General features: G+C 47.2%; 2 protein-coding genes across 2 annotated transcripts; both read left to right on the forward strand.

The window, feature by feature from the left end:
• The first annotated feature begins 8,169 nt into the window (after window positions 1–8,169).
• On the forward strand, window positions 8,170–28,292 carry LOC128416684 (BPI fold-containing family B member 4-like). Its single transcript, XM_053394737.1, has 11 exons — window positions 8,170–8,256; window positions 12,828–12,962; window positions 15,308–15,818; window positions 16,606–16,710; window positions 18,537–18,683; window positions 20,416–20,479; window positions 20,797–20,857; window positions 21,000–21,091; window positions 24,200–24,242; window positions 25,926–25,980; window positions 27,641–28,292. Exons 2-10 carry the CDS (start codon window positions 12,839–12,841, stop codon window positions 25,958–25,960), a joined length of 1,182 nt encoding a protein of 393 aa, XP_053250712.1. The 5' UTR covers window positions 8,170–8,256; window positions 12,828–12,838; the 3' UTR covers window positions 25,961–25,980; window positions 27,641–28,292.
• A 9,458-nt stretch (window positions 28,293–37,750) lies between these two features.
• Window positions 37,751–53,321, forward strand: BPIFA2 (BPI fold containing family A member 2). Its single transcript, XM_053394738.1, has 16 exons — window positions 37,751–37,793; window positions 38,080–38,206; window positions 39,077–39,233; window positions 39,609–39,716; window positions 40,767–40,922; window positions 41,625–41,715; window positions 41,924–41,975; window positions 42,989–43,080; window positions 44,476–44,652; window positions 46,558–46,602; window positions 47,091–47,219; window positions 47,609–47,676; window positions 48,954–48,999; window positions 49,459–49,522; window positions 51,381–51,457; window positions 52,733–53,321. The coding sequence occupies exons 2-16, from the start codon at window positions 38,095–38,097 to the stop codon at window positions 52,769–52,771; spliced, it is 1,413 nt and encodes a 470-aa protein (XP_053250713.1). The 5' UTR covers window positions 37,751–37,793; window positions 38,080–38,094; the 3' UTR covers window positions 52,772–53,321.
• The last annotated feature ends 17,549 nt before the right edge of the window (window positions 53,322–70,870 follow it).

Below are 70,870 nucleotides of genomic sequence, written 5' to 3' on the forward strand. Positions count from 1 at the left end.
GACAGCGCGTGATGATGGGGGAAATTGATGTTGTTGTTGATGTTGTTGTTGTTGTTATATCTTTCCCTCTGTCTACAACCCTGGAGAGCCATGACAAGTCAGAGTCATAATAATAATAATAATAATAATAATAATAATAATAATAATAATAATAATAATTTATTTATACCCCGCCCTTCCCGGTACGAAAACCGGGCTCAGGGCGGCTAACAACAAACTTAAAACACTTAATTATAAAAGCAGCATAAAATACAGTATAAAAACATGAATAACAGTAAAATAAAAAAATAAAAAATCAATTAGATAATCCCCAGGGCTAGCTGGCTGAATTGGTCCTACTTGGGCCAGCGAGGAGGCCAGGGGAGAATTAGCTGTGGGGTCTCAGAGCGGGTGATCTTCATAAAAGGGGAGGGGGAGGGAAGGAAGGAAGTGAAATAAAAGATCAGGCTGAATTCAAATTAAAGGCCAGGCGGAATAGCTCTGTCTTACAGGCCTGACGGAAGGAGGTTAAATCCTGCAGGGCCCTGGTCTCCTGGGACAGAGCATTCCACCAGGTCGGAGCCATCACTGAGAAGGCCCTGGCCCTGCTGGAGATAGTCTGACTTCCTTAGGGCCTGGGACCTCTAAACTGTGATTATTCATGGACCTTAAGGTCCTCTGTGGGGCAGACCAGGAGAGGCAGTCCCGTAAATACGAGGGCCCTGAGCTAGAGGGGCAAATGGTCAGGGATAAAGCATTTCCCCACATTCCTTTGTCACCACCTCCCTCTCGCATCTGGCTCAGGTGCAGGATGCCAGGTAGACAAAGCAGTGAGAAAGGAGAAAGGGGCACCAGCAGTCTCAGCTGAGCCCCTCGGTGTTCAGAAGCATACAAGGATGTTTTAGGTCCCTCCTTGCAAGCCACTGCCTGGATAGGCTGTGAGCTTAGATCATCATCACCATTTTTAATTTGTATACTGCCTTTCTATCTTACAATACTCAAGGCGGTTAACAAGCTGAAGAAACAAAAAATGTACATCTTATAACAATCGAATGCAATACAAAAATGTGATAATAAAACATAACTTTAAAATAGGCAACCTCCATCAAAAAAATAACATTCAACAATTGTTAGAATAGTATTAAATAATAATAACATATAAAAGTTAAACAGAAATCTCCTCAACAGTTACAATAAATAATTTCTAAACTATGAGGGACGCGGGTGGCGCTGTGGGTAGAGCCTAGGGCTTGCCGATCAGAAGGTCGGTGGTTCGAATCCCCACGACGGGGTGAGCGCCCGTTGCTCGGTCCCTGCTCCTGCCAACCTAGCAGTTCAAAAGCATGTCAAAGTGCAAGAAGATAAATAGGTACCGCTCCGGCGGGATGGTAAATGGTGTTTCCGTGCGCTGCTCTGGTTCGCCAAAAGCGGCTTAGTCATGCAGCCACATGACCCGGAAGCTGTACGCCGGCTCCCTCGGCCAATAAAGTGAAATGAGCGCCGCAACCCCAGAGTCGGCCACGACTGGAACTAATGGTCAGGGGTCCCTTTATCTTTACCTTTTTACATCAGAAAGTAACATTCAACAATCATTAGAATAGTATTAAATAATAATAACATATAAAAGTTAAACAGAAGGCCATTCAACAGTTACAATAAATAATTTCTAAACTATAATCAGTAAGGCTGATTGCCGAAGAATGGATGCTTTTGAATTATGGTGCTGGAGGAGACTCTTGAGAGTCCCATGGACTGCAAGAAGATCCAACCTCTCCATTCTTAAGGAAATCAGCCCTGAGTGCTCACTGGAAGGACAGATCCTGAAGCTGAGGCTCCAATACTTTGGCCACCTCATGAGAAGAGAACACTCCCTGGAAAAGACCCTGATGCTGGGAAAGATGGAGGGCCCAAGGAGAAGGGGACGACAGAGGACGAGATGGTGGGACAGTGTTCTCAAAGCTACCAGCATGAGTTTGACCAAACTGCGGGAGGCAGTGGAAGACAGGAGTGCCTGGCGTGCTGTGGTCCAGGGGGTCACGAAGAGGCGGACACGACTAAATGACTAAACAACAACAACATCCCAGACTCCTTCGCTCTGCCTTTGCTGTTTTTCACTTGTGGTGGGGAAAACTTTGGATGGGGGGCATACTGTCCCCCTTATCTTTCCACATAGGGGTGTGAGAGAGACAGCGGAAGACAGTGGGAGACAGGAGTGCCTGGCGTGCTCTGGTCCAGGGGGTCACGAAGAGTCAGACACGACTAAACGACAACAGCCTTTGTCTTCCTTGCGATGGGCTGCAACTCCCACCTGCCCCAACACGAGCACAGTCGGGATTGAGTTTGGCTTGGCAGGCTCTGGCACAGGAGGGGGGGAACCTGGGGGCAGGAATGGTGGGAACTTGAGTCCTAGCTCCTGCCCAAAACCACAAAATCAGAGGCTCTCACGTGTGAGTAAGAAAGATTTTTATTCAGGCAAGTAATTTTACAGGCTCAGGGACACCTAGAGAGCACCAGGTTGCAAAGACTGGCTGAGATTGAGTATGGATTTTTTTCTTTTATTTTGAAGAGGTGGGTATATTTCAGAAACGGGCACCCTGACCCGTAGATAATGTTTCAGCTTTTCTCTGTAGCCTTGGGTTTACTTGTATGATGGCCAACCATGAGGACCAGCTCATCAATGGTTCCGGGTGCTCATCAATGGTTCCTCTTCATCCTGGAGAAGAGTGACTAGTGGGGTGCCACAGGGTTCTGTCTTGGGCCCGGTCTTATTCAACATCTTTATCAACGACTTGGATGATGGACTCAAGGGCATCCTGATCAAATTTGCAGATGACACCAAACTGGGAGGGGTGGCTAACACCCCAGAGGACAGGATCACACTTCAAAACGACCTTGACAGATTGGAGAACTGGGCCAAAACAAACAAGATGAATTTTAACAGGGAGAAATGTAAAGTATTGCACTTGGGCAAAAAAAAAATCAGAGGCACAAACGCAAGATGGGTGACACCTGGCTTGAGAGCAGTACATGTGAAAAGGATCTAGGAGTCTTGGTTGACCACAAACTTGACATGAGCCAACAGTGTGAAGCGGCAGCTAAAAAAGCCAATGCAATTCTGGGCTGCATCAATAGGAGTATAGCATCTAGATCAAGGGAAGTAATAGTGCCACTGTATTCTGCTCTGGTCAGACCTCACCTGGAGTACTGTGTCCAGTTCTGGGCACCACAGTTCAAGAAGGACACTGACAAACTGGAACGTGTCCAGAGGAGGGCAACCAAAATGGTCAAAGGCCTGGAAACGATGCCTTATGAGGAACGGCTAAGGGAGCTGGGCATGTTTAGCCTGGAGAAGAGGAGGCTAAGGGGTGATATGATAGCCATGTTCAAATATATAAAAGGATGTCACATAGAGGAGGGAGAAAGGTTGTTTTCTGCTGCTCCAGAGAAGCGGACACGGAGCAATGGTTCCAAACTGCAGGAAAGAAGATTCCACCTAAACATTAGGAAGAACTTCCTGACAGTAAGAGCTGTTTGACAGTGGAATTTGCTGCCAAGGAGTGTGGTGGAGTCTCCTTCTTTGGAGGTCTTTAAGCAGAGGCTTGACAACCATATGTCAGGAGTGCTCTGATGGTGTTTCCTGCTTGGCAGGGGGTTGGACTCCATGGCCCTTGTGGTCTCTTCCAACTCTATCATTCTATGATTCTATGATTCTATGATTCCTTGAGCATCTCACTCCTTGACCAGCAGGAGAAAAACAGGTTGAAGAGACGTATCATACAAAACTGGCATTCCCTCTACCAGCCACAAGAGGGCAGTCCCACCCTCTGCCATGCTGAGCGGACTAGTGGTTTAAAAATAAAATAAAAATCTGTGCGTTAAATTTGAGGTTTTTAAAGGCAAATATTTGAAATGATGCTTTTGCCTTCTGGGAACTGTGATAAGAGCGCCATATTTAATAGGTTAAATGAATTTAATTGTCTGCTGGTGCAAAGTTGGGTTATGACTCTATTAAGCAGGGTAGTTTGCTTAAGGTTACAATTAATTCAGGCAAAAGCTTTGACTCTGTTTAAAGGTCTGGCGTGTGGAGGGGGAAGCAAACAGAGGGAAAGTCCAGTGGATCTTATTACAGGAAGCGGTGGACGTGAAAAAGGCAAATTCCATGCTAGGGATCGTCAGGAAATAGACTGAAAATAAAAGTGCCAATAGCATAATGCGGTTGTACAGGTGCAACCACATTTGGAGAACTGTGTTCAGTTCTGGTAGCCTCACCTCAAAAAGGGTATTGCAGAGTTGGAAAAGGTTCGGCTAAGGGCCACCGAAATGGTCAAAGGGTAGAGCGAAACCCCCTATGGAGAAAGGGGGCATCGTTTCGGATTTTTTTAGTTTGGAGAAAATGCGAGTCCAAGGCGACAGGATAGAAGTTTATAAAACTGTACATTTCATGGAGAAAGTAGAGAAAGTTTTCCTTTTTCTCTCTCTCTCATGCCACTAAAACTTGTGGACACCCAGCAAAGTCGAAGGTCAGAAAGTTAAGACAGATAAAGGAAAGTAGTTCTTTGCACAATGCTTCATTCTATGGAACTCACAGCTGCAGGAGCCAGAAATGTTTAGGGAAGCTTTTGATGTTTAATAGGTTATTGTATTTTAGTGTTCTGTTGGAAGCCGCCCAGAGTGGCTGTGGAAACCCAGCCAGATGGGCGGGGTATAAATAATAATAATAATAATAATAATAATAATAATAATTTGTTGTTGTTTAGTCGTTTAGTCGTGTCCGACTCTTCATGACCCCCTGGACCAGAGTGCCAGGCCCTCCTGTCTTCCACTGCCTCCCACAGTCTGGTCAAACTCATGTTAGTAGCTTCTAGAACACTGTCCCACCATCTCGTCCTCCGTCGTCCCCTTCTCCTTGTGCCCTCCATCTTTCCCAGCATCAGGGTCTCAGCATCAACATCATCATCATCATCATCATTAAATGGCCACCAACCTGTATGGAAGTACTTTTTCACACAGCACATAGTTGTACTATGGAACTCGCTGCCACAGGAGGGATTGGTGGCCACAAACCTTTAAAACCTTTGAACAGGGGTGAGACAGACTCATGGCGGAGGAGAAGGCTACCAATGGCTGCTCCTCAGGATGGTTCTCCTCTGTCTCCACAGCTGGAGGCAGAAATGCTTCTGAATCTCAGTTTCTGGAAGCCACAGGAAGGGAGCGGGCTCTTGTGCTCAGACCCTGCTTCCAGGTTTCCCATTGAGGCATCTGGCTGCCCACATCATGGATCAGAGAAGCCAATCCTGACTTCTGTTTTGAATTCCAGGTGCTCCTTTCTTGGTCTGGTGCTCTGGCGCAAATCCTCATGTCAGAGTGCTGGACCAAAAGACTCTCACTCTGCAGTAGCACACTCCCAAGGTAGAGAATTTCATAGAGAATACTATCTGCTAAGCAAATCAGTCTCTTAAACTTAAGCCAAGAAATAGTATTCTCTATGAAATTGAATATCAATATACATATCAAGGCTTTGAGATTAGACCACTGAAGAAGCCCGGAAAACTACCGTATTTTTCGCTCCATAAGACACACTTTCCCCCTCCTAAAAAGTAAGGGGGGATGTGTGTGCGTCTTATGGAGGGAATGCAGGCGGGAGGCTCTGCTCAGCGCTCCCTTTAAAGAGCTGTGTGGAGCGTTTGTGTGGCTCTTGGGGGCTTTTCCCCGAGGAGGCAGAAGGGCTGCCCTTCTCCCTCCTTGGGGAAAAGCCCCCAAGAGCCGCACTCATACTCCGCACACTCTTTAAAGGGAGCACGGCTCTTGGGGGAGCCTTCATCCTGCTGCCTGGGAGAGGCTGCGTGTGGCTATCACAGAAGCCAGAACAGCAAGAGGCTATCCCAGAAGCCAGATCCCTCTTGCTGTTCTGGCTTCTGGGATTCAGAGTATTTTTTTTCTTGTTTTCCTCCTCCAAGAACTAGGTGCATCTTATAGAGCGAAAAATACAGTACCTTGGGAGTGTGCTACCTGCAAACCCCAGTAAAAGGGCCCCATTGGGGGCGAACAGCAGCCTTACTGGGACTGCCAGGGCGAAACTGGTGCAAAACGCCAGCGCCCTGTCTACAACTTCATCAACATCCATCTACAACTTCACTAGCATCTCTCGGTATTGTGAACAACACCGAATTTACCTTTTGTTGGTATCTTCAAGACCTTACCTAAAAAGCTAAAGAAAACAAAAGACTGAGTTAAGCACTTGAAAAATCCATTGAAATCAGACACAAGTTCATCATAGGTGGGTAGTTCGCAAGCCTCTGTGGCTTTGCATAAGTTTGTGTATTTTTCTCAGAAGATTGATAAAGAATGAGTAATCATTTTGGTAATTATTGTGTCTATCTTTAAGGAGTTGGCAGCCAATAGCACCATTATTACTTATTTCAGGTTCCCAGGAATTACACTTCAGATTCAGCATGAAAGCCTTTTTGGCAATCTCAGAGTCGCTCTTCTCTCTCAAGTTGCATCGCTGAGATTAATGGGAAGAAGTAAGATTGTTCGTGCCGGGCAAATATTGTTTGTGGCGTTCCAAGAAAGCAGAAAGGGCAAATGATCAGGAAATGGCCCTAAATTCAGACTCTCTTCAGTTTTGTCCCTCCAGAAGAAGAAAAAAGATTTTCTAGTCCCTCTGGTACTTGAGAGACAACTTGAGGAAGGTGAAGTTGTGCTTTTAGGTGAGCACAGGATCATGTCTGTTTTATTTGGCTGTACATCATGTTCCCTTTCTCTCTGTCATAGTATCCGAGTGTCTTCCCAGGACTCAGGAAATTCCTGCTTTGGGCTTTTGTTTTTGACTCCACAATCTTCCTCTAGACTAGAGCATGGATAGGCAACCTAAGGCCCGGGGGCCAGATCCGGCCCAATCACCTTCTAAATCCGGCCCAAGGATGGTCCGGAAATCAGTGTGTTTTTACATGAGTAGAATGTGTGCTTTTATTTAAAATGCATCTCTGGGTTATTTGTGGGGCATAGGAATTTGTTCATTTTGGTTTCTTCCAAAATATAGTCCGGCCCCCCACAAGGTCTGCAGGACAGTGGACCGGACCCTTGCTGAAAAAGTTTGCTGACCCCTGATTTAGAGGTTGCAGCTGATTCCCATCATTCTTTTGTGCTCTGGCATGGTCCAGAAGCAGAGAGAGGAAGACCCCCTGCGATCACAGGAAACAGGGAGGGGGTTCTTTGCATTGACAAAAACACACTGGGAACAATTTTGCTCTAGATCCCAGAAAAGATCACTCACCATCCAATAAGCAGATGCTACTTGCCTTTAAAAATAAAACGACACACTGAATGCAAAGATGTGGTTTCTGCATTGAGCTGCGATTCCTACATTTCAGAGGGCTGGACCAGAGTCTTTTCCAGGGAGTCTTCTCTTCTCATGAGGTGGTGAAAGTCTTGGAGCCTCAGCTTCACAATCTGTCCTTCCAGTGAGCACTCAGGGCTGATTTCCTTCAGAATGGAGAGGTTGGATCTTCTTGCAGTCCATGGGACTCTCAAGAGTCTCCTCCAGCACCAGAATTCAAAAGCATCAATTCTTCGGCAATCAGCCTTCTTTATGGTCCAGCTCTCACTTCCATACATCACTTCTGGGAAAACCATAGCTTTAACTATACGGGCCTTTGTTGGCAAGGTGATGTCTCTGCTTTTTAAGATGCTGTCTAGGTATGTCATTGCTTTCCTCCCAAGAAGCAGGCGTCTTTTAATTTCGTGGCTGCTGTCACCATCTGCAGTGATCATGGAGCCCTAGAAAGTAAAATCTCTCACTGCCTCCATTTCTTCCCCTTCTATTTGCCAGGAGGTGATGGGCCCAGCGACCATGATCTTCGCTTTTTTGATGTTGAGCTTCATACCATATTTTGCGCTCTCCTCTTTCATCCTCAATAAAAGGTTCTTTAATTCCTCCTCACTTTCTGCCATCAAGGTTGTGTCATCTGCATATCTGAGGTTGTGACTAAACAACAACAACAAAGTTATGTAAGATCTCCAGGAAGCAGAAGTCCAGGTGCTGAAGGAGGCATCCCAGAGCGGTTTCAAGTGCCTCCTGTTTGTTTCTGAGTGTCGAAATCCATTCTTTGTGCAGGGCCTTGATACCATCTCTGAGTGCTGCCAATCCAGAACCCTCTTTTTCCCCTTATACCAGCCCTGGGCTTGGCTATATAAGGGCTCTTGTGCCAGAGCAGCGGCAGCGGCAGCAGATAAGGCAGCCCCGGAGACCTGTTTGCAAATGTCAAGGTGTCCCAGGTAAGAGACACAAAACTCCTAACGCTTTTGCTGCAGCCTTTTCCGCTTCTCCTCCAAGCAAGGCACAGTGGGGTTGGCTTGGCTTCTTCTGCTTCCAAAGAGCAGCTGGGGGGGTGCAGTTTGCGTAGGAATGCCTAAAGGGGATCAGTTTTGCGTGTGAAATTGCCTCACCCCAAATGTGCCCACTCAGCCACTTCGATCGACAGAATTGGCACTGCTGCATAACCCCCATTCTGCATTGGTAAGAACTCAGTTGTGGAGTGTCTACACTTTGGAACTCCCTGCCACATGAGGTCAAGAAAAAGCCTTCACGGTACTCTTTGTGGCGCCTGCTAAAAACAGTCTTGTTTAGACAAGCCTGGCAAGCTTCTAGTATTCTAACTTTTTGTAGGTTTTAATCATCAAAATAATATTTTTAAAATTTATTTTTTTAAGTACTGCTGAATTTTTTTATTGTTTTATATTTTTGTAAACTGCTTTGAGGTTGTTGTTTTTACAGTCAAATGGTGTACAGAGGCTTGGAAATGTACTTTCAATCTGCTCCTGGAGATCGAATTGGCAAAAACAGCAATTGTCCCGAGCAATTGGAGTAATGGCGGATATGAAATGAAATCAATAGTAGTAAAAAAAAAGAAAAGATAGGGATGATTGCAAGCAGAGGGGAGATTAAAAGGTGATTCTTGACATGATGGTGGGTTTTTTCAAAAAGGAAGGTCAATTTTCAGCACTTAGACCTGGGAGACCTGGGTTCAAATTCTCCTCTCGGCCATGAAGATCACTGGGTGATTTTGGGAGGCGAGTCCCTGCCTCTCTCGGCCTAACATACCTCACCAGGGGTGTCACCTCGATCCCTGGGCGGGGGGAAGGTGGGATTCTGCAATGTGGCGTCTCTACGGAAACCAACAAAGGTTCCTTTCATCCCACATAACAAGGAAGTGCCCTTTGGAATTTTTAATATTTTGGAAAGCTCAGTTTGCGTGTGAATGAACACTCCACACCCAAAGGACTCTCTCTCTCTTTTTTTTCTTTTCACTGGTAAGATTTTTTAATTGAAATTTCTTCACGGTACAATAAAATTGCAACTACAAAAGATGCAAAACAAAGAAAATAAAAAGGAAAATAAAATAAAGGGACGACAGGGATAAAAAGAGGAAAGAGAAAAACAAAGAAAGCAAAAGAAGAGAAACATGAGCAAAAATTTCAAGAGAGGAACTTCCAATTTTCCACCTGCCATTTATATAAAAGAAGAAGATAAGATAATTTAGAACCTTTGGTCAATGCGAGCATCCAGCAACTCCACTTTCTGTCAAACCATCTTTCCTCCAAGTTAAGGTGTCTCAGATTCATTTCTTTTTCTCACAGCAAGTCCAAGATAGGTCCCCTAATGGTTAATATTATTAATAAACCTTAACCACGTTCTTTCTTTTCATTTTACTTCTGTTAATTCCCACCACCATGACTCCAAATGGAATAATACTAAATTTTTCCCCATACATGTTTGTATTAAAGTCTCTCCACTGTGATCGCTATCCATTCCCTTCTCCAGGAAACTAAGGGGCTGAAGCAGCCGGTTCCCGCATTGTAGGGGGTTGGAATGGATGACCTTTAGGGTCCCTCCCCATTCTGCAGTTCTGTGAACCTGTGAATTCATGAGTCCTTTTCCCATTTTCCTTTTCCTTCTGATATTGCATCACTCCCAGAGGCCGCTGATCATGAGGGGTCATCATGGAGATCTCCCCTCCCCCTTCTGCTCCTTTAGAAAAAAGAAAAATGCCCCCCCTTTGCATACCTTGGGGTTCACTCTTTTGTGCCAGCCCTTCGTTCTTCCTTTTTCTTTCTCTGTGGCTCAGGCTTGGCTCCATCCCTTTCGGCACTCAACCACTTGACTTCGCTATTAGCCAGAATGATAAAGTCACACCTGTTTGCCCCAAAGACCCATCGCACTGGTGGAAACTGAGCAGAAAGATGATACTCAGCCAGTCCAAATGAGCATCTTAAAAAGCAGAGACATCACCTTGCCAACAAAGGTTCGTATAGCTAAAGCTATGGTTTTCCCAGTAGTGATGTATGGAAGTGAGAGCTGGACCATCAAGAAGGCTGATGGCCGAAGAATTGATGCTTTTGAATTCTGGTGCTGGAGAGTCCCATGGACTGCAAGAAGATCAAACCTCTCCATTCTGAAGGAAATCAGCCCTGAGGGCTCACTGGAAGGACAGATTCTGAAGCTGAGGCTCCAAGACTTCATGAGAAGAGAAGACTCCCTGGAAAAGACCCTGATGTTGGGAAAGGTGGAGGGCACAAGGACGACAGAGGATGAGATGGTGGGACGGTGTTCTCGAAGCTACCAGCATGAGTCTGACCAAACGGTGGGAAGCAGTGGAAGACAGGAGTGCGTGGCGTGCTCTGGTCCAGGGGGCCACAAAAAGTCGGACACGACTAAACTACTAAACAACAAAAATGATCACAGTAACCTTTCTGCGTCATCTCAGAAGCCTGGCTCCGCAAGGAGACCATGCAGTCACTTGTCCATAGCTATTATGGAGGTAGGTTTGGGGTTTTTTCCTTTTAAGCCCTGCATGTTACAAGCGGCATGTTAAATTGAGCAGGAAATAGCAGCGCTTATTTTTATACCGAATAACTTCACGTTTCCCCCCCCCCCCAAAGGCAGGCTTCAAAGATTTCAAAGGAGCCAATTTTGTTCCATGGCATGTCTGCAAAAGAGATGCCAGCAAACCCCTTTGATTTTATCCTGCTCTGAAGGCTGCTGCCCCAATCCTGGCCTTCCTCTCTCTTTCAGTAGTCATGGCAATGAGTCCACACATGTGCGCTGATCAAAGGCAGAACGCGAGAGACATTCTAGCAAGTCAGAATCTCAGTTAATGATGCCAGGAACTCCTAGGAAGGAGGGTCATCTTCAACAATAATGAAGTTATGTGGTTCAAGACCAAACTCTGCTGTTCGGCAGTGCTGAAATTATCAGACTTGCCTCTCCTTGTTCTTCAGCTTGTAAATCAGAGAATGAAAATACAGTGGTACCTCAGGTTGAGTGTGCTTTGGGTTGAGCTGGTTCGAGTTGCACTCCGTGGCAACCTGGAAGTAACTGAACGCATTACTTCCGGGTTTCGCCACTTGCGCACGCACAGAATGACGTCATGCGCATGCTCAGAATTAGCGAAAAGTGACGCGCATGTGCGCAGACGTGCTGTCACTAGTTACGTTTGCTTCTAGATGCGAACAGGGCTCCGGAACGGTTCCCGTTCGTATCTAGAGGTACCACTGTACAGTGGCACCTCGGGTTAAGAACTTAATTCGTTCCGGAGGTCCGTTCTTAATCTGAAACTGTTCTTAACCTGAAGCACCAATTTAGCTAATGGGGCCTCCTGCTGCTGTGGCACTGCCAGAGCACGATTTCTGTTCTCATCCTGAAGCAAAGTTCTTAACTTTGCTCCATCTGGTACGCAGGCTGAGACCCTACCTGCCTGCAGACTGTCTCGCCAGAGTAGTGCATGCTCTAGTTATCTCTCGCTTGGACTACTGCAATGCACTCTATGTGGGGCTACTTTTGAAGGTGACCCGGAAACTACAACTAATCCAGAATGCGGCAGCTAGACTGGTGACTGGGAGCGGCCGCCAAGACCACATAACATTGGTCTTGAAAGACCTACACTGGCTCCCAGTACGTTTCTGAGCACAAATCAAAGTGTTGGTGCCGACCTTTAAAGCCCTAAACGGCCTCGGTCCAGTATATCTAAAGGAGCGTCTCCACCTCCATCGTTCTGCCCAGACACTGAGGTCCAGCGCCGAGGGCCTTCTGGCAGTTCCCTCCCTGCGAGAAGCCAAGTTACAGGGAACCAGGCAGAGGGCCTTCTCAGTGGTGGCGCCCGCCCTGTGGAACTCCCCCCCCCCAGATGTCAAAGAGAACAACAACTACCAGACTTTTAGAAGACATCTGAAGGCAGCCCTCTTTAGGGAAGCTTTTAATGTTTAACAGACCACTGTATTTTCATTCTTTGTTGAAAGCCGCCCAGAGTGGCTGGGGAAACCCAGCCAGATGGGCAGGGTATAAATAATAAATTATTATTATTATTATTATTATTATTATTATTATTATTATTAACCTGAGGTACTATTTCTGGGTTAGCAGAGTCTGTTACCTGAAGCGTCTGTAACCTGAAGCGTCTGTAACCCGAGGTACCACTGTATACCATTGCAGAGAGTCTAGTAAATATGCCACCACTTTAACATCTCATCCAAAGAAATCTTAGAATCATAGAATTATAAAGTTGGAAGGGTTCTCTGAGGGCCATCTAGTCCAACCCCCTCCAATGCAAGAATCATAGGTGTCCGGGGGGGGGGGGCGAACCACCAACCTTCCAGAGTAGCGTCCATACAATCAAAACACAACACTCTGTACTGCAGGCTTAAAATAGAAAAAAAGACACGCAAGAAAACCCAGAAGCCACACACCTTGAGCAGAAAATGTGGCTGTTCATATCACATCTGGCTTGTTCCCTTCCCACCTGAGCACCCCTCCACCTGCTCCAGCTGCCTTGCCCCTCTCTCTTTCGCAGATGCAAGGAGGATGAAGACCTTGACAGTGGTGAAGACATGGTGCCTGGTCGCCATCTTCTGCAGGTCCTTGGTTCCGTCGCAAAGTCTTGGGCTGGGCGGTCTTCTTGGCTCAAGCTCAGCAAAGACTGAAAAAGGTGAGTTGGACCTCAAACAGGTGACACGAAGGGCAGCTGAAGAGGCAGTACAAGCCCAGCTCCCACACTTTCCATGGGTTATATGACAGCAAAGATGAAATTCCTTGGGAGACACATTTCTAAGAAACTTCTGCCCTTAAGGTCTTCAACGCCAAAATTATAGCTCAATTGCTCTCTGGTATTCCAGTTTGGCTGCCAGGGTTTACCTAGTTGGTAGAATGAGTCCAAGCAGTTTTCCTCTTCAAGATCTTTACTATCTCACGCTGTGTACCCTATGCAGTCTTGTGTCTAGAGGGAGGTCAACACAAGGTAGAGACTGTTGCCTGGGCGAGATTTCTTCTATGCTGGTAAAGATGCTCTCCTCAGGGAAGTTTTGTTAGACCCCTTTCTTCCCCCTTGGCTACAACAGTTTAACAAGAAGGTACAGCAACTCAGGCTGTCAGTGGAACTTTTGCAATCGATGTCCCTACCATCTCCCAAGGCTATAATAAAAACTAGGTTGTGAGATATTGAGCACGAGGAACTAACAGTAGCAGGAGAGAAAACATGCTTCCCTCTTAACTTTCAACTTTCTTGGGCACATGAAATTAACCACAATTATCTTGAATTTTTGCTTAAACCTCAAGAAAGAAGGGCATTTTCACTGGCCAGGTTTAATTCAAATCCATCAAACCTCCTTTGGGGAAGGTTCTCAGGCAGGGTGGAAGGAGAAAGAACTTACCCCTGTGAAGACCACTGGGTGGTCACACACATGGTTCTTAATCGTACCTCACACACATGGTTCTTAATCGTAAACTATATGCTGATCTTTGTCAGCAATTTCTAGATCAACTTTGCATCCCCAAATGGAAACCAGAGTTGGAGGCCATACATTTTCTATTACTGGGGAATGATCAGGAGCTCACCAAGTTAGTGGCTAAATATCTCTATTTGTCATTGAAATGCACTGCAGACGCCTGATCTCCCTGGAGACATAGAGATGTGACGATAGACTGCTCTGCCTCCTTTCTTTTAGCAAAGGTTTTGTGCCACTGGTACAGGGACGCGGGTAGCGCTGTGGGTTAAACCACAGAGCCTAGGACTTGCCGATCAGAAGGTCAGCAGTTCGACTCCCTGCGACGGGGTGAGCTCCCGTTGCTCGGTCCCTGCTCCTGCCAACCTAGCAGTTCGAAAGCACCTCAAAGTGCAAGTAGATAAATAGGTACCGCTCCGGCGGGAAGGTAAACGGCATTTCTGTGCGCTGCTCTGGTTCGCCAGAAGCGGCTTAGTTATACTGGCCACATGACCTGGAAGCTGTACGCCAGCTCCCTCGGCCAGTAAAGCAAGATGAGCGCCGCAACCCCAGAGTTGGTCACGACTGGACCTAATGGTCAGGGGTCCCTTTACCTTTACCTTTATGTAGTTAAACTATGGAACTCACTCCTGCAGGAGGCAGCAACAGTCGCCAACCTGGATGACTTTCAAAGAGGTTTGGCAAATTCACGGAGGAGAAAAGGGCTGCCATTAATGGCTGCTAGCCACAATGGCTCTACTCTGTCTCCAAAGTTGGAGGCAGTGATGTTTCTGAATCCCAGTTTCTGGAAACCACAGTAGGAAAGAGGGCTCTTGTGCTTGGATCCTGCTTGTAGGATTCCCATTGGAGCATCTGGCTGGTCACTGCGAGAACAGGACCTTGAGCCATCGGCCTGATCCAGCAGGTTCTTCTTGTAAGCCACTTTGATTGTTGTTTAGTCGTTTAGTTGTGTCCGACTCTTTGTGACCCCCTGGACCAGAGCACGCCAGGCCCTCCTGTCTTCCACTGCCTCCCACAGTTTGGTCAAACCCATGCTGGTAGCTTCCAGAACACTGTCCAACTATCTCGTCCTCTGTTGTCCCCTTCTCCTTGTGCCCTCCATCTTTCCCAACATCAGGGTCTTTTCCAGGGAGTCTTCTCTTCTCCTGAGGTGGCCAAAGTCTTGGAGCCTCAGCTTCAGGAACTGTTCTTCCACTTAAATAGCATCCGTATTGACAATATACTTGGCACAGGAGGTCTATTTTACACAGACATTGCTGGTGAAAAGGGGCTCCTGCGACCATGTCTCCTGGGATGGTTCTCACTATCCCAGAAAGAGCTGGTGATAGGGTGGGGTTTAGGACCTGGGAGACCAGGGTTCAAATCCCCACGCAGCCATGAATTGCTGAGTGGCCTGGCTCCACTCCCTGCCTCTCAGCCCAACCTACCCCACCGGGTTGTTCTGGGGATTGAAGGATAAGCAGGAGAACCATGCAGGCCACCTTGAGCTCCTCGGGGAGAGAAGGTGGGCTATAAATGTAATATATAAATAACGGGGATCTTCTTGGTGCAGGCAGTGATTCTGGCAAAGGTGGTCTACTCGGTGGTCTTGGAGGCGGCCTGCTCGGTGCTGTCGGAGGAGGAGCAGTAGATGGAGTACTTGGAGCTGTTGGTGGTGGAGGTGACAGCAAAGGCGACGGTGGCTTGCTTGGAGCTCTTGGTGGTGGTGGAGGAGAAGGTGGAGGTGGTCTCCTTGGTGCTGTTGGAGGTGGCGATGGAGGTGGTCTCCTTGGTGCTGTTGGAGGTGGCGATGGAGGTGGCCTGCTCGGCGCTGTTGCTGGAGGAGATGGCCTGCTCGGTGGTGGAGGAGGCCTTCTTGGCAACACCACCGGAGGTCTACTTGGCAGTGGTGGTGAATCTGGAGGTGGCGGCCTGCTCGGTGGTGCTCTGGGTGGCGATCTCCTCGGCAAAAATGGCCTCCTGGGTGGTGATCTTCTTGGTGGAGAGAACGGCCTTCTTGGTGGAAACCTACTTGGTCTGGGAGGTCTCCTCGGCGGTGGAGGATCCAAGGAGCCGTTCCAATGGTGAGTTGGTGTGGGCAAGGGAGCAGCCGTTGCAGTTGACAGACCACGTCCCCATCCAGAATGAGAGGCTGTAGGTCCATCACCATCCCTAATTCTGGACCTGGTTGCACTACAGGCCAATTCTGCTGTCATTCTCTTCCCTTCTACCACTAAGAAGGGTATTGATAAGCTGGAAGGGGTGCAGAGGAGGGTGACCAAGGTGACCAAGGGTCTGGAAACCAAGTCTTGTGAGGAATGGTTGAGAGAGTTGGGCATGTTTAGCCTGGAAAAAAGGAGACGGAGAAGAGATATGACAGCCAACTTCAAATACCTAAAGGGCTGCCACATGGAAGTGGGAACCAGCTTGTTTTCTCCTGCTCTGGAGGATAGGACATGAACCAGTAGATTCAAGTTACAAGAAGGGAGATTTCGACTAAACATTAGGAAGACCATCCTGAGTGTAACAGAGGGATTTGTCAGAGGGATGGATTCCCTCAGAAGATGGTGGGCTCTCCTTCATTTGAAGTTTTTAAGCAGAGATTGGATGGCCATCTGTCATGGATGCTTTCGTTGAGATTCCTGCATTGTGGGGTGTTGCAATAGATGATCATTGGGATCTCTTCCAACTCTACAATTCTATGATTCTAAGAGCATCTTATTAGGCAAAATCTATCATCTTGTTGGGGTTGAAGCACATCAGTGCCATTAGGAGGAGAGAGTGGGATGGATACATGACTTTGCAATGTGTGCTGACCATTCTGGGGTCTCCATGCATCTTCTCCCTTCTGTTATGTTGCTCAATTTGCAGGTTTAATGCTGTGAACCTTGAGGTTATTGGAGGGTCCTGGAAGGTCATCCGTGGAAATGAGCTACAGCTCAACCTACATGCAACCATTACTACTAATTTGCCAGGGTGAGTCATGAGAGCGAGAGCTGCTTCCTTCACATTCAGCTTGTTCTGAAATTAACATGAGCAGGAAAGGGCAAAACTCCAGTAGCAGAAGACATATTTTGCACCTCTATGCATCCTTCCCCAACCTTCTCTTTTCCTAGATGTCGCCAGACTATAGCTCCCATCAGCCCCAGCATCATATATCTGTGCTGATGGGAGTTATAGTGCAAAAGACAGGGAGAGCATCAGGTCAGCAAAGGCTGGTCCCTAACATCTCCAGCTGAAGAAATTCCAATAAGCAGGAGGGCTAGGAAGGATCTCTGCCCAAGATTTTGCAGAGATGCTTCCATACCAAGTCGAGGTGGCCAAAAAGGATGGGCCGGTTGTCTGGTTCCTTCCAAGGTAGCTCCTTCCCACTACAAATATCTTAATGAGGATTTGTTGACTTGGTCAGTGCCTCTCCTTGTCCAAATGCCTCTGAGTTCCCCCAGGTTCTCCTTCACTGTCCCACTCAGCTGCCCCAACCAGCTCTTGTTGTTGTTTCATTGTTTAGTCGTGTCCGACTCTTCGTGACCCCCTGGACCAGAGCACGCCAGGCCCTCCTGTCTTCCATTGCCTCCGGCAGTTTAGTCAAACTCATGTTGGTAGCTTCGAGAACACTGTCCAACCATCTCATCCTCTGTCGTCCCCTTCTCCTTGTGCCCTCCATCTTTCCCAACATCAGGGTCTTTTCCAGGGAGTCTTCTCTTCTCATGAGGTGGCCAAAGTACTGGAGCCTCAGCTTCAGGATCTGTCCTTCCAGTGAGCCCTCAGGGCTGAATTCCTTCAGAATGGATCGGTTTGATCTTCTTGCAGTCCATGGGACTCTCAAGAGTCTCCTCCAGCACCATAACCAGCTCTAGGCAGCCCCAAAGTTCTGCAGTTAAACCAATGTCAGCCAGAAGGGCTGAGATGCCCTTGTGGGACTTCCCCCTTGCTCCTGGACAACCTTCAGGAGGGAGATGCAGAGGCGTGTCTAAGCATGCATGGTCTGGTCCTGCCTTATGTGCTGTGGGTGGCCTGCACTGAGTTGCAACACTATATTCTCATCCAGCCTTTCTACAAAGAGACATTCCTAGAGCATGGCGTGCTCCACAATGTCTTAACCTAAGAATATAGGAAGAGCTGGCTGCTGGATCAGGCCAATGGCCCATCTAGTCCAGCATCCTATCCTCATAGTGGACAACCAGATCCCCCCCCCCAGGAATCCTGCAAGCAGGACCCAAGCATGGGATTCCTCTCCCCTGCTGCAACTGGTTTCCAGCAACTGGTATTCAGAACCATCACTGCCTCCAACTGTGGAGGGAGAACGTAGCCATCCTGGCTAGTAGCCACCAATAGCCCTCTCCTCCTCCATGAATTTGTCCAATCCTCTTTCAAAGCCACCCAGGTTCATGGCCTCCTGTGGGAACGAGTTTAACAGCTTGTCCATGCGCTACATGAAGAAGAACTTTCGTTGATCTGTCCTGAATCTTCCAACATCCAGCTTCATTCGATGCCCATCAGTTTTAGTGCTACGGAATAGAGGTTTTCAAACAATGACCCAGGTGTTTCCCAAAAGCTGGTTGACAAGAGAGGCAGCTTGCCTCTCTGTGGTTTTTCTTTTGCAACCCACAGCTGCCAGAGAGCATTGAGCATGTTCTGGGTCACGCTTCCAGTTTAGTTCGTGCTGAGCGCCTCTGCAAGGCCCTACAGCCTCTGGCCATTCCCCACATGAGCTGATGACACATCCCAGAACACTCTCTGGCCCCTTCAGGTCCCTTCCCAACACTCAAAGCCCAGCACCCCTGTCTGACTTTGTCTCCCAGGGTGCTCAGTTTTCTCAGCGGAACTTCCGTGGTGATGGACATCAGCCCTCACCTGGCCTTAACCCAAGACAAACCGGGAGATCTCAAGCTGGTCCTTAAGAACTGCCAGGATATGGTCGCTGGCTTCAGCATCAAGCTGCCAAGCAGGTGGGCATTAAAGGTTTTGGGGACTTATCTGGGTGGTTTCCTTATCATTTTGGGAAGTGTAAATAAATAAGACTAAAATTAAATCTTCTCCCAATTTCTCCTCCATCCTTACCTGTTCTGGCTTCACCTCATCCACTCTGCCTCTCTGAGAATCACTGCGGTGTTTGAAATGGAAGGTGGCATCTCTCATTCCATTAGCCAAGCATTTCTGCTTCTACGATGGAACTCCCCATTGTGTGCAACCTGCGTCCTCCCCAGATCTTCTCCAAAGGATTGGATGAACCCCCAGATCAGATTTAGGGGGAGTGTGGGGACAGAGGAGCAAGGAGGAACATTCATTTGTGGAAGCAGAAATCCTTGTGATAATGGAATCAGTGACTGGATATAAACCAGATTGGCCAACCAGCTCTTATTGCTCATTCTCAGGGCTTATCCACACTTTGCTTTCCTCCACTCTTTCAAGATAAAGTTTTTCACTTAACGCTCCGTGCCCAAGGAACTTTTCTTTTTCTTTTGCCACAAAAATCTACTCTTTAAAGCTCAATTGGAACAAACGTCAATACATGGAAAACCCAAACTGACCTTCATTCTGTTTCAGCTTTTCGTGGGGAAAGCTCAGGGCAGAAACAAAACAAAACAAAACAAACAAATCCCATGGGCCAGATCTCTACCTGGAAAGAGTTGAGCAAAGTGTGGATAAGCCCCCAGAGTTCAGTGGGACTAGCTTCATTCTGTTTCCATTTTGAATCCTTGCCATTTCCCCCCTTTATTCCTTGTCTTGTTCTGAATTATAGGGCTTGTTCCAATATTCTAACAGTATGCAAGATGGCAGAGAAATCCTCTCACTGTTAGGAGAAGGGGAAATTGCAGGTTTATTGCTGCACCACCCTCCTAGTGGTGCAGCAATAAAACTGCTAGTACATTTGCAGAGCTAGGCAGGGTCCAGTATGGGTTGCAATTGGATGGGGGACCACGTGTTGAGATTCCTGCATTGCAGGGGGTTGGACTAGATGTCCCTCAGGGTCCCTCCCAACTCTACAATTCTAGGATTCTTACTGGCTACCAGACACCTGCATCTTTATAATGTCCACTGCACAACCTACTCCTGGATCAAGGCCAAAGTAGCCCTAAGCAACCATCATAATCAAAAGTCAAATCCCTATAAGGTCACCTTCCTTGGTGATAAGAGCAGGAGACACGTTGCGGCATTGTGGGATCCAGCTCTGAAATCTGACTGGGGTTGTTTTGTCTCTCTCTCTTGTCTCTTATGGCCTAGGACCCACGTACCTACGGGACCACCTCTCCTGGTATGTCCCACGGAGGACCTTACGGTCTCCAAACAAAAACATCTTGGAAGTCCCGGGCCACAGGGAGGTTAGGCTGGCCTCAACCAGAGCCAGGGCTTTTTCGGCTGTGGCCCCAATCTGGTGGAACGCTCTGTCACAAGGGACTAGGGCCCTGCGGGACTTGACATCTTTCCACAGGGCCTACAAGACAGAGCTGTTCCACCAGGCCTTTGGCCAAGGCACAGCCTGACCCCCTCCTTTGGTAATCCTCACAGAACTCCAGCCCAATGGTTGGCATGAATTTGATTCTGAATTGATTTTAAAATGAATTGATTTTAGAATGTTGTGTTACTTTTATTGTTGTTAGCCGCTCTGAGGCCGGCTTCGGCTGGGGAGGGCGGGATATAAATAAGTAATAATAATAATAATAACAATTTCCTCCTTAGCTTGCTTGCAAACCTGTTGAGTGGCGTCATCAATTCTGGCCTCCGTACCCTCCTGCCTTCAGTGGTGAGTAGCCAATTGTCTACATGTACTGGGGCAAATGGCTTGGAAGAATGGAAACTGGGGCAAATGGCTTGGAAGAATGGAAACTGGAGAACAAGTAGTTGGGGAAGATCCATGGCTCAGTGGCAGAGCATCTGACATTATTTCCATGTTAATAATGATGATGATGGGGACCCCAAGGGTCATCTGGTCCAGTGTTCTTCCAACTTGGGTCCCCAGATGTTCTTGGACTACCCTATTGGCAAAGATCCCTGGGAACCCAAGGTTGAAGAACTCTGATCTTGTGATATCTCAGAAGTTGTCATTGTTCTTCTTTGCAGATGTGCCCAGTCTTCCAACTCTGGTTCAATGTTGTCAACATGCAACTCCAAGCTCTCAACAGTAAGTTTCCTTTCCAAACCTACCTCTCGTTTGCAAGCTTGTGGGGAGCTGCTGATGGCGTAATCCTGCCCCATCCCAGCTTCCAATGGACTTTCTCGTGGTCCCCTGCCCTCATTCATGCCTCTCTCCCCTCCCTGTTCAGAATACGCCTCCTTCGGCCTCCTTGGGAAACTCCAGACAGCTCTCTCCAGCGTGCCGATTTCAACAGGACAGTTTTCTGAAATGGACCTGAAGGTGTGTTCTCCACATGCATTGGCTTTCTTGCTTCCATGTTCTAAGGACTTCTTCTGCCCAAGATTCTCTTGGACAAAGCTCCCCTCCCCAGGGACCTCAAGCTTTTACGATTAATCTTAAATGGAGAGAAATATGGATCATAGCTTCCACTTCCGTAGACACCCAGGGGTGCATTTCCCACAATCTTGGGGTCTTTGCCTGTCTCCCCATCTCTGCCTCCTCTTTTATAAAAGTGACCTCATGTGGGGTGTGGAGATGCATGAGATTCAGCCCAAGGACAGAGTGAGTCACACAACTGGCCCAGCTAGCTCAGTTATATTGTCGACACCAGTGGTTTCCAACCTTTTTGAGTCAATGGCTGCCTTGATCCCTTACAGTAGGATTCCCCACTTCCGCCAAGCCCCTTTCGGCGCAACTTTTTGCATGCATGTAAGTGGGAGCACGGGACAAGGGTGGCGCTGTGGGTTAAACCACAGAGCCTAGGCCTTGCTGATCAGAAGGTCGGCGGTTCAAATCCCCGCGACGGGGTGAGCTCCCTTTGCTCTGTCCCTGCTCCTGCCAACCTAGTAGTTCGAAAGCATGTCAAAGTGCAAGTAGATAAATAGGTACCACTCCAGCGGGAAGGTAAACGGTGTTTCCGTGCGCTGCTCTGGTTCGTCAGAACTGGCTTAGTCATGCTGGCCACATGACCCGGAAGCTGTACGCCGGCTCCCTCGGCCAATAAAGCGAGATGAGCACCGCAACCCCAGAGTCGGCCATGACTGGAACTAATGGTCAGGGGTCCCTTTACCTTTTACCTTTAAGTGGGAGCACATGTCTTGACGGGAACCCAAGCAATGACAACGCTTTGCAGCGCCAAGCTGATGCCCCCCCTCCCGAAATTAGTGTGCCCAAGGGGGCTGGAGAGGGCAAATAAGATTAAGACCAGAAGCAGAAATATTTTGTTATTGCAGGGAAGGAAAGAGAGAAGCACACAGCAGAGGGCACACATGCAAACATGGTCCTTCTGTGATCCAGCAGGCTGTTTTTGTTTTTGTTTTTTTTTAATTATGTTTATTAAAATTTTCAAAAAAGAATACAAAAGAAAACAGAAAAGAAAAAAAAGCATAAAAGAAAAAGAAAAGAAAAAGAAAAGCAGCAATTTAAAAGTTTACCATAATTATATTCCATACCCAATTTCCTTGACTTCCCCACACCTACCCTTCTTGTATTCCAATTCCAATTTTTAGCTCAGCAATTTTTATCCCCCCCACTTTACCTTATTTCCTCTACTTCAATTATCTTAAACAAATTTTAACTTCTAAACCTCTATCTTTATATTTCAAAACTTATTCTTAACATACTTTCCCTAAATTCCTCCATCAATTTAATTAACCTATTTAAACTTAAAAATCCCAATCTTTATACACGAAACACTTATTTTTGATAATCTTTTGCTAAGGTCGGCCCCAAATCTCTCCCCAAATTCCCCATTTTTATGTTAGTGGCAAAAGCCAACTTAATTAAAACAGAATCATATTTTTACCCCCTTTAAATTCCCGAAGCCCTCCCACCCCCTTTCCCGGTTTCGATCCCCAACCAAAGTCCAACAGTCCATCCAAAATCAGCCTGGCGATCTCACATCCGAGGCACTTAACCCTCTCTCAATTTCTCTCTGCCGGTTTTCTTGATAGTCCTTTATTTTAAATTCCGAATCTCGAAGAGGCTCTGTTCCAGTAAAGTCCATATTTCTTCCAGCCAGACCTCCATATTTAACAATGGAGCCAAAATCTTGTTTCTTGCTTCTCATAAGTTCAAATGTCCCAAAGACTCCAAACTCTGTACTGTCCATATTTATATTCCATATGTCTTCCGATCCCCATAAAAGGAGATCTCTCCAGATTCCATTCTTCACTTCCAGCCAAACATCCATTGTCATGATCTTATTTTCAGTTGTTTCCAACTTAATAGGCCTCTGGCTCTCTTTAGCCATCATCTCAAATGACTCAGACTCTTTCTCCTGTTTGTCTATAAGGATTTTTATATCAGCAGCAACACTTCCCTGTTCATCTGCAGGAGCTTGAATCATATCCTTTCCAGGTTCAGCAATTTTGTTTACTGTTCCCTTCATTGTTATTACACTTATAGTCAAAGCATCTGTCTGCTTTTGTAGATTTCCCAGAAGACGGAAGGTCTTTTCCAGTTCAGCCAGTATTTTTCCACTTACAGCCATTTTTGTAATGTCCTGAACCCCCTTTAGAGGGATTCTAGTTACTTAATGACAAATTAACCTTTTCTTCTTTGTTTTTAACAATTTGTTACCAAATTGTATCAAATGTAACCAGCAAAGACACAGTTCTCCTTTTTTTTTCCAGCTTTGACAGCTAATTTGACAGCTGTCAAAGTCTATAAACCTCTTCCACAGGCTCTCTGCCCGATCGCTCCCGGGTTTTGGGGGAGGGGTGAAATCCGTTCTTTTATCCTCCAGCACAGTCACTTAAATTGGCCCAATATAAAGTTAATTGCGCTTTTCCACAAAAAACAAAAGACATTCACACAACCTTAGTAATAAAATCCTTGCTTTACAATGCTTACAAGGCGGGCAGGTTGACTTCCTTTTTAGCACCTTACCCGATCTTGCCGAATTCCCAGAAAAATTTTTCCCTTTTAAGTCCAATTACCGTGTTACTCACGGGTCGTTACTTTGATCCGAAAGTTCAAAGGAAGAAGTTAGTGCTCTCCGCCCATGGCATGCGGCTTCACTCAGCAGGGGAAGCAGTCGAACTCTCAGCACCACACCTCCCTCCGTCCCCCGTTCCGAAGCCTTTAAAAAGGCTTCTTTGCGGGTCGGGGGGGGCGCGCAAATGGTGCCCACCGAGTCACCAGGTCCACAGGCTTCAGCGCCTGTGGTTTCTAAGGGTCCCCGCGTCGCCGCCGCGGCAGAACCCGACCCCTGTTGAGCAGATTCCCTCCGGAGCTCAGAGGGAATCCGCCATTAGACGATGGCGCCAACCCGGAAGTTTTTGCATCCTTATGAAGAAAGCAGAACTTTCTTCATGGAACAATCTCTTCCAGTCCCTGGAGGAGTGTGCCATGTTTTATCTGACGCTCTTTCTTCCCCTTTTGTAGGACAAGCCTTTTCCAGGAGCCTTCCTCAACTGGCTACTCGACTGTAAGTTTCCCCTCCTTCCCACCATCCCTACGGGCTGTGATACTTAAGAATCATGAAGTTTCCCTTTTTGGATTCTGGCACCTGTCTGGGTCAAGGGCCAATACAGACAGGATGGGGGCAACCCCATTTATTCATGGACATGTCTGCCTTATTCACATGTGAGGTATGAGGTAGAGGCTTATTTTTGCAGCAAAAGGTGTACACACAGGTGTGGTGGGCTGAACCCACTGCTTGGGACCACCTTACCTGGCCGTGCCCAATACCTGCTTCAGGCACTTCCTGTTTCAGATCTGAGCTGGGAGAAAAGGGTTTGCATTAGGGAAGAGAGGAGGGTAATTCTCCACTCACCCATTAAGACTTTTGCATCTGTTTGTGGGTTAAAAAAGAAAAAAAGGCTTTGGAAGTCAACAGGGGAAGGAAACATGGCTGCTCCACACTGCAACTAGTTTGACTGCATTTATTTAAGATAAAGGTACCCCTGCCCGTACGGGCCAGTCGTGTCCTACTCTAGGGTTGTGCGCCCATCTCACTTAAGAGGCCGGGGGCCAGCGCTGTCCGGAGACACTTCTGGGTCACGTGGCGAGCGTGACGAAGCTGCTCTGGTGAGCCTGCACCATCGCAGCACATGGAAACGCCGTTTACCTTCCCGCTATAAAGCGGTACCTATTTATCTACTTAGGACGCGGGTGGCGCTGTGGGTTAAAGCCTCAGTGCCTAGGACTTGCCGATCGAAAGGTCGCCGGTTCAAATCCCCGCGGTGGGGTGCGCTCCCGTCATTCGGTCCCAGCGCCTGCCAACCTAGCAGTTGGAAAGCACCTTTGGGTGTAAGTAGATAAATAGGGAGCGCTTACCAGCGGGAAGGTAAACAGTGTTCCGTGTGCTGCGCTGGCTTGCCAGATGCAGCTTGTCATGCTGGCCACATGACCCGGAAGTGTCTGCAGACAGCGCTGGCTCCCGGCCTATAGAGTGAGATGAGCGCACAACCCTAGAGTCTGGCAAGACTGGCCCGTATGGGCAGGGGTACCTTTACCTTTACCTTTACCTTTATTTATCTACTTGCACTTAGGGGTGCTTTCAAACTGCTAGGTGGGCAGGAGCTGGGACTGAGCAACAGGAGCTCACCCCGCCATGGGGATTCGAACCGCCGACCATACGATCGGCAAGCCCTAGGCACTGAGGTTTTACCCACAGCGCCACCCGCGTCCCTTGCATTTATTTAGTTATTTCATAAAAATGTGTTCACCCTTTGATTATGAAATAAAACCTCCAAGCGTTTTACAAAAGAGATAAAACCACAAAATCATCAGTGGGATGAATAAACAAGAATAACTTAAGTTAAAATAGCAACGGACTGCAAACAGATTAAAACTTGCATTGGCTTTCTAAAGATCCGGGTGGTTCGTCTAAACAGAAAATGTTTTTAGCATGCCCCAAAAGCGAAGGCGCCTGATGACAACAGGCAGGGAGTTCCAAAGTGTAGGTGCTGCCCTTAATTTTATAAAGGGAGTGCCCAATGTTAAGGATGCTGTTGAGGCTGCAAGGGTGATCCCCTATGGACACAACACACCCTTTGATGACCCAGGAATCTGGCCACCCCAGCCATGCCAGATCAAATGGGTGGGAGTGGAAGGCGATGGTTGGGCTGCCCGGTTGGGAATCAATAACCAGTTTTCTTCTCTGCAGTTGCCCGTTCTTTTGGTGGACACAAGACTCGCTGACGGGCTTCTGCAAGCATCCGGTGAGTAAAGATCCCCAAGACCTTCTGCTCTCCAGAAACTCTCATGGCCTCCATTCCCTACTGTGGCTTCATGGCTGCATGGTGGTTTCACAAGGAACCATAGATGGTCACTTCTATCCACGCACCCGTGCACAGATTTTATGTGCAACTTCAGTGCATGACTTCCCTTTGCTGCAGGGGCTGCCAGCAACCCACTCCCAGACTTTAAGCCCCCCACGAAAGGTGTAAGTGTGGGTTATCAGCCCCTGAAAACAGCCGGTGTGACAGAACAGGGTCTCGTCAGCCTGTCTCACGATGCGATTGGCAGTTCACTCGCTGAACCTGCGACAGGAGGCCCCACCCCTAACCTGGATCTCCATTCTGCAGAAAAAGCTGTTCATTCAGTGCTGGCCAGTGGGGGTGAGAGGGTCGGACTAATAATAATAATAATTTATTATTTGTACCCCACCCATCTGGCTGGGTTTCCTCAGCCACTCTGGGCGGCTTCCAACAAAGATTAAAAATACATCAAAATGTCACATTAAAAACTTCCCTGAACAGGGCTATCTTCAGATGTCTTCTAAAAGTCTGGTAGTTGTTTATCTCTTTGACATCTGATGGGAGGGTATTCCACAGGGCGGGCGCCACTACAAAGAAGGCCCTCTGCCTGGTTCCCTATAGCTTTCCTTCTCGCAATGAGGGAACTGCCAGAAGGCCCTCAGAGCTGGACCTCAGTGTCTGGGCAGAACGATGGTGGGTGGAGACGCTCCTTCAGGTATACTGGACTGAGGCCATTTAGAGCTTTAAAGGTTAGGACCAACACTTTGAATTGTGCTCGGAAACGTCCTGGGAGCCAATGTAGTTTTTTTAAGACTGGTGTGATATGGTCTCGGCGGCCGCTCCCAGTCACCAGTCTAGCTGCCGCATTCTGGATTAGTTGTAGTTTCCGGGTCATCTTCAAAGGTAGCCCCACATAAAGCACATTGCAGTAGTCGAAGCAGGAGATAACTAGAGCATGCACCACTCTGGCAAGACAGTCCGCAGGCAGGTAGGGTCTCAGCCTGCGTACCAGAGCTGGGAGCTGGGAGACAGCCGCCCTGGACACAGAATTGACCTGTGCCTCCATGGACAGCTGTGAGTCCAAAATGACTCCCAGGCTGCACACCTGGTCCTTCGGGGGCACAGTTACCACACTCAGGACCAGGGAGTCCCCCACACCTGCCCACCTCCTGTCCCCCCAAAACAATACTAGGGCCTGACAGAGACCAGGGTTCAAATCCCCACTCATCATGAAGTGCATTTGCTGACCTTGGAAATCAGTCGCTGGCTCTCAGCCTAACCTGTCTCACCAGGTTGTTGTGGGGATTAAATGTGGAGGGGGAGGAGAACCACACAGGCCCCCTTGGAGAGAAAAAAGGTGGGATCTAAGTGCCATAAATAAGCAATAAATAAACCCTGTCTTCGTGGAGGAGTCTCTTGTTAGTTCCTAAAGCTGGACGCATTCCTGATGAATTAACGTTCCTCAGGTTTCAGTCCCCTCCTTGTAATTTGAACCCACCATTTCACCTGGTGTGCCACTTCACTGAAAGGTGTGCCAATGTTCCCTCTTCTAATTACCTTTTAAAGCATGCAGACACGGCTAAGATGCTCGGCTGCACCTTTGATCTCGTGTTTTCTTTAGGATGAAGCTTGCCAGCAGCTCCTTTGGCTTCTTGGCTCATGACCTGCCTCACAGACCTTTCATTGTCTTCGCAAGGTGCCTCAGGACAAAATCCAGTTTGTGAACAGCACCCTCCTTGGCAGATGGAACTGAACTGAGGGATGAATCCTTAACTCATCTCTCCTCATCTTCTCCATGGTGCTGATGGATGATGTTCCTCAACTTCTCTATAGCAGCCCCCAAAATGCCAGGAGACCATATTCTCCCTTGAACTTGCATATACCTTAGCCAGCCTTCCTCAACCTGGTGCTCTCAAGATATTTAGGATATTTACAACTTTCAGTCCCAGCCAGTGCAGGTGCGCTGCGAATTGTAGCCAAGGAGATCCTTAGCTCAGCACCTGCCTTGCAAGCAGAAGGTTCCAGGGTCTACCCCAGACAGCAGCTCTAGGCAGGCTTGGAAGAGACTTCTTCCTGAAATCCTGGAAAGCTACTGAGCTAGATGGTTGGTGGTCTGAGTCTGCATAAAGTTTCCTGTATAGTCCAAAACATATTGAGGGCACCAGGTGGAGAAAGACTTGGCTAGACCAGAGCGATTTGGTCAAACACCCAGAGTGAGAGGTACAGGTCCAATCCAAACCCCTAAGATTTGGCTACAGGTCCCAATTTGTCCACGAACCCTCGAAGTCCTTGCTCTCGGCCTCAGTTATTCAGTCTGCAGCATGGGGAGAATCGAAGCCTACAGGGCTGGTGTGAGGATGAAGGAGACCAGCTGGTGTTGCTAGCTGCCCTGAACAGCAACCAGACACAAAGGCAAAAGAAATGTGAACCAGTAGCTCATGCCCTTAGATGTGGGGTCACAAACATCCAGCAAGGCGTCGTTGCTTGTTCTGGAGAGTTGCAGAAGACCCCCAAGGGGGTCCAGTGGGTTTCTTCAATAGATATACAGTACCATGGTGGTCTTTACTTGGTCAGAAGAACAGTTGCTGCTGGGGAACCCCCCAAAATGGAGCCCATGACCCTATCAATTACACAGCCTTGCTTTAGCTCCACACATGCATCGGAATTGAGTCACGTTCTCTGAGACAAAGCCTGCCTACCTTCTCAGAGCCTGATGCCCAACTCAGCAACATGGGGCTAGCTCAAGGCCACGTTTTCCCTGCACAAACTTCCATAATACGGTCTCAGCAAGCAGATTCTCCTAACAGCATCCTTTCACAAACTCTTTGTTCTACATCTCTTCACATGTAGGCTCTATCGAAGCATGTACTAGAATTCCCGCTGCAGGGAATTGTAGTCCATCCCTCGTGTATCTGAGTGGGCTGCCAGGATGCCTTCCTGGGGAGGTGGACAAGATGGGCATGATCCCAAGGCCACTCTCTCTTCAGATGTGGGTTTCAACTTTCTCATGGGACAGCTCCCTAGATGTGGACCAGGAAAGCTTTACTTCTGCCCCACTTATCAGGCGGGTGTCTTAGTTGCTGGGGGCAAACAGACTTTAAAGAATATCTACAGCAGCTAATTATTCTTATTAATAGAATTTCTATACTGCCCTTCATCTGAGAATCACGGGGCAGCTTACAATATAAAAACATAGGCTTGTTTTCATTTCCTTGAGGTCTATCAGCACAAACAGATCAGATAAGAGCAAGGATGTGAATAAGGTATCTTTTCAATTATAACATTAATTCAGTTCTGCAAGGGACACAAATTACTCGCATAAAAATTGCCAGTGTGAGGAGACAACATCTCCTACTTAGACGAAAACCAGAACTCCCTAGAGAGAGAGAAAACCATTGCTTTAGGGACCCGGAACAATTAATTGATTGGAAGGGTTGACAGGTAATCAATTTGTAGCCTGAATGAGGAACAGAAAAACCTAGACCTGTAGAAATGCTTGCTCAGTTGTCCGTTTGATCATGCAAGTATTCAGGCATTTTATAATTTAAGAATTAAAAATGTGAAATCATTAAAATTCAGTCGTGCATAAAAATCTATTAATTTTGTAAAATATAAAGCACTGAACTCATCAATATCTAACTTTAAAAATCCAATTTAAGAAGTCCTCCAGTTAGCTGAATATTGGGTTTTGGGGATGAATACTAAGAAGGCAGAATCCTACAGGCTTTACCCCTTTCTGCATTGCCTGCATATCTCTCTTTCTTTCTGGGGGGCTCAAATCCTGTCCATGGGGTTCCAAGGAGCCCAGACACTGATCTGCTTAGCTTCAACGTGGTCACTACATCATGTGCCTTTGGACTATGGGTGCTATTCAGTGTTCCTCATGCTCAGAGTAGAACCACTGAAATCAGTCACACCCATTGATTTCCATGGACCTACATGACTGTGGCTTACACCCACACACATGCCTACTTAGAAGTTTGAACAACTTAAATGTTCAATAGACTTGGGGCTGATCCGGACTTTCTTCTGCACCACACTTCCCGGGCACAGATCTGTGTTTTCCAGGTCTGTATCTTCCACTACCACTTTCCCCAGGAAAACTGGCTGCTTACTGCTGAAACAGAACGAACATCAATCGGATTTTCTGTGGGTTGCCGTTTGTTCTGATTCAGCAGGTTTTCCAGAATGAAAGCTGGAAGACAAAAAAATTGCTTGGATACAGACCTGGAACTGAGGGACGTGGGTGGTGCTGTGGGTTAAACCACAGAGCCCAGGACTTGCTGATCAGAAGGTCGGTGGTTCAAATCCCCGCGACGGGGTGAGCTCCTGTTGCTCGGTCCCTGCTCCTGCCAACCTAGCAGTTCAAAAGCACATCAAAGTGCAAGTAGATAAATAGGTACCACTCCAGCGGGAAGGTAAACAGCGTTTCCGTGCGCTGCTCTGGTTCGCCAGAAGCGGCTTAGTCCTGCTGGCCACATGACCCGGAAGCTGTACGGCGGCTCCCTCGGCCAGTAAAGTGAGATGAGCGCCGCAACACCAGGGTCGGCCACGACTGGACCTAATGGTCAGGGGTCCCTTTACCTTACAGACCCGGAAAGCATAGACCTGTGTCTGGAAAGTGTGGCACAAAAGGAATCTGGATGAGCCCTTGCTCTCGGGGAAATGTGTAGAGGATTGCAGCCTTAACCAACATTAAGGAATGAACAGCGGAAGACTTGCTTTGGACAAAGAACTTCCCAGATCTGATCTTTGGCATAACTAGTTAGGGAGACGAAAGACCCTTTTCTGGTGCCCTGGAGAGCTACTGCCTACTTTTGCCAAGGTGGTTCCCTCCAGATGTTTTGCATCACAACTCCCGTCAGCCCCTGAGAACACGCCTTCATCATCCTTTTCTTGCCAAATTCAGGCGTTTTCTTTTTTTATGTTCCCAAGCTTTTCGATTTGCAGTTGGATCTTGCCGCTGGTTTTATGCTGCCTTTTGTCATTTTGTGGCTTTTTGCTTCTGCTATTTTATTTTGTCCTTATATTCTTTATTATTTTCATCTTCCGTGAACTGCCTCGAGGATATGATTGATCAGGCTAGAACATAGAGCAAAACACTTTTCTCGCTTCATGTTTAAAGTTTTAGTGCTCTTATCACTTTCAAAGCTATTTCCTTTGGTCATGTTTCTACTTACGATTCTGTGTTGTCATGAGTCACAAGAGAGCCAATTATTCATAATAGGTCTTGATTTTCCTTTAAATTAGTTGCAGTACAACTGTAACAGGTGTAGGTTTGTTTTGTAAGGAGCTATATATAAATACTTTATGCTATTAATTTCCTACTATGTGTTCATTAGTAAGAATGTATAAAAAAAATTTTTCCCCCTAGAACCATCATTTTTGTTGCATTAATTAAATAGTTTGAAATGGAATTTGGAATAAATGCACAATTAATTCCTACTGTTTTGAATGTCATCATGCGATTATCCCCCTTAGTGGGTCATGCAAACCACTGTTCTGAATAATGCCTTTCGTAGGGTAGAGGGCACAAGGGGTCAGAGTCGTCAAAAAAGTGTGGGAAATACTGTTTTAAATGTATATAATAAATAAATAAGCTGGACCTGAGTTGGCATAAGCAGTTTCCTATGTTCTTAATTGTCTCCCCAATTCAAGAAGGCAGTTTCTTGTTCCTTCTGCAATTTGAATGAAGTTATGCAATTGCATGTGTCCCACCAGAGGCGTCCTTTGTGAGTCTTCTCTCTCAGCACCTTGACGTGCCACGACTGTATCCTCGTCACAGTGTAAACCAAGACGCGAGTCAAGGGGCCGATTGAGTTACCCGTTTTTGTGGCTAGACAATAACTGCTGGCGATAACCTGCAAAGGGCGTGAGAAGGACCTGGCACCTCCAAAGGGCAAAAACATTACCGTCTTGGGAGCCTGACCACTATCTAATGACCGCAAGGCAGGGAAGCGGTGCTCCCAGAAGGAGACGGTTGTCTTTGGGGCCACGCTGTGTTTGCATAGCTTGAAGGAGAAAACCCAAGGTCATGGTTTAGTGCCTTTAAATATTTGTTGTTCTGAGAAAACCCTCCGCAGCCTTCTATTATGGAGAAAGATGAGTATCTGTAGGGCGGCCGCAGGATAAAGAAAAACCAAAAGCAAACAGATTTCATTTCAGTGGAGAAGAAAGGAAGAAAGGTTCTGAGTTGAAGAGAGGCCAGCTTCAGACATTCATGATGGAGACCCCAGTGCTCTTGACACTGATACATATCACTGCACAGAATCATAACATTGTTGAGCTGGAAGGGACACGGAAACATTTAGTGGGGTGGTTGCTGTGGCTCAATGATGGAGTGGTGTTTTTGAGGCTGGAAGTCATAGCTGCCAACTTTTCCCTTTTCTTGCGAGGAATCCTATTCAGAATAAGGGAATTTCCCTTTTAAAAAGGGAAATGTTGACAGCTATGCTGGATGAAATATACTCGGAGCCGAGTTTGGATTTCATGCTCTTTATTCAGCTCCTAGTAGTGAGAAGGAATGTAAGTTCCCCCAAAATGTCTGCTTTATATACATTATTTACACAATGGGCCCCGCGTGATTGGCTAATTCCGGGATTCTCCTGTAGGCCAATCAGGTTGCGGATTCACTTCCACCTGGAGTTGGATTGGGTGGCTCCTGTGGACCAATCAGACTGCTGCATTCTGAATCCTATTGTTCTAGGACCAATCAGACTGCTGCATTCTGAATCCTATTGTTCTAGGACCAATCAGACTGCTGCATTCTGAATCCTATTGTTCTAGGACTAATCAGACTGCTGCATTCTGGACCCTATTGTTCTAGGACCAATTAGACTGCTGCATTCTGAATCCTATTGTTCTAGGACCAATCAGACTGCTGCATTCTGAATCCTATTGTTCTAGGACCAATCAGACTGCTGCATTCTGGATCCTATTGTTCTAGGACCAATCAGACTGTTGCATTCTGGACCCTATTGTTCTAGGACCAATCAGACTGCTGCATTCTGGATCCTATTGTTCTAGGACCAATCAGACTGCTGCATTTTGGATCCTATTCAACTCAGTGCATAACACTGGAAGTTCAATCAGTCCCCAACTTCTGCAGTTGAATCTCAGCATTGTAGAGTTGGCGCTGGGCTTTAGGGGGGCTCCATAGGATGTCATAATGATGACATAGTGAATTGAGCAGAATGGAAGGCGAGAGGCATCAGATTTTGGCCTCGCACAGGGTGCTGCTGAAATGTGAAAGACCAAAGACTGCCCCTGTCTGTCTCCAGGGTCAGAGGCAGCAGTGCTTCTAAAGAACCATTGCAGAAAACAATGGGATTGGAGAGTGCTGTCCTGCTAACAGGAGAGTTTTCCACGAGCATCTGGGTGGCCACTGGGGGAAGAGGATACTGGTCTAGGTAGGCTGTGGGCCTGATGCAGCAGGCACTTCTTATGTCCTTAGCATGATCCAAGCATGAAGGAGTGTCTCCACCACCATCGTCCAGTCTGGACGCTGAGGTCCAGCTCTGAGGGCCTTCTGGCGGTTCCCTTGCTGTGAGAAACCAAGTTACAGGGAACCAGGCAGAGGGCCTTCTTGGTGGTGGCACCCGCCCTGTGGAACACCCTCCCAGCAGATGTCAAAGAGAACAACAACTACCAGACTTTTAGAAGACATCTGAAGGCAGCCATGTTTAGGGAAGTTTTTAATATTTAATGCTGTATTGTTTTTAACACTCGATTGGGAGCTGCCCAGAGTGGCTGGGGAAACTCAGCCAGATGGGTGGGGTATAAATAAATTATCATCATCATCATCATCATCATCATCATCATCATCACGTTTTGGACACATGATCCAAGATCATGCCCCACAACTCTCTCTGACAGCTCAGGGGTCCTTTTGGGCCACATGCCGAGAGAGACTCTTAGAGTTTGCATCAGCCTTGGTTTAGCAAAACACCCTGGGCAGCCTTTGCCCTGTTGGCATATCAGATTCTTCCTGGTCTCTGCGATTAGTTTCAGTCAACGATTGAGGACAAAAGGCTATGCAATGGGAAGAGCGTTCAAGGGAGGTCGCGGCCAGTGTGCGCAACCATCACGCCACTTTAAAAATGTTCTTCTGCTTGCCAGATATTAACAAAAGAGGGGAAAGGGGAAAAGAAAACCACAAACCAAAGAAGGTTATTTGATGAACCGAGAGATACTGAGCCAATTGCGTCCTCGGAAGGAAGTGTCAGTGATGTGTTTGACAGCAGGAGATAATTTCTGCTGGGGTGCCAGAAAGGTCTTTTTAATGCTAACATTTCTATCAGGATCAGTTAATGGAACAGTCCGTTACGGAAATAAGGGCTCCTTGGTTAATACAAGAATGGTTCTACTGGACCACACATCAAGCTTAGTCTACCCCTACACTCTCACCCCACTTGCATCGAGGGAGGCTGCAAACAGTTCCCAGGGTCTGCAGGGGGTAAATTCACAGATTTTCTGCCCCTGAACATGGAGGTCCCTGAAGTGTAGGTGGCTTCTCACAAGGCTAGACACAGCGATCACAGGCAGAACCTTTACTGAACTACATAATAATAATAATAAATGTTTATTTATATCCCGCCCTCCCCAGCCGAAGCCGGGCTCAGGGCGGCTAACATCAATAAAATAATACAACATTCTAAAATCAATTCATTTTAAAACCAATTCAAAATCAAATTCAGGGCAACCATTGGGCTAGAGTTCTATGAGGATTACCAAAGGAGGGGGTCAGTCTGAGTCCAAACCAAAGGCCAGGCGGAACAGCTCTGTCTTGCAGGCCCTGCGGAAAGATGTCAAGTCCCGCAGGGCCCTAGTCCCTTGTGACAGAGCGCTCCACCAGATCGGGGCCACAGCCGAAAAGGCCCTGACTCTGGTTGAGGCCAGCCTAACCTCCCTGTGGCCTGGGACCTCCAAGATGTTTTTGTTTGAAGACTGTAAGTTCCTCCATGGGACATACCAGGAGAGGCGGTCCCGTGGGTACAAGGGTCCTAGGCTGTATAGGGCTTTAAAGGTCAAAACCAGCACCTTAAACCTGACCCTGTACTGAACCGGGAGCCAGTGCAGCTGGTATAGCACTGGGAGAATGTGATCCCGTGGCGAGGACCCCGTAAGGAATCTCGCCATGGCATTCTGCACCCGCTGAATTTTCTGGGTCAGTCTCAAGGGCAGCCCCACGTAGAGCGAGTTACAATAATCCAGTCTGGAGGTGACCGTCAAGTGGATCACAGTGGATCATAACTGGGAAACAGGGGCAAAGCAACTCCTTATATACATTCCTGAAAGTCTGGGCCACTCCCACTGCCAACGTGATTGGCTGTCTAAACTTCCAAACTGCGAATCATGACTCAGAGTTTAAGGGCCAATGGCAGAGGCCCAAATCCTGAAATGTTCTGTGACTGCACATTCATGTCTCGAATCAGAACACAGGAGCCCAGAATCCTTAGTCCAGACTCAAGCTCAGGCAAACACAGACCAATGAATACATAACAGTCCCATTCACGATTCACCACCACATCAACCATCTAAGCCTCTAAGCTTCTGGCCATAGAAGGACCTTGCGGTAATAATAATAATAATAATAATTTATTATTTATACCCCGCCCATCCGGCTGGGTTTCCCCAGCCACTCTGGCCGCCTTCCAACAGAACATTAAAATACAATAACATATTAAACATTAAAAGCTTCCCTAAACAGGGCTGCCTTCAGGTGTCTTCTAAAAGTCAGATCACTGTTTATCTCCTTGACATCTGCTGGGAGGGCGTTCCACAGGGCGGGTGCCACCACCGAGAAGGCCCTCTGCCTGGTTCCGTGTAACCTCGCAGCTTGCAATAAGGGAACCACCAGAAGGCCCTCAGCGCTGGATCTCAGTGTCCAGGCAGAACAATGGAGGTGGCGACGCTCCTTCAGGTCTACTGGACCGAGGCCATTTAGGGCTTTAAAGGTCAGGACCAACACTTTGAATTGTGCTCGGAAATGTACTTTTTTAAGGAGCTCCTCCCCTAAATTTGTTGGCCCAGAGATAGAAAGAAGATAAAGTTCCTACCAAAGAAGAATGGCAGATCAAGTTGATGGATTATGCCGAAATGGCTGTAAAATGACTGGAAGAATAAGAAATAATAATAATAATAATAATAATAATAATAATAATAATAATACCCTTATTGTCAATGTACAACCAGTGTACAATGAAATTGTAAGACCAAGAATCAGGAAGACCAAAATTTTAATAAGAAATGGGGGAAATTTATAACTTGTCTTAAATACCATTGTAAACAGTTAAAATCATTAGCAGGATTGGAAAATCACTTGTAGTTTAATGGTGAATTTTGCACACAGTGGAGAGGTAAAAGATTTGGGTTGTCATAAAAGATGCAGGAGGAAATGATTGACAACAGGACCCACAAAGGGCAGGAGGGAAGTCCAAGAGAAAGAGTTTGGGAACCGCTGATCTAAACAAAAGGAAGTCCATCCACATTTAAAAAAAACTCAGACCCTTCTCCCTAAGCGTCCAGGGGTGTTTGAATAAGAAGGTTTTCCCAGTAGTGATGTATGGAAGTGAGAGCTGGACCATAAAGAAGGCTGATCGCCAAAGAATTGATGCTTTTGAATTCTGGTGCTGGAGGAGACTCTTGAGAGTCCCATGGACTGCAAGAAGATCAAACCGATCCATTCTTAAGGAAGTCAGCCCTGAGTGCTCACTGGAAGGACAGATCCTGAAGCTGAGGCTCCAAGACTTTGGCCACCTCATGAGAAGAGAAGACTCCCTGGAAAAGACCCTGATGTTGGGAAAGATGGAGGGCACAAGGAGAAGGGGACGACAGAGATGGTGGGACAATGTTCTTGAAGCGACAAACATGAGTTTGACCAAAGTGCGGGAGGCAGTGGAAGACAGGAGGGCCTGGTGTGCTCTGGTCCAGGGGGTCACAAAGAGGCGGACATGACTAAATGACTAAACAACAACAAATGGACAGACACATTTTTCTAAATTCCAGGTACATACATCGTTGGCAAATGTAGAAAGAGATTTGAATGGCTGCTTACCTCTGGGTGAATGCATGAAGAATAGTGGACCCAGAGGTCAGCTTACTAAATTCAGTTCCATTTTAAGTTGAGGATATATTAACACCCCAACACCCCTTTTCTTCATCAGGAAACTGTTGGCAGAATATCAACAGACCCAACACAGCCTGTGAGTACCAGAAATCGAAAGAGGCACAACTCAGGGGCAGAAAAAATGAAGGCGCCATCCAGACTCACAACTCATTTGAGCCCTTTTGGGCAAACTAGTCCAGCTGGGACTCCCAATTCCCAAAGGTACACAAATTTGGGCCAGTGGGTACCCAGTTTCTTATTCATGATGTTTTAAAGCAGAGATTTGATGGCCATCTGTTCTGGATACTTTAGCTGAGATTCCTCCATTGCTGCAAATGGGGCTGGAGGGTCTTTTCCAACTTTACAATCTATGATTCTATGAGATTTCAGCTAAGCCATAAACAGAAGCGTCATCTTGCCAGAAATCCCCAAGCATAGTCCTGGTTCGGGACTTGCTTTTGAACTTGACACCTGCTCGCCGGGATGATCAATATTTGTTTATTTGGGAGGATTCTACCTATAGACAAATATTTGGTGATTGGTAACAGTGGAAGCCATTCCACGGGCCCTCGCTTTTCCTCCTTGGTGGGGTATATAAATGCCACCCGCTTTTCGTGAGTCAGACGGAGGAGAAGGTGACGGAGACGAGACTTTCTACGCAATCTAGGTAAGAAAGGTCCGCGTGCACTCACCGCATGAGAGGCAGATTGTCACTCAGGGCTGGAAAAAAGATTCCTCAGCCGTGCTAAGTGGAAGAATTCCACTTGCTTAATTGTGATAATTTGGTATGGCATTGGGGGGGCATTCCAGACTTGCATAATACAAAGATACGGGACCCCCAGGGGTCATCTAGTCTGACCCGCTCTGGAACAGCAGAAAGGAAGCCTGCCTCTCCTCCTCCTCCTTCCTCTCTCTTCTGTTTCTTATCACACTGACACCATCCTTTTCAACAGGTCCAAGGACAGAAGATGTTTCCGGTTTTGGCCCTCGCCATCTTCTACGGCCTCCTGGCCCAGAACACCCAAGGATATGCCAGCCCTCAGGCCATTGTCAATCTTGGACCAGAAATGCTTCAGCGCCGTAAGTCAAGGGTTTGCAGAAGGGGCTCTAGGGGGCTCTTCCCTGACCATGCCTGGCGCTGCTTCCCTTTGCTTCATTGAGCCAGACGGCACGTGGATGCTCTGAACATTGCAATCCAACGCCCGTTTTCTCTCCTCATGTACAAGCCTCAGCCGATACAAGTCTGTGCCCCTTAACCCTCAGCTTCCAAGCAGGAACTAAGAAGTGCCTGAGCCACTGCCTCCATTCCTATTCAGGAATTGGCTGCATTTATTAGGAAAAGGAGGGACGTGGGTGGCGCTGTGGGTTAAACCACAGAACCTAGGCCTTGCCGATCAGAAGGTTGGCGGTTCGAATCTCCGCAACGGGGTGAGTTCCCGTTGCTCGGTCCCTGCTCCTGCTAACTTAGCAGTTCAAAAGCACAAAGTGAAAGTAGATCAATAGGTACCGCTCTGGCGGGAAGGTAAACGGCGTTTCCATGCGCTGCTCTGGTTCACCAGAAGTGGCTTAGTCATGCTGGCCACATGACCCGGAAGCTGTACACCGGCTTCCTCGGCCAATAAAGCGAGATGAGTGCTGCAACCCCAGAGTTGTCCACAACTGGACCTAATGGTCAGGGGTCCCTTTACCTTTTTACCTTTATTAGGAAAAGAACTTCCTTCTTTTGCGTTGTATACCTGACGGTTGGCTGTAGACATAATTTTCATATAAGCAACGATGATTAAATTGTCCCTTCCTTCTCCTTTTTAAACTGCTTGGTCTACACAAGAGGGTGGCGTTCCCCTCTCTAAAAAGTTTGGCAACTGCCGCTCTAGGTTCTCAAGCCCACGAGCAGAATAGTCCCTCTGACCCCACCAATCTCTAACCTGCCCTTTTCACATTGGCTTTCAGTGATTTCCCATCGGTTGGACAGCCAGGCTTTGGTCGGCCGTCTCCAGAATTTGCCCCTCCAGAGCATCTTGCAAGGTGGTTCCGGCGGATTGCTGGGCCTGGGAAACCTCCCCGTCCTCGGAGGCCTGGTGGACGGGCTTCTGGGCAACATCTTGGGGTGAGCTGTGGGATGTGACAGCCGGAATCTGGAGTGCGCTACTGAAAAAAGACAGCTTAAAAGGTTGCGCCTTCTCTGCAAGGTCCAGCATCGGGCAACAGGAGAACAGGCCTTTTCTGTGGTGGCTCCCCATCTGTGGGATGCTCTGCCCAGAGAAACTTGTCTGGCACTGTTCTTGAGGCACCAGGCAAAAGCATAATTCTTTACCCAGGGCTTCAGCCATTAAATAATCTATGGTCTGTTAAAGCTGGGGACACGGGGGACCGGTGTTATGATTTTATTATTATGCCGTCTATTATTACGCTGTTTATTATCATTTATTTCTGTGCTCCCTAAAATGTGTTCTAAATGTTGTGCCCTTCCCATTCTGAACAGGGTGAAGATCAGAAACATAGAGCTTCTCCGACTCGACATCCGTTTTGATGAGGTAGCAAAGCACATTATTGTGACTGTCCCAGCAGATGTGGAGATTGAAATAAATCTGTGAGTGCTTCTCCATGGTTCTTTAAGGGTGGCTGGGTGGAACAGGACACAGGCGGGCTGATAGGGGAGCCTGGGTTTCAAAAAACGCTGTAAGACCAGTGCATTCCAACACAGAAAAGTTTGTGGATTCCGTCCCTTGTTGTTGTCGTTTAGTCATTTAGTGGTGTCCACCTCTTCGTGACCCCCTGGACCAGAGCAGGCCAGGCACTCCTGTCTTCCACTGCCTCCCTCATGCTGGTAGCTTCGAGAACACTGTCCCACCATCTCGCCCTCTGTCGTCCCCTTCTCCTTGTGCCCTCCATCTTTCCCAACACCAGGGTCTTTTCCAGGGAGTCTTCTCTTCTCATGAGGTAGCCAAAGTCTTGGAGCCTCAGCTTCAGGATCTGTCCTTCCAGTGAGCACTCAGGGCTGATTTCCTTCAGAATGGAGAGGTTGGATCTTCTTGCAGTCCATGGGACTCTCAAGAGTCTCCTCCAGCACCATAATTCAAAAGCATCCATTCTTCGGCGATCAGCCTTCTTTATGGTCCAGCTCTCACTTCTCACTTCCGTACATCACTAATTCCATCCCTAAGACCTTGCAAAGCCCCCATCACCAAGGATGAAGAGTAACCTACGGAGCTGCCGTGTACCATTGGCCCACCTAGCTTAGTATTGTCTACACTGACTGGCAGCAGCAATGGCTCTCCAGGTTGCAGACAGTGGCTGTCTCCTAGGCCTGCCTGGATTGAGCCTTCTGCATGCGGAGCAGGTGTTCCCCCACTGAGCTACCCTTTGGGTCACAAGCCAAAAGAAGCGAGTCAAGTATGCCCTGGAGGACACAGTTGTACCAGGAGAAGGGCTCCCAGTTGTGCTGCAAGGGAAACGGTGTGCTTTGTCAAATGTCTAGATTTTAGGGAATCTTAGTAGAGTTGGGAGGAACTCCAAGGGTCATCTAGTCCAACCCCCACAAAGCAGGAATTGCAACGAAAGCATTCCTGACAGATGGCCCTCGGAGGTGGTGTCTTACCTAAAGTATGTCTTAACACCCCTTTCCTTTCCCCATTTTTAGGCCACTCAATCTAGGCAGGCTCCTTCACGTGAAGCTGTACCTGGACATCCAGGTTGCAGTTCGAATCCTGACAGACCCAGTGAGCGGCCATGTGAAACTGGTCGTCGGAAATTGCCACAATAACCCTGGCCACCTTAGAATCACCCTCCTCAACAAGTGAGTATGGAGTCATAGAACTGGATAGATGACAATCCTTTTGGATAAAGAAGGAGACTGTGAGGAAAGCCGGTGGCCTTCAAGATCACAAAAATGTTGAGCTGGAAGGGTCCTCTCGTTCGGCCCCCTGCAATGCAGGAATCAAGGACTCCTCTGTTCCTTTCTGCATCAGTTGCCTTAGATCACGGGTAGGCAAACTAAGGCCTGGTGACCGGATCTGGCCCAATCGCCTTCTAAATCTGGCCTGCATACGGTCCAGGAATCAGCGTGTTTTTACATGAGTAGAATGTGTCCTTTTATTTAAAATGCATCTCTGGGTTATTTGTGGGGCATAGGAATTGTTCTTCTTTTTTCCAAAATATAGTCTGGCCCCCCACAAGGTCTGCGGGACAGTGGACCAGCCCCCTGCTAAAAAGGTTTGCTGACCCCTGCCTTAGATAGCCACTCCTCTCTGCCTAACAATAGAGCCGGGGCTGTTCTGTCCCCGCCGCCGCCCCCCCACCTATCACAGGGCAAATATGACCATGGGGGGGGTCCCTGCTGAACTCACACAAAGGCTCCTTGGGCAGTGCAGAATCCTGACCACACAGACTCCCTGCTGCAGATGTTTGCAGAGGGCTGTGGGGACTGACCCCCTGGTGTGACAGAGGGGTGAGAGCAGCGCACATGTCCCTGCCCTGACACGTTCTCCCTTTGTTCCAGGAAAGGACCTCTTCTCCAGACCGTCAATAACCTCCTGCGAGCCGTGACCGACATTCTGGAGAAGACGGTTCCCCATCTGCTGCAGAAAGAGGTGAGTCGTGCGTGGCTTCCTTCTGGTCCGCTTGCGGGGCACAAAGGCCAGTGGTCCTCCTGAGGTCTGGCTTGCTGAGATGCTCCTGAACTGCGCATGAGAGCAACACACGTGGAGACACACTCTATTGTGAGCCCCTGAGAATGGCTGCTCTCCCTTGTCAATCACCTGAGTGGTTTTCTCCCCCCCCCCTTTATTTTTTTGGCAGCTCTGCCCACTTGTCAACATGCTTCTAGAAGATGTGCTGAATTTGCTGCAAGGTGAGAATCTTCCCCACGGTTCCTCTGCGTTTGTCTCCTCTGTCTCCCTTTCTGTCTTTCCTTATCCCCAAGCACTTCTGCTCGAAAGTGTTGTGGAAGACAGAGGCCACAGCCAAATAATAATAATAATAATAATAATAATAATAATATAATTTATTTATACCCCGCCCATCTGGCTGGGCCCCCCCTGCCACTCTGGGCAGCTTCCAATAAAATATTAAAATACAATAGTCTATTAAACATTAAAAGCTTCCCTAAACAGGACTCTTTGACATCTGGTGGGAGGGCGTTCCACAGGGCTGGTGCCACTGCCAAGAAGGCCCTCTGCCTGGTTCCCTGTAACTTGGCTTCGGTCCAGTATCCCTGAAGGAGCGTCTCCACCTCCATTGTTCTGCCCGGACGCTGAGGGCCTTCTGGTGGTTCTCTCGCTGCGAGAAGCAGAGCTACGGGGAACCAGGCAGAGGGCCTTCTTGATAGTGGCACTGTTTAGGGAATCTCTGTAGCAGTAGCTCTGTTTAGGGAAGTTTTTAATACAGTGGTACCTCAGATTAAGTACTTAATTCATTCTGGAGGTCCATTCTTAACCTGAAACTGTTCTTAACCTGAAGCACCACTTTAGCTAATGGGGCCTCCTGCTGCCGCCGCGCGATTTCTGTTCTCATCCTGAAGCAAAGTTCTTAAACCAAGGTAATATTTCTGGGTTAACAGAGTCTGTAACCTGAAGCATCTGTAACCCGAGGTACCACTGTATTTAATGCTGTATTGTGTTTTACACTTGATTGGGAGTCACCCAGAGTGGCTGGGGAAACTCAGCCAGATGGGCGGGGTATAAATAATAAATTTTTGTTGTTGTTGTTGTTGAACAACAGAGCAGGCAGCAACAAGAAACTCTGGACTCCATCCACACACTGCGAAATTGGTTCACTTCCACCAGCCTTGCCTGCATTGTATTCTCTCCCCCCTCCCAGCCCTCCCCTGTGTTGACGATTTCTCTCTCTGCCCTTCTCCCCCAGGCTCCTCGTCCTCCTATGTGCACGGAGACATGATCCAGCTGCGACCCTCGTCCACCTCTCTCCGCAACGGAGTCATGCAAATTGGCTATGAAGTAAATCAGGGCTGGTTACTGCCAGAGGCGGGGAGGCCAGGAGCGTCTCGCCAGGAGGGGTCCAGGAGGTGGCCCTCAATGCAGTTCTCCCCCTGGGACCTTTGCTTTTTCCTCCATGTTGCTTTGTTAATCTATATCTTTTGAATCATAAAAAAATGTAATGCCCTGTGGGGATTTGAGCCCTGATCTCCTTGGCCCATGTTCAACGCAGGATGTGGGTTATGCTGGCCTCAATCTAACTAGTTGTAGCTGTCACTCAACCACTTTGATTGGCATAACTGGCGCTGTTAGAGGTGCTGTGTAAGACCCTTTCCACGTGGGTAAGAACTCGATTTTTTAGAGTAGCCACACCTACACTTTGGAACTCCCTTCCTATTGATGCCAGACAGGCACTTTCACAGTACATTTTTGGGTGCCTGCTAAAAACATTCTTGGGGACGCGGGTGGCACTGTGGGTTAAACCACAGAGCCTAGGGCTTGCTGACCAGAAGGTCGGCGGTTCAAATCTCCGCAACGGGCTGAGCTCCTGTTGCTCGGTCCCTGCTCCTGCCCACCTAGCAGTTTGAAAGCACGTCAAAGTGCAAGTAGATAAATAGGTACCACTCCGGCGGGAAGGTAAACGGCTTTTCCATGCGCTGCTCTGGTTCGCCAGAAGCGGCTTAGTCATGCTGGCCACATGACCCGGAAGCTGTGTGCCAGCTCCCTCGGCCAGTAAAGCGAGATGAGCACCGCAACCCCAGAGTTGGCCACGACTGGACCTAATGGTCAGGGGTCCCTTTACCTTTACCTAAAAACATTCTTGTTTAGACAAGCCTGCCCAGAAAGGAAACTTAAGTCTACTGTTGTTTTAACTTTCCAAAAACCTTAAATTATCATTGTTCGTTTTCTTATTGTTTTACTTTTTCTGCAGTCAAACAGTGCGTAATTTTTTAATGAAATGAATGCATAAAATAAACCTCTCTGCCCTGCCTTCTCTGTTGGAGACAGTGTGCCTTTCAATGCCCATTGTGGCAATCACAAGTAGGGAGAGTCTGGCTGTTGCACTAAGAACTTAAGAAGGGCTGTTTGCTGGATCAGGCCAATGGGGGCCCATCTAGCCCAGGATCCTGTTCTCACAGGGGCCAACCGGATGCCTCAAAGGGAAAACCGCAAGCGGGATCTGTGCGTAAGAGTAACACTCTCCCTAACCTTCTGAATGCTGTTCAGAAGCATTCCTGGAAAGCTTGCATTGCTGCAAAAGTTGGGGTCCCCTCTACACCTGCTGGCAATTTATAACCATGTATAGAATGCCCAAATTTGGAGAATGAACTTGCAATTCATGTGTCGGGGTTAGGCCCGCTTGGACTGGGCTCAGATAGATCCTGTTTGCTCTTCTGACTTGTCTTTTCTTTCTAGGGCACCGTCCGCCTGCCTGGAGGGCAGAACTACATCGTCCCCTCTGGCACCGCCCCCCTTCCCCATGCGCCCCTGGGCGACGCTCCCATGAACATGCTCCTCAGCGACCACCTGCTGAGCGCGATGCTCAGAGCTTTCTTGACTCCAAGGGCTATAAACATCCACAGTCCACAGGAGGTATGAGTTCATTTTAGCATTTCAACATTTTAAATGCATTGCAGTCGTACCTTGGAAGTCAATGGAATCCGTTCCGGAAGTCCGTTCGACTTCCAAAATGTTTGCTTGGCTTTTTCAGCCACACAGGTTATAGCAAGCAATTGTGAAATATACTCGGAGTCAAGAGTGGATTTCATGCTCTTTATTCAGGTCATAGTGGTGAGGAGGAATGGAAGTTCCCCCAGAATGTCTGCTTTATATACATTATTTACACAATGGGCCCCACGTGATTGGCTAATTCCAGGATTAACCTGTAGGCCAATCAGGTTGCGGATTCACTTCCACCTGGAGCTGGATTGGGAGGCTCCTGTGGACCAATCAGACTGCTGCATTCTGGACCGTATTGTTCTAGGACCAATCAGACTGCTGCATTCTGGATCCTGTTGTTCTAGGACCAATCACACGGTTGCATTCTGAATCCTATTGTTCTAGGACCAATCAGACTGCTGCATTCTGAATCCTATTGTTCTAGGACCAATCAGACTGCTGCATTCTGAATCCTATTGTTCTAGGACCAATCAGACTGCTGCATTTTGGATCCTATTCAACTCAGTACATAACTGAAGAGTTATGTAAAATGCAGAAGAGGTAGGGGTGAACCAATGGAGGAAAAAACTGAATAATATTATAATTTTAGAATACCTAACTATGAAGCAACATAGAATGAAAGGGTTTAAGGTCAGTGAGAAAGAGAAGGGTTGGTTTGAGAAGATATTGAATTATTTGGGTAGGTTTGAACAATTTGGGGCAATTAAAATGTTAAAAGTTCAATAAACCTTGTGGAGGGAGAAGTGTTAAGATATATAGAAGTGTACATATGGCTGATTTGAATATTTTATTATTGAATATTATTGAATATGTATATTATTAAATATGTATATTATTGATATGTATACCCAATGTATCAGCTGCCTGACACTATTTGTGTTTTGGTGGTTGGTAAAAAATAAAATATTAAGGGGAAAAAGTTTGAAAACCAAATCGCGGCTTCTGATTGGCTGCAGGAAGCCCCTGCAGCCAATCGAAAGCCATGGAAGTCCCGTCAGTCGTTTGGGTTCCAAAAGAGCATTCGCAAACCAGAACAATCACTTCCAGGTTTGCCAAAACGTCCGAGTTTCAGGGCGTTCGGGATCCAAGATACAACTCTATTGGGAAACAGGTGTTGATGGATAGCTTGAAGACACCTCGAATCTTAAGTCCTTTCAAGGCAGAGATTTGGGTGCAACTTTGCCAAATTCACTACTGAATCTCAACGTAATCCAATCTTTGTGTGTCGCATGGCAAGTCGAAATTGATCAGTATTTCCCAGACAAAGGTGTGACTCACCTACTTCTGCTTGTCCCATGGCGAGGAAGCGCAAGTCTGAGCAGCTTTCCAGGCATGGATCCGAGTGGTTTTGCTTTCCCCCGCTTCTTTCACCCAAACAACCCAAGAATGCAGCTCCCACTTATCTCAAGCCTATACATGCTGAAAATGGTGTATTTTAAGAGAGAATGCCTTCAAACTACAAACTACAAATTTAGCTGATTAGTCGCCCTTGTTTTTGTCAATGCAACCCAAAGGGACTTACAACAATAAATATATAACATACATTAAAACTATTGCTATGGGGCCAAGTTCAAGGTGATACGTATAGAGCCCTTACAACAACTTGGGACCAGTTTACCTATGAGATCGCTTTGCCCAATATGCTCCCATTTGATCACTTCAATCCGAGGAGAATAGGCCCTATTATGGGTGCCACATAAATTCTTGTTATGTGTTATCTTAAAATATTCGTCCCATCCCTCGTCTGGGTTAATCTTTGCTTTGAAGGAGAAAAACCGAGAATATAAACTCTTTCTTCTTCTTTCGCTTTCATCAAAGATTACTGCATTCAGTCAACAGATGGCAGCTCTGTCTGGTTTTAAGGTCGGTATTTTTAAAGATCCATCATTTCTAGCCTCCCTCTGCCTATAAATAATGTATGTATGCATGTATATGCAGATTATTACTTCTACTGTGGCAGGACCTTTGGAACTCCCCACCAATTGACACCAATCAGGTGCTTTTTTTGTTTTTTTGGCAATGCATATCCAGATTCAAAGCGGCAAGGATTTTAATCTGTATGTAGTTTATTTGCTGATCTTAATTACTATTTGCATGTTTTAATTAGCTGCTTTTAACCGCTTCGCAGGTCCTTTTACTGCTTTGTTGTTTTCTGCAAGCTGCTTTGAGGATATTCTTTGCAACCAAGTGGTATAAAAATGTTATGAAATCAATCAGTCAATCAATCAATCAAATACTCTACAAGACTTGATGCATAGTCATAATATTTATGGAGCGAAGTGCTAAGTGAGAGTCTCTTCGAAGCCTAACTGTGCTCAGGGGTCTCCTCTTCATGTCTTGGATCCTTGCAGGGCGCAATACGGGCCTTGCAGGTCTCTTACGGGGCTCCTGTCCTCGCCCTGACCGTGGGAAGGATCGAGGTGAAGCAGAATATCGACGTCAAGGTGTACAGCGGCCGGCATCTCTTCACTGTCCGTGCTGTAAGTAGCTGGGACACCAAAATATAATGATGATGATGATGTTGATGATGATGATGATGATAAATTTTATTTATACCCTGCCCTCCCTGGCCAGAGCCGGGCTCAGGACAGCTAACACCAATAAAATCACAGTAAAAACATAATAGGGGAAGGGGGGGGAAACGCCCGCAACCCCACCTCCTCCATAGGGCGGAAGTGGTTTTGCGAAAAGCCCACCTGGATCAGACCAAAGGGACTGTGTAGCTCAGCATCCTGTTTCTCCCAGAGGCCACAGAGATGCTCCCATGAAGCCCCGAAGCAGAGCATGCCAGGAATTCCCCTTTCCCCCAAGGTTCAGTTCAGAATGCAGCAGCGTTTCAAGTTAACAGCAATCTTCTTTTCAATCACAGACGGTGACTTCGCTTGGTGCCGTTTCTGTGGCCGGAGGGAGCCTGAGACTCACTCTTCACCTTGAAGGGTAAAGGACCCCCCTCCCAATTTATTTTGCAACACAGGAACATAAAAAGAGCCTGCGCTGGGGAAGGAAGCTCAGATCAGTCGCATTATCGTGCGATATTGGGGGTACCTTGAAATCAGCCGCCCTGCTCTCCCTCACGCAAAGAGCGATATATTGCTGTGTATTGCCGGGTCAAAATCGTTACAGCGGTACCTCTGGTTGTGAACTGGATCCGTTCTGGAGCCCCGTTCACAACATGAGCAGAAGGCAACCCGCGTCTGCGCGTGCGTGGGTCGCGATTCACCGCTTCTGCGCATGTGCGTGACATCATTTTGAGCGTCTGTGCATGCGCGAATAGCGAAACCCAGAAGTAACCTGAAAATGCTCAACCTGAAGCAAACGCAACACAAGGTATGGCTATATTGCATTATGTGATTTCAAAAGTGATTTTGGCCAAAGTATTGAAAAACCGCACAGCGCTAAAACAGACAATACAATTTGTGATATTACCATGCCAAAATGGGGGGGGGGGAATAGTTGTGGGCAGGCAAGGGATGGGGCCGCGGACCCCTAATTGGGAACCACTGCTCCAAAGCAACATGAGAGGCTAGAAGGGGAATGGGACTTGGGGGGCGGAAATCCACTCTGACTCCTGCAGGAGCCGCTCACTGGAGGCCAGCTCCCTCTGCAGCCGGAAGGAATTGTTGGGATGCGTCCAAGGGAACGGGGGCAATGGGCAGGCCCCCAGCTGTCTCCAGCCCACCAGCCGGCAGCTGGGCGATATCTGGTCCTTGGATCAACATGTAAACTGCGACTCGAGCCTCAGAAACCTTCAGAGGCTGAGCACACAAGCCAGCAGAGAAAATAACTCTTTGCAACAGAAGGGCAGAGAGAGGCGGTGTAAAGCGTATTTACAGGCACTCAGCATCAGGACAAAAGGGAAAACATGTCTTCTCCCCTTCGTGTCCAAGCAAAAGGGCATAAGCAAAAGCTATACACAAAACGGAAGTTCCCAGCAAGCTGTGCTGGAGAGTAAACAGGCATGTGACACACAACAATTCCACACATCTGTTTTAAGGTGGAACGGAACATCAATATCCTAACCGGAATATCATCAGATCATAGAATTGTAGAGTTGGACTAGTTGGTTTAAATACAACGTTTCAGGTTGTTGCTCAGATGCAACAGAGCCGTTCCTTAGCAAAGAGAAATTTTTAGCCAAAACACATTATTATTACTATTATTATTACTATTATTATTATTATTTTAAAATCTCCTGTTTTATTGTTTCTTTTCAGGATTGACAATCTCTCCTTGATCAACTCTTCAGTTGGAAACTTTGATGTAAGTAGCATATCCCAAGAAAGCAGTGGCTAAGCCTGTAAACCAGGAAAGTCCCACGTTCAAATCTTACCTCAGCCGCAAGCTTAATAAACCTTCAGCTTCCGATTCCAATTGCGCCTCCTGCAAATAGGTCGGGGGATGTTGGGGGGGGTCACTTTTGCTCAACTCTAGAGCAAACGTGGTTTGTTTGTTTTGCACAACTTAAGAACTGCTTCCTAGCAGTGAATAATAATAAACATACATTAAAACCGTTCTATCCATCCATGCAAACGTTTGGAAATGCTTTTCGACATTTAAATCGAGTGTCTGTAGAAACACCAGCATGGTTCAGCAACGCAGCAGCAAAGTTGTGATGGAGATGAAAACTTGCTTTCCAATTAACGGAGGGACCTTTTTTCCCCTGTTGTTGTCATCATCTGACCTCCCCTGTTTGCTTTCCTTCCTTCATTTGTGTTTCAGGTGCAGCACCTGACAAGCGCAATTTCACACCTGGTGTCTGCCTTCCTTTTACCACATCAGAACCGTAAGGATGAGCGGTGGCAGGTCGGGGGGGTTGGGAGGCAATATATATTGCACAGGGTCCAGCGATCATCTTCCCTGTCGTGCTGCTGGGGGCCAGCCACCCAGAGGGGTCGTTCACTGGACTGCTGCATGATGTCCACAGCCATGGAAAGCATGAAGTCACTTTGATTCCTATGTGCAAAGACAGCTGTGCACATCAGTCCAACGCTGTCAGGTGAAAAGTCTCCAGAACAGGGCAGGGAAATGCAGCTGTTTTCTAGAAGGGCTTTCAGAATTGCATTGTATGAACTTGCCTGATCCATCACTTCTGAACTCAAATGCACTTGGGCAAAAAAAATGAGAGGCACAAATACAAGATGGGTGACACCTGGCTTGAGAGCAGTACATGTGAAAAGGATCTAGGAGTCTTGGTTGACCACAAACTTGACATGAGCCAACAGTGTGACGCGGCAGCTAAAAAAGCCAATGCAATTCTGGGCTGCATCAATAGGAGTATAGCATCTAGATCAAGGGAAGTAATAGTGCCACTGTATTCTGCTCTGGTCAGACCTCACCTGGAGTACTGTGTCCAGTTCTGGGCGCCACAGTTCAAGAAGGACACTGACAAACTGGAACGTGTCCAGAGGAGGGCAACCAAGATGGTCAAAGGCCTGGAAACGATGCCTTATGAGGAACGGCTAAGGGAGCTGGGCATGTTTAGCCTGGAGAAGAGGAGGTTAAGGGGTGACATGATAGCCATGTTCAAATATATAAAATGATGTCACATAGAGGAGGGAGAAAGGTTGTTTTCTGCTGCTCCAGAGAAGCGGACACGGAGCAATGGATCCAAACTACAAGAAAGAAGATTCCACCTAAACATTAGGAAGAACTTCCTGACAGTAAGAGCTGTTCGACAGTGGAATTTGCTGCCAAGGAGTGTGGTGGAGTCTCCTTCTTTGGAGGTCTTTAAGCAGAGGCTTGACAACCATATGTCAGGAGTGCTCTGATGGTGTTTCCTGCTTGGCAGGGGGTTGGACTCGATGGCCCTTGTGGTCTCTTCCAACTCTGTGATTCTATGATTCTATGATTCTATGAATTTAAGGAACGTCCCACCACTTTCTCCCAGGAAAACCTGCTCTTTACTGCCAAATTGGAGCAAACATCAGTCAGTTTTTCTGTGAATTGATGTTCAGTGCTAAAGAGTGGGTTTTGCCAGGAAAGTGGACAGGTGAAGGCAACACAGCTCAGAAAATTGCTTGGCCCCCTGCTTTCTAGGCAAGGGACTAGCAGAAGTGAGGAGAAGCCCTTAGTTAGTCTCCAGATTCGGCACTTACTGAATATTGCGCTGCAATTCCTGGCTCAAAATGTGCTTGAAATGCATCCAGAAATACATACATTGCCAGAACATATTTTTGCAGACTTCAATTTATTTATTTTTTGGCAGATGAATGCACAGACAGAATAGTCTTATGATGGAACACACATGGATATGAATATATATATAACTAATTAATATAATTAATATAAAAATGGCACAGAGGAGTAATAGATTGATTTGTCCCTTCCCCCAATCTTCCTCCTCCTCTCTCTTTCCTTTGGGTGTTGACTTTTTGATCAGGTTGCCTTTTAAATCATTCTGATTAAAAATAATAATTATCACAGTGCCCCTGGCTGTTCAATCCCATTATTTGGCAGATCTGTGGCCCTGGTAGCAAAGGTTTATTTATTTCATTAAATTTGCACATTGCTTGATGGTACCAAAACAGACAGACAGACAGACAGACAGACAGCTCACCCTGCGTCCAATGCAATGTGTGAAAAGGGCGATTGCATCTGTTCTCTTTCATGTCCCCAGCACTCACGAGATCTTTCTCTTTCAGATTTGCTGGCAGAAGGCTTCCCGTTGCCTCTGGTGCAACAGCTTGGCATTGACCATCTCAACGCTGCCCCTGGCCAGGTAAGGATGCTCTATCCAGTGGTCCCCAAGCTTTTCCATAAGCTTTTCCTTAAGGACCCCTGCCCTGTAAAAAGCATTATTCAGAACAGCGGTTTGCACAACCCACTAAGGAAGATAATAACAGAAGAAAATTCGAAACGGCAACAATTATCCATTGACACACACTATATTCAAAATCCAATGGTTCTACTAATTCCAAAAAAAATGATGAATCGAGTGATGCCAGCTTCTCAAAGTCTGCTAGTCATTTAAACATTTCTCTTTTTTAAAGGGAAATTCCCTTATTCCTAATAGGATTCCTTACAAGAAAAGGGAAAAGTTGACAGCTATGCATTTAAATCTCCAGCACCTTGTGGAGCAAAACGGCTGTGAGCTGCTCTTGGGAACCCACATGCCATAGCCAAGAAGAAAACAGGCTTGAAATTGCGGCCAGTAATATCCAAGGCAACATGATGACCAAATGCAATGATACAATATCAATAGACACTCTTTATATAATATGAAATATATGAAATCACATAAACAGAAAACTTTTGAATCTCTGAAAGTCACCAAATATGCATTCTTAATGCAATGTACCAGATTCTTATCTGGTGAAAACAGGTTTAGAGCTTTGTTTATGGTGTCCAACACCGCCGAAGTAGTTTGCAAACAGACGCTGTGAACAGTGATTCTGGATATACCCACTGATACATTGCTTCTTTCAGAGACTTGCATAGTCTTCAAAGACTTTCAGAGACTTATAAGATTTAGGATTATTTAGTTTTATGTTTTCAAGAGAATCCATTAAGAGTGCATATTTTGTGACTTTCAGAGATTCATAAGTTTTCTGTTTATGTGATTTCATATATTTCATATTATATGAAAAGTGTACGTAAGTTGATATCTTATCATTGTATTTCGTGATCGTGTTGCCTTGGATATTACTGGCTATTGTTTGCAACACAGGGGTTAAATTGTTTGGTTACAGTGGTACCTTGGGATGCGAATGGGATTCGTTCCGGAGCCCCGTTCACATCCTGAATGGAATATAAGACGCAGCGGCGCATCTGCACGTGCACGGGTCGCGTTTTGCCGCTTCCGTGCATGCGTGTGACATCATTTTGAGTGTCTGCGCATGCACGAGTGGCGAAACCTGGAAGTAACGCGCTCTGTTACTTCCGGGTTGCCGCAGAGCGCAACCTGAAAGCGCTCAGCCTGAAGCACATTCAACCCGAGGTATGACTGTACTTGAAATTATGGCCAGCATTAAAGCGACTGTTTTCCTTCTCACAGAACACTCTTCTGCTCTTCGCTCCCCCCTTGGCTTCCTGAATGTGGGGATCAAGATCCTGACCTGAATCAGAGGGAAGGATCCTGGAACAAGATGTGTAATGCTGCTGCTGCTTCCCTTCCCTTCCCCCTTTACACCTCTGCTTTTGTAGGATTGTAGAATGGGAAGAGACCCCGAGGGTCATCTAGTCCACCCCCTGCAATGCACGGGTCACAACTGAAGCACCCCTGACGGGCAGAGCTTTGGACCTCTGGAGCCTGTGGCATCCCTTGGCTCTCTGCTTCAGGGGTTCGAAAGCAGCAATGGATCCTTTGCAACGCGATTTCCAGAGCTAGATTTGCCTCCTGCCATTTGGGAATGGCACAAATGTCAAAGCTAAAAGTGTTGGCACCTGAGTCTTGAGACCACAGGAAATCCCGTAAGGCTGGAGTCAAATCCCGCTCTTGGGAAACCTTGCCTTGAATGTTTGTTGTTTGAAAGCAGTGGAGTGTTTGGCCCAGAGTCTTTTTGCAGGGTTCCCTCTGTGGATTGCTAAGATGTTCTGCTTGCTTATCTTGCCTTGATAATAAAACATTTCTCTTCACAACACCACGAAGGTCTCAGAGTCTGCTCTTTTCACACATCTAGGGCAAAAACCTTCTCCCCTCTTGTGCCAAAGGCAAGACTCCCAAGCTCAGATTTTGAAGCAGCGGGGTCTTCTCTTAATAATGGCTTAGCCCCAGAACCATGTCTGGAACTCACAAAACATGTGGGGCAATGCAGAAAAGAGGATTAGGATACGGTGCCTTTGCTTCAACCGTCAGTGGGCTTAGCTGGGTGGAAGGACAGGTGCTTTGAATGTAGAAGGTCCCAAGAGGTTGGGTCTCCAGCACTTCCTGCTAAATGGCTCTCAGGCGAAAGGGCTTGGGGAGACCTCTCTGACGAGGTCTTGGAGAGTCGCTGCCACACAGAGGGGATGGTGTTGGTTGAGATCAGCCTTCCACAAGTGCTTCTTTCCAAATAAGTGTGTTTTGCACCAGGGCAGCAGGAGAAAACCACATTTTCTTCAGGGTATTGGGACTATCCTGTGACTTAAGTGAGTTTAAAATGCAAAACTTCAAATAGGCTCCTTTGGAAGGGGGGATATAAATGGAAATCATAATCATTTGTTGGGTTTTGAAAATCAGGGCTGGCAGACTTGCTTCTTTGTCACAAATGGATGTGATTGTACCCCACCACACACACACACACAGACCTTATTCTATTACACTACGAACAATTGGGACGTGGGTGGCGCTGTGGGTTAAACCACAGAGCCTAGGGCTTGCCGATCAGAAGGTCGGCGGTTCGAATCCCCATGACGGGGTGAGCTCCCATTGCTCGGTCCCTGCTCCTGCCCACCTAGCAGTTCGAAAGCATGTCAAAGTGCAAGTAGATAAATAGGTACCGCTCTGGCGGGAAGGTAAATGGCGTTTCCTTGCACTGCTCTGGTTTGCCAGAAGCGGCTTAGTCATGCTGTCCACATGACTCGAAAGCTGTCTGTGGACAAACGCCAGCTCCCTCGGCCAATAAAGTGAGATGAGCGCCGCAACCCCAGAATCGGTCACGACTGGACCTAATGGTCCAGTCCTTTACCTTTATGAACAATTAGAATTGATCATTTGCATATTATATGAGTGTGATGTTCATATTTACTAGGGCTGATTGATTTCAGAAAGGAACTGGTCTGAAACATTTTAGCAGCCTCCTTTGTGAGTGTTCCTTGCAATACGCATACATGACCAAACTTTAGCAGTCGCAAAAGCAACACAAGCCCTTCCACCTTCTCCATGGAAATTTGTGAGGGCATTGTGGAATATCACGCATACAACATGCAACTTTGTGTGTATATATGCGCTGTTTATGTGTTTCCCGTCCCCCACATAATTCAACATAAAACAGCACAGGCAAATCTAAGAAACACAGAGAGATGTGCTTTGATAATAAAGCAGGGAGATTGGGCAAGGGAGGCCAAGAACACTTCTCGCTTTGTCTCCCTGATCTGTCTTTGATTTCAGCAATCAGTCTTAATCAGCTTCTTATCAAAGACACTTTCCAGCTCCATCTGTAAAAATAAAAATAAATAAAATCTCAGAATAGAATCACAATGTAGCTGCCACTTAAATGCTTCCAGTTCCTAACACAAACACGATTGACCTTGCTGTTATCTGCATAGACATAGCCCTTCCCAAAAGAAATCAAAGAGTGCCCCCTTTCTGTTGAATTTAAGAACATTGTTTGTGAGCACAATTCAAAGTGTTGGTGTTGACCTTTAAAGACCAAATGGCCTCGGCCCAGTAGACCTGAAGGGGCGTCTCCACTGTAATAAACAGAAATCTGCCCTTATTCCCTTAAGGGGTACACAAGAGCCCTTATAGAGTCCTTTGCAGGTTCTCCATCGGTCGAAGAAAAATAACAGAGGCCAACCAGAGAATATTGAGAAGCAAAGCAGCTAGTAAGCCTGATCTTTATTGATCTGTTGCAACAGGGTGCTCCCCTCACCTGCAGGAAAGGAGGAGGAACCCAGAACCAAGGTGTGCCCGCCCTTATATAGACATTTTAAATTGCCTGCCCTGGAGTCCAAGACCACCCCCAGATACATCATACATGCATCACAGAAGGGGCATAGCGCAAGACCACCTGCCAGACACATCATACCTACATCACAGAAAAGGCGGTCTACAGCAGAAATCTGAGTGCGTTGTTTATCTCCTGTTGTTGTTTATCTCCTGTCTGGCAGGTTACCTGTTAATGCTTACTTGATTGGATAGCCTGGGGAGTCTGGCCAGTCTTTTGTAATGATAAATACTTAGTTCCTGAGCCAGGTCACAGGCTCACACCCTATTCATATCTTAAATGTGCCCTTAAGACAGGATTTGTGAAGGAAAAGACAATGGGGAGGTTTCCCACTTTGACCTTGCAGATAAATATTTGAGGCCAATTTGTTCAGGACTTTTTTTCTGTGGGGTTTCAGACATGTGGTTTATATATTTATGTACATGTTTGCTTGGTACATTTATGAACATTTATTACATATCTAAGAAGTTAAAATTCTTATAACACCACCCTCATCGTTCAGCCCGGACACTGAGGTCCAACTCTGAGGGCCTTCTGGCGGTTCCCTCCCTGTGAGAAGTGAGGATACAGAGAACCAGGCAGAGGACCTTCTCGGTGGAACACCATCCCTTCAGGTGTCAAGGAGATAAAAAACTACACAACTTTTAGAAGACCTCTGAAAGCAGTCCTGTATAGGGAAGTCTTTTAACGTGTAATGCTTTACTATGTTTTTATATATGTTGGAAGCTTTTTCGCCCTGTTCCCTTCCAGCGGCAAAACCCAGCAATAGCTGAGGTCGGGGCTCAGGTGTGAGAGCAGATCGCTTGCAAGTACACAGCTGCATCCCTGGGGAGTGAGGTTACCTGAACACTTGTGTCCAGGGACTTCTGGTGCTGGCAGCAGCAGCAGCAGAGCAGGATCAGTCCTCTCTCTCAGCCTGGTCTGGTGGAGACTCCCAAAAGCAAAAGGGCTTCATCTTTGCAGAATTGCAGCTGACTCCAAGAGGTGAGCAGCAAATGACTAACTTAGCTGCATGCCGGGCTCTGGTCTCTTGCCTGTGGTGGCAAAGTCCGGGGGTGGGGGAGTGGGGGGGGGGCTTGCACATGGGGATGGATTTCTGGAGCACCCAGGATCAGGGGTCAAGAAGCAACCCGAAACCTGTGGTTGAAGGTATACCTTGTAGTCCATGACTGGGGATAGATTAATATGCAATGTCAGTTTCTCACTTTTCAGTGTTACGGTCAGTTCTCTACATTTCCATACCCTTTTGGGATTTTTAAAAGTCAACATGAAAATGTCCTTACAGAGACACTTTTAAAAATGTGATTTTGCCTAATGCACGCATTGTTGCAAAGCAATTTTCCTTGATAAGATGCATGTTTATGGGTTATATCTCCAAAAATGTACATTTGTACGGAGACTTGACCCCAGTGCATTTTGGTGCACATTAATTGACAGGAGAACTGCATTGCAAAATTCAGAGAATTGTGAATTTCAAAGGATAGCAGAGTTTCACTTCATGTTTTGTTTTGGAACGTGTGAATTAAATGCAAACAGAATCAAATTTATTTCTCTCCCCCCCCCCATCCTACACTGATAATCATCCACAGAGTTGCCAACTTTTCCCTGGAAAGTACTCCTCTACTAGTCACCTCTCTCTATGAATTAGATATTTGACGCTGGACTGAACCCTCCTGAATATTTCCCTATCATCTCTAACCGGCACTTCTAGGTTTCTGGCATCCTTCCTGTGAACTAGAAAGTTCTGCAATAAGAGGAGAAGATGGTACGAGCATGGAGACTTCTCTTCTTCTGCGGTTTCCTGAGCCTGACTCTGGGGCATGAGGGCCGGGGGGTCTTTCTGAGGATCAAAAAGAAATACCTGGAAGAAAGTAAGCATCACACTGACACCTCCCTGACTTGGGGAAGTCACACAATCACAGCTGCCTCGGGGAGGATCGTGAGAAATGAAAACATTCCCATTTTCTGTATCAGATAGTGTAGGCGGATCCACCTTGCCGAGCAGTTGGCACAAGAGGTGGATGGGCAGGGGATTTTGGAAATCATAGGCACTGCCAGCCTGATGAGTGGGTCTCCTTTCCCCAGGCAGAGGGCATTGAGTTCCTTTAACAGGAGATGCTAGGAAATGAGCCCAGAGTCTTCTGCAGGCAAAACATGGGCTTGACCACCACCACCACACGTCTCTTCCTCCTCTGGGGAGGGACAGGAATTGTTCTATCCACTACACCTTTCACAGCTACCTTGGCATATTCTGAAGTCTGCAGCTGTTGTACCTGCTCCTCTGGCCCAGAATCAGAATCTGAGGAGAAGGCGTGGTGTTGTCAGGGACTGGGCAGAGGAGGAACGGTGGAGAATGCTTCCCCAACCTGACCCTTCCAGGGAGGAGGAAGAGGAAGACAGTATAGATTCACAACAGGGGTTTGAGGGAAGTCACAGCTCAGAAGTGGGACGCGGGTGGCGCTGTGGGTTAAACCACAGAGCCTAGGACTTGCTGATCAGAAGGTCGGCGGTTCGAATCCCCACGACGGGGTGAGCTCCCATTGCCTGGTCCCAGCTCCTGCCAACCTAGCAGTTCGAAAGCACGTCAAAGTGCAAAGTGCAAGTAGATAAATAGGTACCGCTCTGGCGGGAAGGTAAACGGCGTTTCCGTGCGCTGCTCTGGTTCGCCAGAAGCGGCTTAGTCATGCCGGCCACATGACCCGGAAGCTGTATGCCGGCTCCCTTGGCCAATAAAGCGAGATGAGCGCCGCAACCCCAGAGTCGGTCACAACTGAACCTAATAGTCAGGGGTCCCTTTGCCTTTACCTTACAGCTCAGAGGCAGATGAGGGGGAAAGCTGGGAGATCATGGGCGAGCCAGAGCAACAACACCCAGCTGACACTTTGTCGTTAGAAAGCATTCCAGACCCTCCATCTCCCAGAACCTGGTGAGCCTTAAAAGTAGGAGAGCAAAGAGCTAAGAGACAGAGGGCACATAGCAGCACCCCTAGAGGAGATGGTGAGAATGACGAACAATTACAATCTCTCTGTATGCTTTCCCTTGTCTTTTCCTGGGAGCCACTGATAGCATCCTGACAAGTGTCAATTTTGCAGTTGCAGTGACACAACATGGTTTCTGACAGTCCTGCTTCTTGGCGTCACGGTCCTCCAGGTGCTCAGCTCTTGCAGTGGACAATATTCCTCCTTCTTAAGGTCACCCCATGGCTCCAAAACAGTCCACTCTGCTCTGTTGAGAAATTCCTCCTCTTGCCCAGTAGCTCCCAGTTGCTCTTCCTTCCCTTCCAGCAAGGCAACCAGCTTGCACTTGCTGAAGGTGCAGTTTTGCACCTTCTCAGGCAGGAAGATAAACATGGCGCAGGTGTTGCAAGCCACTGCAGCAGCTCCCTCGCCATCCATGTCTCTTGGTCCCACATACACTGTGAGAAAGCATCCTGGGCCACCCCTCTATATGTCCTTGCAACCCCCCCACCTCTGCTATTTCCAAGTCACAAGCTCCCAGAAGCTGCAGTCAGCTAAGCAGAGCTGCTGCTGGCTGCTAACTCCTCCCTTAGCTTCCTTTCTCGTTCATCCTGGCTTTCTCCCTGCAGGAGCTCATCCTCCTCAGACCATGCGCTCTAGCAGAGCTCACGGCTATGCGCACAGTCAAACTCACAGTTATAATGGACTTGCATTTCTTTCAGGGCTTGCAAAGTGCCTGGTCGAGTCCAACCTGGGAGAAGAACTAACCCATTTGATTTCGGCCCGCAACCCAGAGCCACGGCACGGCGCTGGAAGGTTCTTCTTCGGATACTTAGAAAATCTATCACCCAGGTAGGGTCTGTACTGGCGTGGAGAACGGTTGGCACAGCTGAGGGCAGAGCTTTTCATGGGAGCACCAGATATGGGCAGCTAAACCCTGGTTGGATTGACAGGGATCTAAAAAAAACGCTAAGAAAAAAAGGTCACATATGTCTCAATGTACTGCTGTAAAGCGCCCCCGGTGTCACATTTTTTACGTTATAATTGACCTGTTGTAGCAGAGTCCCCACTTTGGAATGGGAACTCTGTAAGCGAACAACAATATTCCTCGGTCCTGTATACAATACCTGAAGGAGCATCTTCACCCCCATTGTTTAGCCTGGACACTGAGATCCAGTGCCAAGGGCCTTCTGGCGGTTCCCTCATTGCGAGAAGTGAGGTTACAGGGACCCAGGCAGAGGGCCTTCTCGGTAGTGGCGCCCACCCTGTGGAACGCCCTCCCTTCAGATGTGAAGGAAATAAGTAGCTATCTTTTCTTTAAAAGACATCTGAAGGCAGCCCTGTTTAGGGAAGTTTTTAATATTTAATGCTGTATTGTTTTTAACACTCATTTGGGAGCTGCCCAGAGTGGCTGGGGAAACTCAGCCAGATGGGCGGGGTATAAATAATTGTTGTTGTTGTTGTTGTTGTTGTTGTTGTTTTGCTACCCGCCATCCCAATCTCCAAGTAGTGAGAGATGCTGGGGCTTGCAGGCTCTTACCCAGGTCCTGTTTCCTTGGGACGAAGGTCAGCAGACTGCAGTGTCTTTAGGATTATTGGGTCTTATTTACACATATATACAACCTGAGCATAGGCAGGAGGGGTTCACAGCACCGACAGCCCAACAAATCTTACTTTTCCATTAGTCATAGCTTTGGATCCAGCACAGAGCAAGCTGGTCTCTGTGTATCCAGCTTCCAGCCTGCTTTCTGCTCAACTCACACCCCAAAACTCTGGCTATCCTTCTCCTACCTAGCAGCCAGGTGAGGTGTGAGGAAGGCCCACCCATTAGCCTGGAGAGCCCCATCACTTAGCAACAGCTCTTGCAGCCTGGCTCATTCTTTTGGGATGCTTGTGAGGCCCAGGTAAGGCCATTGTCTTACACAGAAAATTGCCTGACCCGTTCAGCAACAGAGTCCTCTATTAGATTCTAAGTCTCACTGGGTCCAGGACCCCAAGAATTGGAAGAAGCATATATAATAGATAGAATATAATAGATTCTTATAGAATAGTAATATATTGTAACCAGAATAGAAGTTCAAAAGGGGAAGCAAATGTATTTTTAGTATTTTCATTATTGTAATAGTTATTATTATTTCTTATTGGTAGAAGGCAATGTTAACTTAGACTTCTTCGTTTTGCTGGCTGTATGGTAATTTTCTTAAGTCAATAATAAAAAAAAGAATTGGAAGAAGTCAGGGCACCATTCAGACAGAGCCCCAAACCTACAACAATATTATATGTGGCTCCCATTCAGTTTAAAAGGCCTTCTCCAAGAAAATGTCCCAGTGGATTGCGCTTTTATCCTTGGGGCATAAGGCAGGTAAAACTCGAAGTTTCAGGCACCTTCCCACTTGGCGCTCCTCGCATAGACTGGGCCCCTATCTGAGTTTGTTCTCTTTACAGGCTGAAGGTGGAGACCCCGTATCTCCCAGCTGTCGAAATAGCCATGCGATCCAATGATTCCTTCAACATCCGTCTCAGCGTGCAATTCGGGATCTACTTTGAATAGTGAGTTCCTTGTTAGCATCTTCATTTTGGGAAACAGCCTCAAGGCTACTTCACCAGTGATAAGTCCCAACTGGTGTCTTATGCAAAATGATTAATGCAAGGTTGTCTTTTGGTTTATAGTAACGTTCTACTGGAATTTCATTGGAACATACAAAAAAAGTTTTTAAAATCACTAATTTAGAAAAATAATAATCAAGCATTCTCACCTTTTGTGAGATTTTTGTCTTGAATACACACACACACACACACACACACACCTGCTTTCCTGGGTTGCCTATCTTGCCCAGACCTAATGAACTAAGTGCAATAAATGAGAAGTCTAATATATAAAAAGCAAGTGAGATTCTGCGCCATTTGGATGGAAACCTCCAAAGCTGCAGACTAAAATCAATGGAAAACCAAGACAAACGTGATGTTGTGCTTTTAATTCTGTTGGGATTCGCCCAGAGTGGCTGGGGAAACCCAGCCAGATGGGCGGGGTATAAATTATTATTATTATTATTATTATTATTATTATTATTATTATTACGTATTGAGTGGAACATTATTGCCAGCTTCAAGGAAAGAGTGCCTTTTGGCCCAGACTCTTGGAGTGCTGGGCTTGGGTTGGGAAAGCCAAGTTCAAATCCCTAATTGTCCCTGAAGTTCAAGATGATGGACAGCCATCCATCAGGGATGCTGTCCCTGCATTACAGTGTTGGATCACAGGACCCTTGGGTTTCCTTCTCAGTTCTATGATTCCTACATTCCTACATTTTGTCTCCCAGGCTATGCTCACCAGGCTTCTGCAAGGGTAAAACTATTATTACTCTGAGTCTCCAAGTTGCGATAAAATATTTCTTTCCTTTTCCCCGGATGCCTTCAGCAAAGACGTTGAGATTCAAGTGACAAAGAACTTCTCCGCTGTTGCTAATGGAAGCAGCGATGGACTCCACCTCCAGAGCTGCCACTCCTGTGCTGGGATATCGCACATCAAAACCTGGTACAAGTAAATATCCATTTGAGAGCATGGTCCAGCTTCTGGGGCAGGGAAAGGAGGGAGACAGACAAATTGGTCACTTGGGACACAGCATGGCAGGTAAAGGCACGAAACAGGAGTCCTTTCCAGGTATTTCGCTGAAGGGTTAGTCTGCAAACATTGGTGAGGTTTTCCTGGGTATGGCATAGCCCTGCTAGTAAATCCTACCCAATTTCCCATGGGAAACGGAGGGCTATTGCAACCAATTAAACCAGTGCCAGATTTACATATAAACTAAACAAGCTATAGCTTGGGACATGGGTGGCGCCGTGGGTTAAACCACAGAGCCTAGGACTTGCTGATCAGAAGGTCGGCGGTTCGAATCCCCGTGATGGCGTGAGCTCCCGTTGCTCGGTCCCTGCTCCTGCTAACCTAGTAGTTCGAAAGCACGTCAAAGTGCAAGTAGATAAATAGGTACCACTCTGGCTGGAAGGTAAACGGCATTTCTGTGCGCTGCTCTGGTTCACCAGAAGCGGCTTAGTCATGCTGGCCACAGGACCCAGAAGCTGTACGCCGGCTCCCTCGGCCTTTAGAGCAAGATGAGCGCCACAACCCCAGAGTCGGCCACAACTAGACCTAATAGTCAGGGGTATATTTACCTTTAAACAAGCTATAGCTTAGGGCCCCACGCTCTCGGGGGCCCCCAAAAAATAAAGGGGAAAAAACCTGGATGTACATTTCAAAAATATAAGATAGAAAACAAATAAAACCTACATATAGCAACAGTGTTTTGTGTTGTGTCGGCTCCTATAATGTAAGTTATGGGCCCCGCCTGCTAGCCTGCTCCCTAAAAACAGTGACAATTTGTTGCTGACAAAGGACAGCTGGACATATAAAGGGCCCCATTACCTTCAGTGGCTTAGGATCTCATCAAACCTAAATCCTGTGGGAATGTTCAGGGATGCAGGAGAGGATATATTGTTTGATTATATCCTTTTCCAACTTGTGTTAACAAGTTCCACAATTTAGCAGAGCAACATTCCCCTTTTTAAACTCGCAGCGGATACATTTGCTCAGGCTTGCTAAAGCCTCTATAATAACTGTTCTGGTATTTTCCCCTTATTCCATCATAAAAGATAAGACAAGACACAGTCTTCTATAAAATTATAAAAAGGTTTACTCACACATCATTCTGTTCACAATAGGCTCCCAGAAGGCAAACTTAGCATACACCTGGAAACTATCTCATAAGGAGCCAGTCCCTCTGTCCTCTCTTGGCTGGAGACCAAGAGAGCATCTTTGGCTAAGCAGATGTTGCTTCTTCGAAGCATGTAGTCAAAGAGAGAGAGAGATGGCTGCCCTGCCCTGTGCTTTTGTCGTTACCTGCACAGGTGAGGCCACACCCACCTCTAGCCACATGCAGATGAGTCTGTCCCAGCCCAGAAGGAAACAGGAAGTTTACCTGCTGGCTGGACAAACATTTCTCCCCATGTGTAAACATGTTCACTCTAGGAATATTGTACTTGACTGCTCTTGTGTTTCACATCCCACAAATCCGGCCCTGAGTTCAACCGTAATGACTGGATGCAGAATGACTCCAACAGCTGAAACCCCTAAATACTTGCTAATACAGTGGTACCTCGGGTTACATACGCTTCAAGTTACAGACGCTTCAGGTTACAGACTCCACTAACCCAGAAATGGTACTTCGGGTTAAGAACTTTGCTTCAGGATGAGAACAGAAATCGTGCTTCGGCGGTGCGGCAGCAGCAGGAGGCCCCATTAGCTAAAGTGGTGCTTCAGGTTAAGAACAGTTTCAGGTTAAGAACGGACCTCCGGAACGAATTAAGTACTTAACGCGAGGTACCACTGTACTTGGTGCCACTGGGAATAATATCTGGAATAACAGAATTATATAACTGCAGAGTCCAAAACCACCTTATGCTTTTAAGCTATAGTCCCAGGCCCGTCCTAAGAACTCACAAAAGGCAATTTGTCCCCCACCCTTTCTTTCGTTCATTGCATTTCACCCTCAGACTATGGTGCTTCTCCTTCATCTGTGGTACTTGGCCCTTCATTTGATTTGCAGACAACTGCTCTATTACCATTTATTTTTATTTATGTACTGCTCTATCACCGCAGGTCTCAGGGCGGTTCACAAGATAAAATCACAATATAAAAGCACGAAATACACATTCAAAATAAAAACAAAAGCAATAACCCAATAACCCCCTCCCAACACATTTAAAAAAGGCATTGGATGTTAATCAGTCAAAGACCTGGTTAAAGAGGAACTCTTATCTTCTCCCAGCTTTTCTCACTTTTGCTACTGCCTTTATTTCCCTTCAGAACCGTCAAAGCACTGAAGGAAGGCGTCACACCGATGGTGAAAAAGTCCCTGGATAAAAATCTAGTTCCTGTTTTGGACGCAAACGTAGGTCTTACCTAGAGTATTCTTGGGTGGGGTTGTATTTGAAGTATGGGATGCGGGTGGCGCTGTGGTCTAAACCACTGAGCCTCTTGGGCTTGCCGATCAGAAGGTTGGTGGTTCAAATCCACAGAATGGGGTGAGCTCCTGTTGCTCTGCCCCAGTTTCTGCCAACCTAGCAGTTCGAAAGCATGCCAGTGCAAGTAGATAAATAGATACCACTGTGGCGGGAAGGTACCGTAAATGGCGTTTCTGCACGCTCTGGTTTCCGTCACGGTGTCCTGTTGCGCCAGAAGCAGTTTAGTCCTGCTGGCCACATGACTCGGAAAGCTGTCTGTGGACAAATGCTGGCTCCCTTGGCCTGAAAGCGAGATGAGCGCCGCAAGCCCACAGTCGCCTTTGACTGGATTTAACCATCCAGGGGTCCTTTACCTATATTTGAAGTATTGGCTCAGAAGATCCTGTGTTGGTGCAACTCCTTGTGGCACAAGGACTGGCACACATGGGGCACAAACAGAGATGAGGAAATCTGGCAGCTCTGGTGTGAAGGAGTCTCCTTGTTGTAAGCCAGAAAATAGTGTATTTCCTGACTTTACGCCAATAAAACTCAGAAACATGAGGAGTTAGGAATCCAGCATTGTTTGTTGCAAAACAATAGGTTGCAGTCGGATCGTGTTGCAAAACTGCAACCCTGTCCAGTGGTCCAGGCAGTGGTATTTATAAAATTTCAAACAAAGCATTTCAATTTCCACCAATCCTATACATCATTACCTCATTTCATGTTTAATACACGTGCGCAATAAGCACTGGCAATTTCTGCCAGTGATTCCTACCGTGTTCTGTTACATTGTGTTAGTGTGCATGTTGGAGACCTGTGTTATGTGTAGCCATTTGCACCATGTAGCAACTTATGTGTATCTTTGTTATTCACATATTACTTTTATTTCTGCCCCAGTGGGTGGGCGGCAACTTGCAAAATCATCAGTTTCATAAAGTAGAAAAGCTACCATAACTTCTCTATTAGAAGCACCCTCAAAGATTTACAGGGGTACACATTATCACATTTATTGTGGCCCTTTGGGCCACTGCCAAATTATGACTCATTAGCAGGCACTAATTGCCCTGCTAATTGCAAAGACCACCCAAGACACCCCAATGGCCCGCAGCTCCTATGACAGCAGCCTCCCCTTGCTCTGCGGCATTTGTCTTGCAGGCCTGTGACCTCTTGCTATCGTCCCTTTCTGACTCCGATGGTTTCTTGCTGAGCCTCCAGGACCTGGGTGAGTCCCTTCCTTTCTCCCTCAAGACTTTTTCTTCCAAAACAGAGAAGCGTCGAGTGGTTGCTCCTTGCCTCCACCTCACAGGCCCCATGCTAGAAGATGCACTGTTAGAAGGCTAATAAAAGAACCATGAACGAAGGAAGGGAAATTGGTGGCAAATGGATGGTTTGCATTTGGTTAAATGTCCAATCTGTAAAATTGAAAGTGATAAATAATTTGAAACAAAACAAAATAAACATGGGGATTCATGCTGGGGTGTTTCTCACAATGGGCATCTGCAAAAAAAATTCAGGGAAATCTGCCTCATGGTTGTTTGGTTGAAGAAAAACAAATGAAACATTATTTTTTTACCCTAATTTATCCACATTCCATTCCACTATTGTAGATTTTGGAAAAGCCATCACTGGAAAATGTATCAAAAGGGTGTGTGCTTTTATTTTTATTGTTTTAGTTTCTTATTCGTTGCATTTCTATTCCTCCTTTTAATCCAAGGAGCACAAGCTGGCATGCATAGTTTTCGGCCTCCTCATTTAATCCCCGCAACAACATGCAAGGTAGGACAGGTTCAGAGATGGTGACGGGCCCAAGGTCACCCAGTGAGCTTATGGCCAAGTGGGGATTTGAACCCTGACCTCCCAGGTCTCCTCAAGACCAGGAGAGCTGTGTGCTCAATGGAGACATCCTTCAGGAGTCCTGAACCCACAACAATAAAGCCCTTTCTCCTTATCTCATTTTTGCCTTTTGTGCAGTTGACTTGTCACCTGCCGGGATCCAGTATTCTCTCCAGAGTTTCCAAATACAAGACGATGTTCTCATCCTCGACCTGGGCGTAAGTACCAAGCATTTGCCTACAGGGGATCCTGCTTTGTCCAGAAGGAGAGCAACGAGGGGACCAAGTGACTCAAAGCACTGGCAACCATTCATGGGATTTGTTAGATTTGTGTTAGCTGTTACAGCCTTTCTCAACCTGTGGGTCCCAGATGTAGTTGAACTACAACTCCCATCACCCCTAGCTAGCAAAGCCAGAGCTCAGGGATGATGGGAGTTGTAGTCCAACAACATCTGGGGACCCACAGGTTGAGAACCACTGTATTACGTAATTAGAAGGAGGACTGTATCAGTTCAGCACCAGACAGCAATCTTCTTTACGAGACCATAGATGTAAAGATTTGGGGCAATGTCCCAGGAGTCATTTGGTATCAGAACAAGTTGTTCAAGGAAGTTCATAGAATCGTAGAATTGTAGAGTTGGAAGGGACCCAAATGGACCTTTGCAACGTAGGTATGTAGAACCTCAAAATCATCATCACCCCACTCTGGTGGGGTAGCCTAACCTACAAATTACAGTGGTACCTCGAGTTAGGAACGCCTCAGGTTACAAACGCTTCAGGTTACAAACTCCACTAACCTGGAAGAGATACCTTGAGTTGAGAACTTTGCCCCAGGATGAGAACGGAAATCGTGTGCCGGCGGCACAGCGGCAGCAAGAGGTCCCATTAGCGAAAGCACGCCTCTAGTTAAGAACAGTTTCAGGTTAAGAACGGACCTCCGGGAACGAATTGAGTTCGTAACTAGAGGTACCACTGTACATCCAATTCTGGCAGGAAAGGAAAGTTTCTCTTGAAGGAAATCAAAATTTAAAGAAGCCCTGTTCTAAGCCCCCTGGAGGAACCTGTCTACAATTTGGCAGGCTTAATCAACTCTGGACTGCATCCTATGCTGGTGGATTTCATCCAGTTCTGTGGAAATGGGGGGAATTATAGATATTTTTTGGTGCAAATCCTGAGAGCATACCCTTATGGTATGCCTGCCCTGGAGGCCACCAGCTCTCATAGACACCTCCTCTTCATAGCTTTGTGAAGGTCTGTCATAATGCCAACATTCAAGGTCATGCATAGTGTCATAAACAAACATGGTGCACCAACCGCCTCTGAATATCAGTTTCTGGGGATTACAAGTGTGGTTGGCTCATCTCTTGATTTGGGGCTTAAAACAGGCATCTCATTGGCCAATGTGAGAAGAAGAGGTTAGGGGGCTAGGTGGGCCTGATCCAGCAAGCTCTTCTAGTGTTCTTATGGCTCTAGCTGGGGCATCAACAGTGCTATAAGTAACAGGGAAAGGGCCGTTTGAAGACATAACTGGTGTTCAAGAGACGCATGAGAAACACACAACTCCTGCGGCTGCTGCTTCCAGCTCTCTGCCGGAGAAGGAGAAGCAGACAACAGAGCAGAAGGCAGGATTGCTGACCTCTTGAAGTCTCTTCCCGCAATGCAAGATGGAGCTGTTGCGGACATTGCCATGACGAAAAACCAGCTGGAGCAGAACTTTAACCAGCTCTTATACCCTTTTGAGCCCTTCACTGTGGACAAAGATCACAGAATGGTGAGTAGCGTTGTCTGTTGTAGCGGCATCTGGTTCCTTCCACTGCCCTTGGCCCTGTATGGCAGGCAGGTCCAACTTCCAAAAGACAGCAATCTAAAAGGTAAAGGGACCCCTGACCATTAGGTCCAGTCGTGGCCGACTCTGGGGTTGTGGTGCTCACCTCGCTTTACTGGCCGAGGGAGCCGGCATACAGCTTCCGGGTCATGTGGCCAGCATGACTAAGCCGCTTCTGGCGAACCAGAGCAGCACACGGAAACGCCGTCTACCTTCCCGCTGGAGTGGTACCTATTTATCTACTTGCACTTTGACGTGCTTTTGAACTGCTAGGTTGGCAGGAGCAGGGACTGAGCAGCGGGAGCTCACCCCGTCGTGGGGATTCGAACCGCCAGCCTTCTGATCTCACACTGAGAGCCAGTGTGGTGTAGTGGTTAAGAGTGGCAGACTCGTAATCTGGGGAACCAGGTTCACGTCTCCGCTCCTCCACATGCAGCTGCTGGGTGACCTTGGGCCAGTCACACTTCTCTGAAGTCTCTCAGCCCCACTCACCTCACAGAGTGTTTGTTGTGGGGAAGGAAGGGAAAGGAGAATGTTAGCTGCTTTGAGACTCCTTAGGGTAATAATAATAATAATAATTTTTTATTTATACCCCGCCCTCCCCAGCCAAGGCCGGGCTCAGAGTGGCTTACAAGCAATAATAAAAACAAGATAAAATAAACAAGATAAAAGCAAAAATAAAAACAAGATTACAACTTAAAAACAAAAATAAAAAACATTAAAATAATGGAACATTAAAATATTAAAATGTAGCCTCATTGCAGGAGGAGAAGGAAAAGAAAAAAGAAAGAGAGGGAGGGAGGGAATCAAATTGGCTCCAAGCCAAAGGCCAGGCGGAACAACTCTGTCTTACAGGCCCTGCGGAAAGAAATCAGATCCTGCAGGGCCCTGGTCTCATGAGGCAGAGCGTTCCACCAGGCCGGGGCCAGAGTTGAAAAGGCCCTGGCTCTGGTTGAAGCCAATCTAACTTCCTTAGGGCCTGGGACCACAAGGGTGTTGTTATTTATGGACCTTGAGGCTCTCCGTGGGGCATACCAGGAGAGGCGGTCCCGTAGGTACGAGGGTCTAGGCCGTGAAGGGCTTTAAAGGTCAAAAGCAGCACCTTAAATCTGACCCTGTACTCCACCGGGAGCCAGTGCAGCTTGAAAAGCACTGGGTGAAAATGCTCCCATGGCAGAGACCCCGTGAGGAGCCTCGCTGCAGCATTCTGCACCCGCTGGAGTTTCTGGGACAGCTTCAAGGGCAGCCCAGCATAGAGCGAATTACAGTAGTCAAGCCTGGAGATGACTGTCGCATGGATCACTGTGGCCAGGTCGGGGCGGGAAAGGTAAGGGACCAACTGCTTGATGCGGCGGAAAAATGTCGCTTTGGCTGTTGCTGTAACTTGCGCCTCCATGGAAAGGGAGGCGTCAAGGATTACACCCAAACTCTTAACGGAAGGCAATGGCACTAATTGGGCCCCCGCAAGAGAAGGGAGTTGGTCCCTCATCCCCATGCCATCCCGACCCAGCCATAGGACCTCTGTCTTTGAAGGATTTAGTTTCAATCGGCTCCCACGAAACCATCCAGCCACAGCTTCCAAGCATCTGGTCAGTGGGTTTGGGGCCGAGTCGGTGTGGCCATCCATCAGCAGATAGAGCTGAGTGTCATCAGCATATTGGTGACAGCCCAGTTTAAAAGCATCGGGGAGAGGATTGCGCTCTGTGGCACTCCACACGCCAAGGAGTGGCACGACGACATCTCCCTCCCTAGCGCCACCCTCTGTCCCCGACCAGAGATAAAAGAGCACAGCCATTTATGGGCTATGTCGGCAAGGCGGTGGTCCAGAAGATCATGGTCGACCATGTCAAAGGCTGCTGACAAATCTAAGAGAATCAGCAGTCCTGACCCGCCTCGATCCAGTTGTCTACGGAGATCATCTGTTAGGGCAACCAGAGCCGTCTCCGTCCCAAAACCAGGACGGAAACCGGACTGAAATGGATCTAATGCCGATGTTTCCTCTAGAAACCTACCAAGCTGTTCAGCAACTGCTCTCTCAATTACCTTACCCAGGTATGGAAGATTTGAAACTGGGCGGTAATTGGATAGGTCTAAGGGATCTGATGAAGTTTTCTTTAAGAGTGGACACACCACTGCTTCCTTCAGTTCCCCTGGGAATGTCCCCGTGTCAAGGGACAAATTGATAATTTCAACCAGGGGGGTCTGCACAACATCTGGACACTCCCTAATCAGCCAAGACGGGCACAGATCAAGGAGGCAGGTGGTGGGCCTACCAACTTGGAGGAATCTATCCACATCGGTAGGGAGTATCCGATCGAAATGGTCCAACACTGGACCTGAAGTCAGTCGAGGGGCCTCCAGTTCAGTAACTGTATCTAAATTGGCAGGGAGATCACGGTGGAGCAACAGGACTTTCTCCGCAAAAAAGCTCGCGAATGCCTCACAGCTGTGGATCGAATTTGTGCTTAAATTTGGTTGTCCTCCTAAGGACGTTATTGACCTAATTATTCTAAAAAGTTGTGCCGAGCGAGAGCTAGCGGATGCAATGGAAGCTGCAAAGTAAGATTTCTTAGCAGCTTTCATAGCCATCTCATAGGCTTTCATAAGCGTCCTATAAGATGTTCTTGAGGCTCCGTCACGAGTCCGTCGCCATACTCGCTCTAGCCGTCTGAGATCCCGCTTCATTTTCCGGAGCTCCTCAGTAAACCAAGGTGCCCGGTTTCGGCGGGGTCGCAGAGGGCGCTTAGGCGCGATCTCATCAATGGCTGCCAAGAGCCGGTTATTCCAGTCCTCAACAAGGTCGTCTAATGAGTCGCCAGGAGGAGCAGGGTTCCGCAAGGCTTGTCGGAATCTATCAGGATCCATCAGTTTTTGCGGACGAGCCCAAATAGGTTCGCTACCCGAGCCGGGGAGGAGCGGGAAGTCAATCTTGGCTTT

Source organism: Podarcis raffonei, chromosome 6, assembly GCF_027172205.1.
Source record: "Podarcis raffonei isolate rPodRaf1 chromosome 6, rPodRaf1.pri, whole genome shotgun sequence".
Taxonomy (NCBI): domain Eukaryota; kingdom Metazoa; phylum Chordata; class Lepidosauria; order Squamata; family Lacertidae; genus Podarcis; species Podarcis raffonei.

Coding starts and splice junctions, on each gene's coding strand:
- BPIFA2 (XM_053394738.1), top strand. CDS start 38,095: ATGTTTCCGGTTTTGGCCCTCGCCATCTTCTACGGCCTCCTGGCCCAG. Junction 41,716..41,923: donor CCCATCTGCTGCAGAAAGAG/GTGAGTCGTGCG, acceptor TTTTTTTGGCAG/CTCTGCCCACTTGTCAACAT. Junction 49,000..49,458: donor CTTCAGTTGGAAACTTTGAT/GTAAGTAGCATA, acceptor TTTGTGTTTCAG/GTGCAGCACCTGACAAGCGC.
- LOC128416684 (XM_053394737.1), top strand. CDS start 12,839: ATGAAGACCTTGACAGTGGTGAAGACATGGTGCCTGGTCGCCATCTTC. Junction 20,858..20,999: donor GCAACTCCAAGCTCTCAACA/GTAAGTTTCCTT, acceptor CTCCCTGTTCAG/AATACGCCTCCTTCGGCCTC. Junction 21,092..24,199: donor TTTCTGAAATGGACCTGAAG/GTGTGTTCTCCA, acceptor CCCCTTTTGTAG/GACAAGCCTTTTCCAGGAGC.